Below are 69,949 nucleotides of genomic sequence, written 5' to 3' on the forward strand. Positions count from 1 at the left end.
AAAGTTTGTTACCATCTCTTTCTCGAGATGTTGTTTGGTAAAATGAGGATGGGTACACATATAAATCACTCTTTTAAGTCCTTCTAAAATCTCTCTACCTCTTATTACGAGATGTTGTTTGGTAAAATGAGGATGAGTACAACAAATAATATTTGAGAATGTTTTAGATATGTAGTTATGTCTACAGACTAACGAGAATATGATTGCTGTAAATAGTTGCAACTTTCAACTAAGTTGAAACTCATCTTATAAAAGTTTCTAACCAAAATTTACTAAGACTCATTCTAAAACGGAAATAGCACTCAATTGAAAATTGATTAGATGAAAACTTAAACTTATTTTATTTGTTTTATGTATAGTTTTTAGTTAATACTTTTTAGCTTAAAAATAAAATGTAACAAAACATTGTTGAACTAACAATTTATATTAAATTTGTACTTGTGGAAAATTATTTTATTGACATTAATTAATGTTAAATCCCTATATATTAAAAAATAAACATTGTGGAGAAAAAACTGACGTGTCATCACCAAAGAGCTCCATACCCAATTTATTATTCATCCTTTGTATTTCATAAAATTATATAAAACTGTCATTGCTATATATATTCTCAACTACCACTGATTACGCTAAACAGATTAAGTTGAATTAAAAATTAAGAAAAGCAATGCAAAATATTAAATGAAAGTGTTGTCAATTCAGATGATCAAAAAGCTAGGCCTAGAGAATTTCTCAGGAAATTATGAAATATTAAATCAATTAATAAATTAGTTAGGATTCAAGCAATTAAAAATCAGATCTAGGACTCTAAAGACAATTGTAAAATAAATCAGTTCTCATTGCAAATATTATCTAAATTTAAAACCAGAAAATCCAAATATCTTTGTAAAATTATAAGTTAAAAATCAGCTTTTAAAAACAGGTTTAGATAAGTTCACAAAATTACTAAATCAAATCTCTTTGCAAGAAGGTAATTTTGCTCATCAAAGGTTTTAATCAGGAAAACCAATTATATTCCTATATCAATTTATTTTCCTAAGTTATTAATTCTAGGTGATCAATCAAGAATTAATATGAAGAACAACCTATGATGAAGATCTAGAAAGATAATGAATCTTAAATAAACAGATCTAATAAACCATAAAATCCCTGCGAAAAACTTTGAATCTAACAAGCAAACTACTCACACATATTCCATGAAAAATAAATCATCACTACAAGAATATTGAGTTTTAATAGCACTATAATAAAACCAGTTTATTTTAGATAGCGTTTGTATATTTGTAAATGTTATGATATATTGTTATTTTTGTTTCACGTGCTTTTTAGTTTGGATGGATTATTTTTAATAGCAATACCTAATTACAAATGTTATGATAGTGGTAGACGGTAAGCAAAAATTTTAGTACCGCCACACTTAGAAAAATTTAGGCTCCAAAACGTTTTTTCCCGAAAGAAATCCTAATCGACAAAAATTTTGAGACAATAAAATCCCCAAATACTCAGTTGCCTAAAATAAATCATTTTTCTTCCTCTCCCACACAAATCTCGATTTTGTTAGGGGGAGGTATTGGTTTAGGATTTAGAAAGAATTTTAATAACTTTAAAAGTTAGGTAAAATATGTTGTTATTCAATCAAGACTTTTAAAAATTCTTTAAAAATTTGGTGTTATTGGTTGTGGATTTGTAAAAAGTTATCTAAAATCTTGATAAATATAGTGTTATTGGATTAAGAATTTTATAAAGTCATTAAAAGTTTTATGTTATTCAAGTAAAACAAAAAAATCTTGGATTGTTAATAAATTCAAATTTTATGTTATTGGTTTAAGATTTTATATAATTTCCTTCATAACAAAAGTCATAAACACTCTTTCATCAAATAGAAAGATTTATCAAGATTAGAAAAAACAAATCATCAAGATTTTAAAAAACTTCCTAAACAATCTTTTAGAATCCTTCATTTTTTATTTTTAATTTTCTATGATTCTAACAGTTAGCAAGAACATAAAGTCATTAAAAAAATTTCTAAATCCTAAACCAATACCTCCCCAGAATCTCACTCTCTCCCACACAAATCTCAATCACAATACCTAATCCCAGATCTAAAATTTTATGTTTATTCAAACCAAAACACTGTAATCCATCTTCCCCTTTTGTTCGATTGTTGTAGATTCTTCCTGCAAATCGGTTGCTCTCTCTTTCTCCAAGCTTGGAATGTTAAATGTTTTCCAGTCTCTTTGTTGAATCTTTTTTCTGCAACCTTTGATATTTTGTTTATGTTTAGCTTCGATGGGTCTTTTTGTTGATGATTCTATGTTCATTTGATTTCCTCTTTTAATAATAATTCACCTGTCTTTTTGTGCATTCCTCCGATTCGCAGAAAGATGATGAATATTATGGTTAAGGAAGCTTCCTCATACGACCTTAAGGATCTTGTTGCTAAGTTCATTCCCGCTCGAAGCTATTGGCAGGGAGAATGGCAAGGCTAGCTCAGAGCATCTACTCTCTTCATAAGGTTTTCATCCGTAAAGTCAAGATCCTCAAAGCACCCAAATTTGACCTTGGTAAGCTTTTGATTGGCTAATATGTAAATGTGAGGATCACAGTTTATTTTAATATTAACCGTTGATAAGATTAGATCCAACGGACACAAGTTTTAATGTTTATTTTTATTTTATTTTCTCTTGTCTTACTCGCCTCCGCCGTCTTCTCTTCTCCATCTTCCTCTGATTCTCCCTCACGCAGTGTGTAGCTTCATCTTCCTCCTCTTCTTTTCCCTTTTATTTTTCTCTTCAGTTCATCTCTTTCCTTCTCTTTCTCCCCGTCGCCACGGAATCGAGAATTTCATGTCGTTGCCAATTGCTGCTTCTAGATCTGGTAAAGAAAGATTTGTCTTCTCTGCAATTTAGTTTTAACAACTTGAATCTCTTTCTTCCATGTAAATCTAGCTTAGATTTTAGTGAACCTCTATGTATGTGTTAAGCAAATATGTCGTGTTCGTTGCAGATCCACTAAAAACCATTTGCAGAAGATTTGATTTGTGTTATTTCGAGTAAGATTCAATCAGTTGACTAATATTCTTTTTTTAAGCAGAATATATGAATCGATTTTTTTATTTAAGTGGGACTGTAAATTTATGTGGTTCAATGTGTTTGATTGTATTTGGCTAAGACTCTAATTTCTCTTGGTTTATGCAGGGAAAACTAGATTTTACAAGAGACATCTTACTTGGGAAGATTGGGAGATTCAGAAGAACTATGAAGTATGAACATCAAAGAGTGTGCAAAGGAGTCGAGATATGACAACATAAACTCAAAACAATCTTCAGAATCAGGCTCAAAAATTGGTGTACTTGTAAATTTTTATAACTAATAATATTCATTATTTTCTTCTTGTAAATTTAAATTGGGGTTTTTTGAATTTATAACTATGTACTGGGATAAAATAAAAAAATATAGTAATATTAGAAAATAAGATTTTACAAATCTGTTAATAATATCAGTAATAACAAAACAAATATGCTATTATAGAATTTAAGTACAGACGAAAAAATGCTATTGTATACGAAAATTCTATAGCGGAATAAAAAAAACGCTATCTAAAGTGTCTGATCTACAATGACGGACGCAGATATAGCGTTTGTCAAAACGCTATGGTATCGATAGATAGCATTATTGACACGCTATTAAAAGTCAATATTCTTGTAGTGCATAATTCTGAATAATAAGCAATTGAAATTAAAAGAGTAAAGACGGAGTTTATGAATTCTTCTCTCAAAGCAGTTCAGATCTCTCTCTCCCAAAAGTTCTCAAAATCTCACAGGGTTACAGAAAGTAAAACTTGCTAGAAAATAACTTAAGGGTTTCTAAAACCTAAAAATAGTAAAATACTATTTATATGTCCAAAAACACGTCAGAAACTTGCAATTATGGAAAACTTTGGGCAATTTTGTAAAACTTCCAAAACTTGGCTTCTCTCGCAGACAAAACAGGGTGTCGATCGACACCATCACTCTGAATCGAATCCAACTTCTCTTCCTTCATGAATTGCTCCAAAATGATCCAAATCGCTTCACTTTGCTCCATCCATGCTAAAATCCTAGAAAACCTGTAAAGACTCAAAAACATCCTAGAAAACAAATCAAAAGACTCCTTATATCATGGTTAAAAACCACAAAAACCATGATATATCAACTCCCTCAGACTTAGTCTGTGCTTGCCCTCAAGCAAAACATAAGTTTAGACCTGTGAAAGAAGTTTGAAAAGTGGGAACTCACTCAACTGCATGATGATTCTTATTCGCACTCTTCATTTACCTGACTCAAGAACTTACTTCTTATACTTAACCATGCTAATCATCAACATTCTTTACTCAAACCCCACAATCCTTTGGAATCTCTGAAATCTCTATTGTCATCTCATTAGTCAATATTAAAGCACAAATAAGGTGAATTCTTACTAAGGGAATATCGATCAATGACATATGGACTCTCTTCAGACCAAGACATTCTTTATACATCTCCTCCCTTTTCTCACTTCCAAGGGGGTTTCTGTAGATCCGGAGAAGATTCAGGCTATCAGAGATTGAGCTAGACCGCAAAATGCCACAGAGATCAGGAGTTTCCTTGGTTTGGCAGGTTATTACAGGATGTTTGTGCAGGGGTTTGCGAGCAGAGCACGTCCTATGACTAAGTTGACAGGGAATGATGTTTCTTTTGTTTGGTCACAAGAGTGTGAGGAAGGCTTTGCAAGCCTCAAGGAAATGTTGACTACTACGCTAGTATTGGCTTTGCCTGAGCAAGGAGAACCCTATAAGGTTTATACAAATGCATCCAGAATTGGTTTGGGGTGTGTGTTGATGCAACATGGGAAGGTAATTGCCTATGCTTTGCGGCAGTTGCAGAAGCATGAGGACAACTATCCTACTCATGACTTGGAGATGGCTGCTGTAGTTTTTGCCTTGAAGATTTGGAGATCTTATCTTTTTGGTGCAAAGGTACAGGTGTTTACAGATCATAAGAGCCTGAAGTACATATTCACTCAGCCCGAGCTGAACTTGAGGCAGAGGCGGTGGATGGAGCTTGTGGCTGATTATGATTTGGAGATAGCTTATCACCCTGGTAAGGCTAACTTGGTTGCAGATGCTTTGAGTCGGAAGCGGGCGGCTTCGGCTCAGGAGCAGGATATGGAGTCTCTGGTAGGAGAGATAAGAGCGTTGAGTTTGTGTGCTGTTTCACAGGAGCCGTTGGGTTTGGTGGCAGTTGATAGAGTAGATCTGTTGAGCAGAGTGCGGTTGGCTCAGGAGAAGGATTTGGTGATGGTGAATGCCTCAAAGGATGTTGATTCAGAATATCAGGTTTCGGCGAATGGTACTATTTTGGTGCATGGGCGGATTTGTGTGCCTAAGGATGAGGAGTTGAGGCAGAAGATCCTGAAAGAGGCTCATACGAGCATGTTCTCTATTCATCTAGGAGCGTCTAAGATGTACCGTGATCTCAAAAGGTACTATCACTGGGTCGGGATGAAGAAAGATGTGGCTAGTTGGGTCGCGAGGTGCGTTGTGTGTCAGCTAGTGAAGGCTGAGCATCAGGTCCCAGGAGGGTTACTGAAGAGTCTTCCCATTCCAGAGTGGAAGTGGGATATGATTACTATGTACTTTGTGGTGGGCTTGCCAGTGTCCAGGACGTTTGATGCTATTTGGGTCATTGTGGATCGGTTGACTAAGTCGGCACATTTTCTGGCCATTAAGGAGACTGATGGAGCAGCGGTCTTGGCTAAGAAGTATGTGAAGGAGATAGTCAGGTTGCATGGGGTGCTAGCGAGTATTGTGTCTGATAGAGATTCTAAGTTCACTTCGGTGTTCTGGAGAGCGTTTTAGGCAGAGATGGGCACTAAGGTGCATATGAGTACAGCTTATCATCCCCAGACAGATGGACAGTCAGAGAGGACGATCCAGACGCTGGAGGATTTGCGGAGGATGTGTGTGTTGGATTGGGGTGGCCATTGGGTAGATCACTTGAGCTTGGTAGAGTTTGCTTACAACAACAGTTACCAGGCGAGTATTAGGATGGCTCCTTATGAGGCTTTGTGTGGGAGGCCGTGTCGTACACCGTTATGCTGGACTCAGATGGGGGAGAGGAGTATATACGGGCAGATTTTGTTCAGGAGACCTCAGAGAAGATTCCGGTTCTCAAGCTGAACATGAAGGAAGCTCAGGATAGGCAGAGGAGTTATGCCAATTGGAGGAGGAGAGATCTTGAGTTTCAGGTGGGGGACAGAGTATACCTGATGATGGCCATGTTGTGGGGTCCAAACAGGTCAATGACAGAGACTAAGTTGAGTCCGAGGTATATGGGTACGTTCAGAGTGATTGAGCGGGTGGGACCGGCGGCATATACACTGGAGTTACCTGAGGTTATGTGTGCTTTCCACAAGGTTTTCCATGTGTCTATGTTGCGGAAGTGTATCCGTGAGTATGATCAGTTGTTAGCTAAGATTCCTGAGGATCTTCAGCCTAACAACTTTGGAGGCGAGACCAGTGAGGGTGCTCGAGAGGTGGATCAAGGAACTTCAGAAGAAGAACATTCCTCTGATGAGAGTCCTATGGGACTGTAATGGTGTTGAGGAGCAGACTTGGGAGCAAGAGGCGAGGATGAAGGCAAGGTTCAAGAAGTGGTTCGAGAAGCAGGTCGCGACTTGAACTTGTCTAGCCTGGTCCCAGTTTTAGTCTGTGGCTGGAGTGGGAAAGAAGTATTCCAGCCCATCTCTCTTGTTTACTTGGTCGCTTAGGGGTGGTTGGTTGTGCGACTAAGTAACAAGATGAGGTCGTGTTCGGAGTACAAAATTTCCGTGAGGCGGTGGTTTGAGGGAAAGTTTTCTGAAACAGAAGTTTCTAAAAGTGGAAATTTTTGAGAAGTGGAAAGTCTAAAAATGGAAAGTTTTATGTGAGTTAGAATTTTTCCATTTTTAGTGGTTGTGAGCCTTGGAGAGGTTGGTGTGGCCTTTGTGGCAGTTTGTTTAGTCGTGTGTGGCCTTTGTGGCGTGCTGTTTAGCCATTGTGTGGCCTTTGTGGCGTGCTGTTTAGCCATTGTGTGGCCTTTCTGGTGGGCTGTTTAGCCAATTGTGTGGTCTTTGTGGTGGGCTGTAGCCAGTGTTGCCTGTTTAGGCGGTCCTTTGGGACAAGTGGTCTTCGTGACGATCCTTCGGTACAAGTGGTCTTCGTGACGGTCCTTCGGGATGAGTGGCCTTGGTGGCGGTCCTGCTTAGGATATTTGTTGGCCTTTATGGCGGTCCTGTTTATGACATTTGTTTGGCCTTGGTGGCGGTCCTGTTTAGGTCATTTGTTTGGCCTTGGTGGCGGTCATGTTTAGGACATTTGTTTGGCCTTTGTGGCGGTCCTGTTTAGGACATTTGTTGGCCTTTGTGGCGACCCTAGTGGCAGTGAGGTGATCCATGTGTGGTCATGAGGTACTTTAGTGAGGGGATATGTGGTTGGTGGGACATTGTGTTCTTTTACGCGGGCCACGGGAAGGAAACCTGGATAAGGATAGGGCTTAGACGTGTTCAGAATTGTTTTCTCGCGACTCTTGGGAGACTTTAGTCCTCCTAGTACTACCATATTCTGAGACTTTGTGGCTTGGGAGTATGATTGGTATATCGACTTCAGATGACGATCCAGGGGTGCTTTGTAGGGTGGCAACCCGAGAGACGAATATTGGACTTCCTTTTATATATGGCATGCAGGCTTAGGCCCGATGAGAAGCCAACATTATGGCATGCAGACTTAGGTCTGATGAGGAGCCAATAAAAACTCAAGGTTTAGGCCTATGAGTAAAGGAAAGTCCAAAAGTCGAGAGCAAATAATGTCTGAAACGAGAGTCTATCGCCTAGAGGTGACCTTTCAAAGATCGGTCGGAGGAGTGCAGGCCGTGGAGGTGGTTGCACGAGAGTCTTTGACTGATGGTTGTTCGAGATTCGAGGACGAATCTATGTTGGTGGGGGAGAATTGTAACATCCGCGAACTGAAATCCCTGTTTAGAGGGTGCATCGGTCGATGCACTATGTGTATCGGTCGTTGCAAAATCGGTTATGTTCAGACGAGTTTAAGTTAAACACTGCGTTTTGGGTTAGGGAAAACCTTTACCACGATTTTTTGTCTCATTCGACGAGTTTAGCCGTTTTGAGAGAAAAGAAAGAGAGAAAAGTGTTCTTGAGTGTTCTTGAGGATTTTGGGAGATTGGAAGCTGTTCCTGTGGAGATTTGTAGCTGGGATCTTTGTAAGAGCTTCCTGGAAGTGTTTTCTTGCTTGTTTAAGGTTCAGAATCGTCTTGGCAAAGGTAGTGCATGACCATGGCTTATCTAAGCTGGAGATTTCTCTGATCTGCTTGTTATGTGTTGATAGGCTTGTTAGAATGTTATTTGGGACGTTAGGAAGCTTTCTTGTGGCTTGGGATCGAGTTTTGTGGTTGTAGGAACGAAGATCCGGCGAGAAACTTTGGGGGAAAACGATGCTCGGCATGTGCATCTGTCGATGCACTTGGTGCATTGGTCGATGCAAGTGCGAGGGCGGCGTGTAAAACCTTAGGGTTTTCATGCTATATCGAGCATGCATCATTCGATGCAATGGGAGTATCGGTCGATGCATATTATGCGTCGGTCGACGCAACCCCAACTGGTGTCGGTCGATGCATGCTTGGTGTCGGTCGATGCAAAGTCATGGTTTATTATTGTTGGTTGTTGATTGTTGGTTAATGGTTAGAGATGTCTCTATTGCTTGTGTGTATAGCCCAGTAGATGGGAGGATTGCCTTACTGAGTGTTTATTAAATACTCATGCATTGCAATTTGTGTTTGTGGTGCAGGTAAAGGCAAAGTGTGATCATGAAATCAAGGCAATGAATAGGAAGATGTTCTAGGGACTCGATTGTTTGTTGTCTGGCATTGATAGGTTGCTAGAGTTGGGTCATTAGAAACATTGCTAGGTTACTGGTTCTATGATTCCTATTGGTTGATTTTTGGATATTGTTTATGTTATAATTATTGGAGTATTATTGGATATTTATTATTGGTTATTTGGTATTATGATTTCCGCTGTTTGGTGTGATTGTGGTTAGGTGGATAGTGGGTATGAAATCACTAGTTGTAGTGAATATTATTACTATTTTTTGCTATTAAAAAAAAAACGGGTCGGGTCATTTCAGTTCGGTATCAGAGCCCTTACGGTTCTAGGTTTGGGTTCACTAGGTTTTGTGCTGTAGATGTTTTGGATTTTCATGCTTTGATTTATTATGTGAGTTAGTCAATTGTGTGTGGCATGGGGTCCTAGAACATCCTTTTCGAGCCTACTGTGTGATTCCATGGTGAGTAAATGTTTTTGTGTTTGTATAATTGCGTGATTAGCCTTCTGTTCATGGTAGTGCAGATGGATAGAGAGGATGGTGTTGCTGGTCGTGGTCGTGGACGCGGACGTGGTCGTGGTAAGGGCAGAGTCCCAATGGTTAGTGAGACTGCGGACCAGAGTGTGACAGTTGAGGGTGTTGGCGGGTCATTTCAATCCCCTACATATTTTCAAAATTAAATTAATTTCACTATGTATTGAAATATAATATAACTATATTATGAAATGTAAAAATATATATATTTAAAATCATATCTTCAAAAAAATAAATAATGTTACCTTTTTAATAATTTTATAAAGCTCTAATGGTGAAAGAATTGAAGATCATTCAATATAAGTGATTTACATTAAATTTTCATTAGTCTAACTAAGGAATATTTCATTCAAAAATTGAAGGAAATCTATACTATTAATTGGGGAATACACTTAAAGGTTAAACAAAAAAAAATAATATCAAATCATTTTGCCAAACTTACTCAATTTACATAGTAAGAGGAATATTAAACAACAAATTTATTATATTTTAAAAAATCGTTCAATTTAGTTCCATAATAATCAGGTTATGAGAATTTTGTGTTGGTATATTCATGTATGACAAATACGGGACGAGAATTTTGGGAATAAGAATTCAAGCACAACATATGCGGACATACTATTTACTCATATGAATTACAAGAAATGGGATTTTTCGGGTCAAAAAAAAAATAAACGTTGCAATCAGACATAATTAGACGGGTTTGATCGCTTGACAATTATATTTAGGTCATCTGAAAATTCTATGATATGCAATGGGATGGGTATGGACAACTAGGCATGACAACGGGTATGATTACGGTTTATTAACTATAGGTTATAGTTATATACGGTTGTGGTTATTTGACGATATGATACAGTTGATATTATTTGATGATATGATATGGTTGATATTATTTATTTTTAATTGATATGCTCTTTCAGTATAATCATATATTTATATTTTATATTATCTATCATATATCATATTAAATAAATAATTATTAGTATATTTATTATATTTTAAAAATAGTTACAGTAAAAAAATTATAGTTTAACTATCCGGTTGACCAACGGTTTTGATAGGATTACAGTAAATTAACGGTTACAATTAATATACATTTAACCATATATTTACGATTAACAGTTAAGATTTCTAAATGTTATATACGGCTATGGTCCAAAATAGGGTTATGTTTTAGTTTTTATCATGCGTAAGGACAAGATCATTTTCTCTCATTGTCTTTCTATTTAGTTTTTAGTTGTCTTCTTTATTGATATTTAAAAAAAAATCAGCATTCATTTGTGTCTGTTCAGAAGTGAAACTAAACCAAATATCAAACTGCTATGCATTCAAATAATTATGTATGTTATACCAGATAAATATTTAAAGTTAATAAAAATTAAATTTATAAACAGTGAATATGGGTATTCGGTCTAAATCTATTATAATAAATATAGTCGAACATGTAATTATTTAAACGAGAACGGTTATGGAACAAAAATTTTTGACGCATACAAAACAAGACAAGTATCTCATTCCAAAATATATACATCTAGGTTAAATACATGAAATAAATAAAACTGAAAACCGAATCCAAATTTGATTTAGCCCCTGAACAAACAGTTGGAAATATTTGGATTAGTTTAGAAGAATATACACGTAATATCACTTATCTAAATTATATCTTAATTTTTTCTTATATATATCACTCATGCAGGTCTGAGTATAGGTTTACGTAAAAAAATTCTAATTTAAAAAAAAAATATGCAAAAACAACCCCGCACGTACGTGCGGGTCCGAACATAGTATTTTCTTTATCAAAGAATCTAGGAAATTCAAATACTAGATTACTTTAGAAAACATAAATCTGTTTTTTGATTTTTTAATTATATTTATTTTGTTTATAGTTTTTAATTAAATATTTTTAAAAAACTAACAAAGACGATTGTTTGTGTAACATCTGCGAACCAAATAGTCAGTTTTGGGGGTGGTTGTCGATCGACACCAAGAGGAGTGACGATCGACACCAACAAATTCCGGTTCGACCAGGTTGTTTTAAATTGTCGATTTGGTTCGGTTTGGTTCAAGTGGAATCCCTAACCGACATATTTAAGGAGGAAGTCGATGTTTTGGGTGAGGGAAAAACCTATTTTTGTCTCCTCCTTATTTTTTGTCGTTTACCGAGAGTTTGAGGAAAAGAGAAGAAGGTTCTAGAGAGTGTTCTTGGGAGATTTTGGTGCTTTTTCTTGAAGATCTTTATGTGGGAGTGACGATCCAGGGCTAGAAACGTGTTAGAAAGATTGCTTGGGTGTTGGATTCGTCGTTATTGGGTCAAAAACTTCCTGCAAAGAGGTGAGTGTATGACCATGGCTGATCTAAGCTTGAGAATTCTATGTTTTGGTGTTCTTTGGTTATGTGATTGATTCCTTGCTTGCTTGTGGTCGATTTGTCGTTCCTATGGCCTTATGTGGCTTGTGGGAGAGTCTCGAACGCTTGGGAGACGTTTGGAGGTGGAGATCTGTGCTGGAGCATCGAGGTGTCAATCGACACCAGTGCGAGGACGGCTCGAAAGCTCCGAGGAGTGTCGATCGACACCATATGGTGGTGGTTGTTGACCCAACTAGAGATTTTGGGAAATGTCGAGCAGGTGTCGTTTGACACCGGGAGGGTGTCGGTCAACACTAGGTTGTCAGTGTTGATCGACACCAACCTTCGTAGGATCCAGTGTCGATCGATATTGAGTGTGTGTCTGTCGACACCAACGTTCAGCAGACGATTGTTACTTGCTTTTTCTGGTTTGATTGTGTTTGTTTGATGATTGTTGTACATTGGATTCTCAAATGCTTGTGTGTATAGCCCAGTAGATAGGAGGATTGCCTCACTGAGTGATTATGACAATACTTATGCATCTTAATTTGGGTTTGGGGTGCATGTAAAGACAAAGTGTGATCGTGGAATCAAGGCAATGAAGAGGAAGATGTTCTAGTGGCTTGATTGGTCGTTATCTGGCTCATGTTAGGTTGCTAGAGTTGAGTCCTTAGAACATTGTCTAGGATTGTTGGTTCTTGATTTATGTTGTATTGGTGTAATGGTTTAGTTGTTATGGAATAAATAATGGTTATTTGATTATTGGTTAATTTATTGGTTTAAAATTTGGTTATTTCGCTGTTTGATTTGAATGTGGTTAGGTGGTTAGTGATTATGAGATCACTAGATTATTATTATTATTATTATTATTATTATTATTATTATTATTATATATAAACAGGTCGGTCGTTTCAGTTTGACTAACAATTTCTTTTCTACCTTTGGGAAATTAATTTTATATTAGTTAATGTTAAATTATTATATACTATACGCTCATCAAGATTTTTTGTGATAAAGTATTTATATAAATAAGAATTAGTATTTTTTTTTGTTAACTTATTATAATTTTTAAATTGAAGTCTAGAACTTTGGATATGATGCCAAAAACAAATATATATATATATATATATATATATATATATATATATATTATGGATATATTATTTATATTAAATTATTATATTTCTTTGTATTGAGCTATTCAATTTAACGATCATCATTTAGCATACTGTATTATTATTTTCTCTACAGCTTATTCATCTCATTCAGTTTATTTCGTCCATCAATATTCAGTTTATTCAACTGGCACAGTTTGTTAATCATCATTTGCAGCGAATGGGTGAAGGTCAAGGGTTTTATCAAATTTCATTTTCAGGATTATGCCATTTGTTTGAAGTATGTTATGTTTTCGTTCTATAACAAATCTTTAAAAAATGGTGATTATTGACTGCTACATTATATTCATGAATATGAAACGAACGACGGAACTTTTAGTTTTCTACTAATCTAAAAAGCAAGCTTGAAAGACCAATCAATTTACACCAACGTTGGTCTCAAGTTACACCAAATTTACACTAATTTGAGGCAGAGACGGTGGATGGAGCTTGTGGCAGATTATAATTTGGAGATAGCTTATCATTTTGGTAAGGCTAACTTGGTTGCAGATGCTTTAAGTCGGAAGCGGACGGCTTCGGCTCAGAAGCAGGATATGGAGTCTCTGGTAGAAGAGATCAGTGCGTTGAGTTTGTGTGTTTTATAAAACACGTCAAGAAATAGAGCTTTTGGTCATAACTAAGAGTTTTGGTAAAAAAAAAATATATATTTTACGGGTCACAAATAATATATGTATGTATTTGATCCGATCATTATCGTTTAAAATATTATATGAAGAGCAGTCTTTTTTTTTATTCATCTGAAGATATATATATATATATTAAGGATTGTATGATCAACTGTACAAGGCAAGTGGTTAAAAGCTACAACTAAAGCAGCTTTACAAAAAATAGGCAAAATTAACCACCTAGGTTAGAACTAAGAACTAACAGAGGGAGACACCATCTCACTGACAAATATATCTTTGAGCCAACAAGGAAATCCTGTTTGAACGTAAGAGTGGCATCGGTCAGATTTGGTGACACTTTGGGCAATGAGATAAGACCCTCTGTTAGTTGCTCTTGATTCCGAAACCACCTTCCGAAACAAAAAAGGGGATAGGGCTTTCTTCATTTCTGAAACTTGGAACCTATAGGACGGCTATGCTTTTGGTATGTTAATAGCTTTGACCAGTATCGATTCTCTAAAGCAAAAAAGATCTGATTGTACCTATGGCTAAACATGCTTTCAGCTGCCCACATAAAACAGACCATATAAAGCTGCCCACATAAAACAGACCATATAAGCTTCCGACCAAGAGTTGATATTAACAAAAGCCCTCCGGCTATGCAGCTTGACTGATCCTGACGCATCTCTAATGACCCATGATCCTCCAACCACGCTTTTCTTCTTGTCCCAGGATACCCCTATGTTGCATTTGTCCCAGGAAGAGGGAGGGGATATCCATCGCTTTCTTTCTGCTCTGTTTTGATCAGAGCTACAGTTTTGCGTTTCATTAGCTACCTGTTGAACTAGGAACCAATCGAGGACATTATCCTTAATCTTTTTCAAAGTTTCCAAGACCTCAAATTGTCGACCTTCTATGGAGAATTTGTTTCTATTTTTCCAGAGGGACCAAAGAATCCAAGGATAAGGTTTTCTTAGTTCCAAATCGAAACTAGGACTCTCTCCCATGGTCAACACAAACTGGATATTTACATAAACTGAGTGTTGATTGAAACCATTCTCCGGATGGGGGAATAGGGAAAGAGCCCAGACCTGTCTCGCAATGACACAAGTGAAGAGAACGTGGTTGATATCTTCTCCTTCAAAACCACAGAACTGACATCTTCTGTCCACTCGCATTCCTCTTGTAATAAGTCTCTCGACAACTGGAAGGGCTCCACTTAAAGCTTTCCAAAAAAAAGTTTTGATCTTGGGCTCCGTCCAGTCTTAAATGACATATGAAGAGCAGTCTAGTTCTAGAAAAATTAGAGATTGAAATACTTAATAATAAGAGATATGTTCAGTAGGCCTGGGCACTAATACTCGTTACCCGTATCCGATCCATTACGCTGCTCGTAACCGTTCCGAAAAAAGGGTACCCACAGCTTTAGGATCGAATAAAGGGAATTATAATTATATTACCCGTGAGTAAGGGACGAGTATAGAGTATTAGTTTAGTTTTCAATACCCTTCCCGTTACTCGTCCTTTTACCCGTTTTGTTACCCGACCCGTAAATACCCTTTAATATTTTGTATTATTCTTATTTATTATTAACTTATAAATATATTATAGAGTTAAAGTTAAAACTTAAGCTCAACTTAGTCCAACTGAAATGATATATATGACGCCCAATTGAATTAATATTTTATTTTTATTTTTAAAGTTTGTAGTTTTCTAATTTTTGGACCTATATGTTGCATACATTTATGAATTTTTCCTTTTTCGGATTTTGGAACATGAAATTATTATTGTGATTATTGACAATTATTTTATCGGATATTTATTTTTCCGGGTAAAAGTAAAGGGTCGGGTATTTAAAGGGTCAACTATTTTTTACCGGATACCCGTTTTTCCGGGTACCTGTTATTTAAGGGTCGAGTACGAGTAATTTTTTTCTATTACCCGTTAGAGTCAGGTCAGGTAAAGGGTATGAAAAAATTCAAGGGTACCTGTCCTATGCCCAACCCTAATGTTCAGTATTATAAAAACAAATCTATAATATCATTAAATCATACTCTCTTTGTTTCATTATAAAAATGATTTTGACAAATTTCACTCATATTATAAATCATTTAAATATACAAACAATGTTATATAAGACTTAAAATTAAAACCATTTGTGTCAAGCAAGCTTATTTTTAAAATCTAATTCCCAACAAAGATAGAAAAAGATCTTAAGAATTGCATCTAATTCTATTCTTTGACTACACATCCAAAGAACAAAATTCCCAAATCTTTTCTTCTCTCGTCTTTTACAAGTGGGCATTTGTGAGGCCCAACCAGACAGCCTCGCTCTCTCTCTCTATTACTCAACATTCCACAAGAACCACACAAGTTCAAAAGTCTCACTCTTTAGGCAAGAAGCATCCAAACACAATCCTCTCACCTCCACCTCACATTCCCCGGTGCCACCAACACTTACCCTTTCTCGTCTCTCCTGAAATCAAAATCCCATTATGCAAATCCATTTTCATCATCATCACCATCTTCATTCTCATCATCCATGGCCCATATCCCATTTATGTAGATTCTCATCTCTTTACCTTCATCTCATTTTCTTCTCCTGATTCTCAAACAATCTATACCCTCTTCTCCTTTTCAGTCATGACTCTTCCTTATCGTTTCTCTTCCGTTAGAAACAACTCGCTGCTACTTAAGACTTCTCCTCATCTCTGCACACCCAGATCAGCTCGCGGTTGTTTCTCTCCCAAGGAATATCCTTTATTCAAGAAGAACACTTCCCGATTCCTTTCTCCTCAGAAACACACTTCCCTGCCTCTGAAACTCGTCTGTCCTTTAGCTAGTTTCTCTTCTTATGCAGATTCTGAGGGAGACGAACAACACCATGCTGATCAACCAATACAGAATTCTCACGAATCTTCTACCGATTCAAGCGGATCCGATGGGAAAGGTAATGCAGAAGCAACTGGAGACTTCTCTGGAATGGCTCAAGCCTTTCACATTTCGTCTACCACAGCTAGGGCAATCTCCATAGTCATTGCCTTCTCTGCTCTCTGCCTTCCACTCTTCATGAAGTCCCTGGGACAAGGACTGGCTCTCAAGACCAAGCTACTCTCTTACGCAACACTGCTCTTTGGTTTCTACATGGCCTGGAACATCGGAGCTAATGATGTCGCCAATGCTATGGGAACTTCTGTTGGATCCGGAGCCCTGACAATCCGACAAGCTGTGATGACGGCTGCAGTTCTTGAATTCTCAGGTGCCCTTTTGATGGGAACTCACGTGACGAGCACGATGCAGAAAGGGATCATCATGGCTAATGTATTCCAAGGCAAAGATATGTTGCTCTTTGCTGGTCTTCTCTCTTCATTGGCTGCTGCTGGAACTTGGTTACAGGTTCCAACTTATCTTTTGCTTCTTCCTCACTAGCTTCAAGACATGATTTAGTAAAGTTAGAACCTTTTTAGGATGGCATTATCAAATGATACAAGTACAGAACCTAATTGAGAAAACGATTGTGTAATTGTGAATTTAACAGGTGGCTTCTTACTATGGATGGCCAGTGTCGACAACTCACTGTATTGTCGGATCAATGGTTGGGTTTGGCCTTGTCTATGGAGGAGCTGGTGCTGTTTTCTGGAGTTCTCTAGCTAAAGTGGCTTCATCTTGGGTTATCTCTCCTCTATTAGGAGCTCTTGTCTCCTTCCTTGTCTACAAATGCATCAGGAGAGTAAGTAAAACAAACCAAGAAACTAACTTTCAACTTCTGATAAATCACTGAAGTCATCATACTCAAGCTTCTTTTGTTCTGTGTAGTTTGTTTACAGTGCACCAAACCCAGGACAAGCAGCTGCTGCAGCTGCTCCTGTCGCTGTATTCGTAGGTGTGGCTAGTATCTCCTCTGTGGCATTGCCTCTAAGTAAGATTTTTCCAATAGCATTATCACAAGCCTTAGCTTGTGGAGTAGCAGGAGCCGTAGTCTTTGACAGAATCATCAGGAAACAGCTCGGTCACCTCCTAGCTAAAACCAAATCACCGGAAACATCCCCAAACCAGCCCAAAGCCATCGGATTCCTCTCCGATATCGCAGGACCAACAGGTACACAGTTGGAGATAGTCTACGGAATCTTTGGCTATATGCAAGTCCTCTCCGCTTGCTTCATGTCATTCGCTCACGGAGGCAACGACGTATCCAACGCAATCGGACCATTAGCCGCCGCGTTAAGCATCCTTCAGAACGGAGCAGCTGCAGGAGGAGCCGAGATCGTGATCCCTATGGATGTTCTTGCTTGGGGAGGATTCGGAATCGTTGCTGGTCTCACAATGTGGGGATACAGAGTGATTGCAACGATAGGTAAGAAGATCACTGAGCTTACACCGACAAGAGGATTCGCGGCGGAGTTCGCCGCCGCGTCGGTGGTTTTGTTTGCTTCAAAGTTAGGGCTTCCGATATCGGCGACACATACGCTTGTTGGAGCTGTGATGGGTGTTGGATTCGCTAGAGGGCTTAATAGTGTGAGAGCTGAGACTGTGAGAGAGATCGTTGCTTCGTGGCTAGTTACTATTCCCGTTGGTGCTACACTCGCCGTCATCTACACTTGGATCTTCACCAAGATCTTAGCTTTCGTGTTGTGAGTTTCTGATTTTATCAGTTTTTTTTTTTTTTTGGTTTTGTGATACGAAGAACATGAAATTGATCTTCTTCTATGTTGGCTTGAATGATTCGGATTTGATAAACCCTAAAGTTATGATCTTTCGATTCAAAAAAAAAAAACTGAACTTTTTCACCCATCGGTGAAGTTACAATGATGTATTATCATTCAAATCTCAAAGCTTTCTTGTTCTGTTGTTCAGTTTTGGTCTCGTCGTCTGAGTAAACAACTCGAATCAGAGTGGGTGACGTTTGTTTCCTTTGAAAACGTCTTGGTGTTTGGTTCCTAATAATAAAAACGTCATGATTATTTAAACGACGCCATTGATTCCGTTTAGTAAACGTGAGACGCGCGCATCTTTTGCTTTTCGTACACGCGTCCTCGAAGAAAGCTCGACATGATTTGCTTCATGAATGACGAAATTACCCTAACACGCATCGTCAGTGTCAGCGATCTTAATCCAGAGAACTGAGGGTATTTTAGTCAACTCAACAATTAGAAATATCTCTCTCTCATCTTCTAAGCTAATCTCTTTGCTTCTCTGGTTCCTACTTCTTCCCTCGATTGTGGTGGCTCTTATGGCGGCGGTTATCGGAAACGTGGCGTTGTTACTTGACGTTAACTCTCACCGTACGGTGGTAACTGATCGGAGAATTCGTTTAACGGTGGTTGACGTCGTTCTGAATCTACAAAAGAGAGATCATTCGTACAATCACGTTTCTCACTACGCGGCGGCTCGATCTTCCAATAAGCCTCTCGAATCTGACGGAGAAGCTAGGAATCGCCGGTTTTTGACTCGCGGCAAGGCGAACTCCAGGGCTAACGCCGTCGATTTCGACGACGCGGGATCTAACGACGAGGACGGTGGTGGTGGTGACGGCAAGGAGAATGACGAGGAGAAAGCTAACGATAAGGAGAAGGAGATGAAGAGTAGAGTAAAGGAGTATCAGGATATGAAGGAGCTTGAGAGGAAAGCAGAGGAGTTACAGTATAAGATTGATGAAGAAGGAGACGATTCAGAGGAGAAGAAGAGGATGAGAGTTAAACGAGAGCTCGAGAAGGTTCGTTTTGTTTCGATTGAACTGAGACAATACTTTGAACATTTCACATTCGTATTAGCTCATATCCTCTTGGAATGTGTAGTTTTTGGCCTTAGCAACACTCTTAGATTAGTGTAGCTTATCTTAGTGTTACTGATGTGAGGATTCAACTTCGAATTGGCTAAGTTGCTGGTGAAATGTTAAAGAGTTGATGTGCTTATGGAAGAGATTGGTGAGAGCAGGTAGCACAGGAGCAAGCAGAGAGGAGAAAAACTGCGGAATTGATGTTTGAATTGGGTCAAAAGGCTTATGGTAAAGGCATGTATGGACGAGCAATCGAGTTTCTTGAAGGAGCTCTTACGATTATCCCAAGGCCAACACTCTTTGGTGGTGAGGTTGGTTGAAAACAACACCAGTTTTAGGTACTTGTTGTCTTTTGGTTTTTTGGAATTTGGTGTGATTGCTAATGTTCTCTGGTTGGGGGGGATTGATTGATTTGGCCAGATTCAAATTTGGTTAGCTATGGCATATGAGGCTAATAATCGCCACGCTGATTGCATTGATCTTTATCAGCAATTAGAGAAGAAACACCCGAGTCCTGGTATCCGTCGTCAAGCTTCTGAGCTTCGGTATATCTTGCAAGCTCCTAAGCTTAAGATATCTCAGGAGGAAATGGTTACTATTCCCATGATTGGTTCAAGTTATGACAGGTAAAAGGAATTGACTTCTCATGGATGATGAATGTATTGACATCACTTGAAATGGTCATTGTGTTGTGTGTACAGCTATGCAGTGACATGGACTGACAAAGACAGGGATAAGGAGCGGCGAATGAATGAATCGACTACGAATCAGCTCAACTCGAGTCAAGACGACTTTCTAGGGAAGCTCTTGGTTTGGCGACAGGTGGTTGGCATGGAGAAGAATCGAGTCTTTTGGCTTGCTTTGACACTGTGGTTCGGTTTGGTTGGAGCAGCACTCATCTTACAAAGATAAGTAGAAGACATGAAGAAACGTTTTTCATCTCTCTTTCAGTTATTGTTTGGTAATGTTTCTTCAACATGTCTTGATATTATATTTTGATTTCATGTATAAATTTGTAAGCAGACGAAATCGTATTTCATTGTATATAAAGTATTTGACGGAAATATATATAACGTTGTATACTTGATTTGTATGTGTTATATCTCTTCATAGTTACATTCATCTTCTTACTACCTAAATTGGTTGTTTTAACATCTCGTTGAACATAGTCATAACAGGTAAATCTCAACTACCAAAATTGGGAAACTGTCTTGTTCGAGTGTGGTGGTCCTGGTGGATGAGCACCTCAAAAAGTTCAAAACCTTTTCCTCTTGAAAGACCACAAGTCACAACATGTAATTACTACTAATAAAAGGGACAATTTGAGCTTTCTGAGAATGTCTACCTAAGCCTAAAATTCTTCTTTCTTAGATTGCCACGTAGTGTTCTCTAAAACTTCTTTTTTTAAAAAGTTGCGTGTTTTATGTATTCAATCTCTTCGTCTTCTCTTTAGCAAAATACTTGATTCATTGTATAAATTTAATTAAAAATTTAATGCAATCTTACTCCTACATACATATATTCATAAACTGATCCACTTCCATCTCAACTGTTTCATTACCATTAGCTATTTACGGTTCAACTATCTCCTCTTATTCTTTGAATTAAACAGCGACAATACACTAATACAGCAAGAATGTTGCAAGTCAAGTTGGTGGCAGATTGCGTGAGAAGATTACTATAGATTGGTGGTGGAGGACGTGAGACTGAATGAAATTTTTGGGAAAAGATCTCGCAAAATCAATGTCGGATAGAATGTCATTGATATCAAAATCCCTGCTCATTAAATTACCGGTGGTTTGTTTTCTTCATCAACTTTTACATTTTATTCAATTCAATTGTTGTTAGGTTATTTTCTCAATCGGGGTTCGATGAGTATGTGTATTGGCTCTTGGGGTGTGGCTTGCAGTTTTGACCATCCTCAGTCTCATCTATATTGTTTGGCAATCGTTCTATCTGTCAAAGATAGTATAATTATTCAAATGATTATCAATAATATTCAACATTACGTATAGTTTAAGTACTACAAAATTAAATCTGATTCTTTTTTCTGTTTACATTTCTTCATTCAAGTGATCTCTCTTTTTATCAGGTAGAAAAACTTATCATCTTACAAGGGATTTGCATTAAATCAATCTGGTTTCTTAATCAGTTGTGGATTCATCCTCTTAGATGGCTCCACCATATAGGTAATAAAACATTTTCTCTCTTGATTCTTAATTTCGTTAGATGAGTTAGTTAAATTTGGGACATTCTGTTTCTGCAGGCTGTTTAATTATATGTGTGTTTCAGACTGAAGCAGATGAAAGCTGTGAAAAAGCAATTCACCCGACATACTTAGATTTTCAAACTATCTAACGTTGGTCATAGACTCCTCCTATATTACAATTGCTCTTAATCGTTGCATATATGGGGGATCCAACCTACATATATGGGGTTGACAGAATTTATAGATTAAAATACTTTTACCTAACACATAATTACCTAATCATACCCTTATAACGCGTTTAAAGTGGTTGTTTTAGAGGTTGGTTCATTATCTGGTGTAGTTCTTATAATTGGTTTCCACTTTTGGAACTTTAATACTGTAAAAATTGATTGATTAATTCGATCAAAATCAGTTGATTGATTTGTTTAAGGATCTTAGGAAAAGAGCCAAATTTAAATGAAAGACAAAAGGATCCCAATTAACCAGAGGAAGGAAAACAATCAAGTTGAAGAGAAACAAAGTTTACATGTGTTAAAGTGTTCACAAAAATTGATTTAGATTGAAATATACACACGCATTCATGTTACACCATAACTAAACAATCTACAACATCTACGGACACGAGTAAATCATGTAATTCTCAACATACTAGATTTTAACCCGCGGTACACCGCAGCATTATTTCTTTTACTAAAATCAATAAATTTCAAGTTGTAATTGTTAATTAATTTTATACGTTTTATTTGATGTTTAAGATTGCATAGTTGTATTTTGATTGTTAATTATATGATTTAATCTGCAGTATAATTTATTTTTGTTATAAATTAATTTATAGTATTAATATCCTTTTATATTATTAAGTTGTACCTGTTTGTTTATAATAATCATATATATAGAGGTGTCAAACAGGTTGGTTCACATTTCTTTTTTCTTGGATCGCAGCGGGTCAACCCGCTAAGACCTAAATTTTATATTAATTATTCTTTAAAAATTTAGTTGTAAAGAAAAAAATAAATTTTAAAATAACTTATAATATTAATATTTTTTAAATATCTTAATTGGTATAAATTAAAGTTTCTCACATTATCACATATTTCACGTAATTATAACTATGTAAAAATATTACTTATACATAATATATTTATTTTAATCATATATTTGTAGTTTTTGGGACAATCCACCCACCGCAGACGTACCTTCCTAAAATCCGTAATCCCGATAGACTTAATTGTGAGGACCATCTTTTAACGGTACACAACATGCAAGCCTATATTTTCTATATAAATTATATCTATAGACATTTATTACTTTTTAGTATATAAAACTGATTGTCGTAGCCATGGATTATTGACATTTTAAATTTTATAATAATATCAATCATAACCCGTCCCATAATAATTTAAATTTATTAAAATTTATTAAATTAATTTATTTTAAACCTTTTATAAAAATTAATTAGCTATATAGATAATAATATTAAAATTTTAGATAAAACTAAAAAATTTGAAGTAATTGAATATGATTGATTGGAGCGAATAAAGATTTCCTTATATTGGAATGACAAAAATTTTGTTTAGTTTTGCAGAAAATTAGGTTCAGAGATGGAGATAATTTAGGAACATTTTACTTGATTGATAGGATGATATTTAATTCACATACCTTATTTTGCATATTTCGATTTTATCTTTTATTTAAAAAAAAATATTTTAATGATAATGGCATTGGTTGTAAATACCTTCAAACTTCAATACTACTTTGACAAAGCTGCTGTAAAAATGTTAATACAGATAGAACTACAATAAAAGCTCATAAAATCTTCTTCACAAATACCAGCAAATAATATACGGCTTCACAATACTCTATGAAACTAAATATAAAAAGCTTTGTAATTCAGATCTCTTAAGGATCTTGAATTTGTAGTAAAAATTTGATTTGTTAAATTATCTCAATTCATATTTTGTTTAAGGATTTAAACAATTAAAAAATATCTCTATAAGTTAATAAATATTAATTTAGAGTATAAAATAAATATTAATTTATAGATAAATTAGTATCACTAAAAAATTGTAAAATATCATAGTTCCAATATTATTAATTTATATAGAGATTTTACTGTACTAAACACATAATGACTCTTTTGATAATTGAGCTGGTTTCATTATTTACAACTACATCTAAGTTTTGAGTTTTACCAGAATGTTATGGCTGCAAAATATAGGTGTATGAAAAAACTAACAAAAAAATATGTAGTTTTCTAATAAAAATCACACCGCGCTACATCTCTAGCTTAATTGTCAAATGTCTTTTCGGGCGTAGCTTGGAGTTTCACAGTCATCATCATCATCTCGAAAGAGAAGACAAACCTCTGTGACTTTTAAGCAGCTAAAAAAAAACATGGATGCATTCATTTATACAACTATTACACCTTCCAAAACAAGGCAACCTTTAATTACAATAATCCATACAATAGAAAAAAAAAATATTAACAAACTAAAATATAAAAAAAAATCATCCAAAAAAAAAAAATACAAAACCAAAAGGGCATTCCTTGAAACAAAATTTACAAACAAAATGTAATCAAACGCATTATATAAATTTTAAACAAATCAATTTTTTTAAATATATATATATATATATATATATATATATATATATATATATATATACATTAACTAACCACAAAATATAAAAACAACAAAAAAATACAATTAAAAAGTATAACTAGCTATGCAAAAAAAACACTGGCCGGCCAAGCTCAGAAAAAAAAACCAATTACATTTACATATAATAAACCCTAATATATATGGAAACAAATCTTCAAATGTAAAACAATCAACAACAAACAAAAACAAAACTACATTCCAATTCTATAGTTTTTATACAAATAAACATGAAACAAACCCGCGCGTAGCTCGGTATAATCCCTAGTTAATATAACAAGAGGAAGCAAAGTGATGGAAACAATCTTAAGCTAAGCTAAAAAATGTGGAAATGGCATTGTCGAGACAAAAAATTCTTGACCTCTTAGTTAACCAATCAGAATATAACAAGATGTCATGTCATATTATATTTAAAAACATAAATCAAAACTAAAATAAAAATACAAAACAATTTAAGAAAACAAATTATGTAGATCTTTTATTAAGGAAATTATGACGGTTTGGGTTTATAAAAGAGGATTAGAGTTTAAATTTATAATTTTAAAAATTATATGTCGGTTTAGATTTATAAAAGAATGGTTAGGATTTAGATTATACAATTAAACACAATTATATATCGGTTTGGATTTACAAAAGAGTGGTTAGGGTTTAGATTTTACAATTAAACGAAATTATATGTCGGTTTGGGTTTACAAAAGAATGATTAGGGTTTAGATTTTACAATTAAACAAAATTATATGTCGGTTTAGGTTTATAAAAAAGTGGTTAGGGTTTATATACAATTAAACAAAATTATATGTCGGTTTGGGTTTACAAAAAATGGTTAGGGTTTAGATATCATAATTAAAAACTGTAATATAATATTAGAACTAAAAATTTTAAAATTGATTGATCTACATAATTTGTTTTCTTAATTAATTTTTTTTTGTCAGCTCTTAATTAAAATTTGTTTCTTTAAAATTAAGGGGTTGAATAAGAGAGGTTTAACCCAAAAATTGTCCTAGACGAAACACTGGTGTTGGTACGAGTATAAAATTAAATCCAACAATAAATATTGTAAATGGCATTGGTGGCCACTGGCCTGGCCAGACACTTGATTGGTGCAAGTCTAAAATTAATACCAACGATAAATATGAAGAAACAATTATCAAAGGACAATTCCATTTATAAATTAAGAAGTCCTAATTATTAGATTTAACTTTAGTGTATGAACGTGTGGACTGTACATTAATTAGTAGACAGACTTATATATATAAGTCCAATGAGCGGATAAGTTATATGCAAAGCAATTTGAACCAAATCTCCAAGGTGAACATGAGCCTTGTCTTAATATAGTCACTGATGAAACCAACATAATCAATAGATTCTCTCATACTGGTTTGTTCAAAGGTAAATTACTGAGAATTAATTTCCAACGTGTATTTGTCGGCACATAAAACATTAATAACAAAAATAATACCTAAATGTGTAGGTAGGAAATATAGATGAACCTAATTCATGCTCAATAAATCGGAAGTCTCAATCTGATATGATTGTTGTACTTTTCTCAATTCATGAAACATAATCTAGCTAGCGCCTTATTATTAGACTTAATCTCTCTATCAAAGAGTTAATATAGCTAAAACAAATACAGGACCCTACTGTTACCAAAATACAAAGGGTGAAGATCTTTGATTTTAAAACTAAAATGTGATTTGAATAACTTGGCCGGCCTCTGATCTCTTTTTTTAGGTTATGAGTTGCTTTATTTCAGATGCTTCTCCTCCCCATTCTTTTATCCTATCCTCAGCCATTGAAGCCTACATAATTATACAACACATATATTGGTTGCATGCATTAGAACTTTGAAGGCTCGAGTTTAGACATGCATACATCGATTGATATTTAAAATTCTTCTTCTTTTTTTTTTTACTTACCTCTGTGTCCCAATTCGTTTTGCAGATCATCCATGTTAAGACTATTGTCTGAACCACTGTTCCCGTCAACATCCCGCACCAAATTCCCTAACACATCAAAGATTTTAGCATTAACGGTCTGTTAGTTATGGTTCTTTTATATTTTCACGGATTTGTATAATGATAGAAGATTTGAGTTTCATTACCGTTACACCAAATTTAAACGTGTATCCTAATAGTAGACCAAATGGGATTCCAAACAAGTAATAGCAGGCGATGTTCACGTACGCCACCACTGCTTGCCATCCAGCTCCCACAGCCACCCCTGACATTTCAGTATATTACCATAATGCCATCAAAATCATTATTTAAGCTTCTCAAATAACCAATGTCTTAATCGAGTTATAGTTGTAATTATGTAAAACTCCGTGAAAAGAGAGATAATGTTTACACGAGATATGGTAAAATCTACATAGGATATACATAAATATAAGATACGTATATATTCTCTCTAACACCCCCACAGTCAGAGCCGGAGGTGACCGAACGCTCAGGCTGGAACAAAATTCTTGAAATAGCGTAGTAGGAAGGCCTTTGGTGAAGATATCTGCGTACTGGAGGGTAGAAGGAACATGAAAGACCTTAATGTATCCAAGGGCAACACGTTCTCGAACAAAATGAATATCGATCTCGACATGTTTGGTGCGTTGATGCTGGACCGGGTTGGTCGCAAGATAGACGGCACTGACGTTGTCACAAAAGACAAGGGAAGTCTTTGGTATCGGAACCCGCATTTCCACACAGATTACGTAGCCACGTAAGCTCGGCAACGGCATTACCGACACCTCTGTACTCAGCCTCAGCACTGGACTGGGAGACAGTGTGTTGTCGTTTCGCAGACCAGGAGATGAGGTTGGGACCGATAAACACACAATATTCGGACGTGGAACGACGTGTTGAAGGACATCCCGCCCAATCTGCATCAGAATAAGCAACCATAGCCGTAGGAGAGGACCGATAGAGCTGGAAACCATGAGAAATGGTGCCCTTGACGTAGCGAAGAATGCGCTTCAAGGCATTGAAGTGAACCTCACGTGGATCATGCATAAAAAGACACACCTGCTGAACAGCGTACGAGGAATGCATTCTTCACATCAAGCTGACGGAGCGGCCAATCATACGCCGTAGCCACGTGTAAGACAGCGCGGATTGTTGCTGGTTTGACCACCGGACTAAAAGTCTCATCACAGTCAACGCCAGGGAGTTGAGAGTTGCCATTCGCAACCAGTCGAGCCTTGTAGCGAGACAATCTGCCATTTGAGTCAAACTTGTGCTTGTATAACCACATGGAGCGAATGATATTAGTATTCTTGGGCCGTGGCACAAGGCACCACGTCCCCATTTTAATAAGAGTACTATATTCCTCTCCCATTGCCGGATTCCAATTAGGATCCCGAGCCGCATGTATATGATTCAAAGGTAGAGGGGATACGGTAGAGGTGTGGAGACAAAGTCTATGAACCGGTTTTGTAATGCCAGATTTGTCGCGTGTCTGCATGGGATGAGAAGGAGCGGGAGCAGGAGGTGGTTCAACGGGCGGAGTGACCACCAAGGGAGACGACGGAGAGAGAGGAAGTGGAGGAAGCCGAGGAATTGGTGTCATGGGGACAAAGATTTCCTCTGGTGGTCGCGGTGCCGGAGAGTGAGCGAACGGGAAAACATTATCGCCAAACACCACATGGCGGGATAGGATAATACGCTTGGAGTGTATATCAAGGCAACGAAACCCGCGTTGATCAGAGGGATAGCCGAGGAAGACGCATGCAGTAGACCGTGGAGCTAGTTTGTGGACGGAGGTGGCGAGAAGGTTAGGGTAGCAAAGAGACCCGAACACACGGAGGTGGTCGTAGCGAGGTGTTTTATTGAAAAGGCGAGTAAATGGGACCTCATTATTGATGGCAGCGGATGGTAATAGGTTGAGGATGTGTGTCGCGGTGTGTAGTGCTTCCACCCAGTAACCGAGTGGCATGTGAGCATGAATAAGGAGGCTGCGAATGAGATTATTGATTGTGCGTAGCATCCATTCAGCCTTGCCATTCTGTTGAGATGTGTGAGGACACGAGAACCGGAAACCAGTACCGGTAGAAGCAAGATGGTCACGAAAGTGGCGGTTGTTGAACTCACCACTGTTGTCACATTGCAAGAAGGAGATGCCGTGGTGAAACTGTGTGCGGACGATAGCCGAGAAATGAAGAAACCGACTGAACGCATCACTCTTTTGTTTGAGAGGGTAGACCCACACATAATGACTAAAATCATCAAGAAAAATAAGATAGTATTTAACACCACTAATACTCGAAACAGGGGATTTCCACAAATCGGAATGAATCAACTCAAAAGGGGTGGAGACAATCGAATTTGAATTAAAAAATGGTAAACAGACGTGTTTTCCTAGTTGACACGCATGACACAAATTTGTCAGGTCTGTCTTTGAAAAATAAATAAAACCCGAAGAAGCAAGAGATTGCAGAGTGGAGATGCCCGTGTGGCCGAGACGGCGATGCCACAAGTCCCCTGTAGGCGCTTGAATGGAGAAGGCGTAAGCAGGTGAAACTGGTGGCGTGATGGTGTACAACGGGCCATCACTGTTGCAGCGCAGGAGCTTGGTCCGGGTCCATAGATCCTTAACATAAAACCCAAACGGATCAAATTCCACAGAACACATGTTGTCAGTAACAAAACGGCGAACCGAGATAAGGTTCTTGATTATGGACGGGCTTACGAGAACATTGTTCAAATGAAGGGGACAAGAGGAGGATGATAGGGTTGTCGAACCAGTATGGGTAACAGGGGCAGAGGATCCATTTCCAACAATAAGAGAAGGTACAATGCTTTTATTAAAAAGGGAACGTAGCATACCTGGCTTTGTGGCAACATGATCAGTAGCACCGGTGTCCATAATTCATGACTGACCCGCTGGATCCTGCAACGTCATAGTGCTAAAAGCCTGTGGCAAAGCAGTGAGTTGTGGCGTGGAAGCTGGTTGAAGGAAGTGAGCTTCATTATGTGAGCGAGGGGGAGGAGAGTAGTGAACCGGAGATCCTCCCGGTGCAGCATACAGTGTGGAGTAGGCATGGTGTAATGGTGGAGGTGCATACGATGGTTGTCCGCCATATGGTGGTTGGTACGCCCAAGGAGGCAGGTTGTACCCCCATGTAGGTGGATAACCAAACTGATTGGAGTTCCAGTTGTTACGACCACGACCACGTCCTCTTTTCCGGTTGTTGGTGTTGTAGCCGCGTCCCGAGTTGTTGTTGTTGGTGTTGTTATGGTGATAGTTTTGCGAGTTGGAATGTTGTTGGTGATCCGAGTTGGTGAACAGGACTGTTGGTGAGGAAGTGTTGGTGGTGTGTTGTGGAGCAGGGCGAACTTGCTTGTCAAGTCGCTTTTCTTCCATCAGTAGCATTGAGCGGGCCTTGGTGAATGACGGAAAGGGAGTCTGGTGTTGAATGACATTGATGATGCTGTCAAACTTTTCGGACAAGCCATTCAGCATATGCATCACCAACGCGGGATCGGTGACGGGTGAGTCAAGGTTGGCCAGCAGATCAGATAGGGATTTCAATTTGTGACTGTAGTCGGTGATACTCATATCGCCGATCTCAAGAGTACGGAGTTCATTGTCATACTGAAGTGACCGTGCCTCCTTGTTGTCACGAAATAACTCTTCAAGCGTGAGCCATATGTCACGCGCTTTGGACTTGGCCTTGAGGATGGTGTCGAGGAGTTGTTCCGACACGGTGCCATAGATCCACATTTTTACAAGCCCATCACGTTCTTTCCACTGCTTTTCATCATCATCAGTTGGCACGGAAGAGCCATCGAGATGTCCCAAAACACCAAAGCTGCTGCAGTGGGTCTCGAACAGCTCGCGCCAGACGTCGTAGTTCAGCTTGTTCATGTCAAGCTGGATGGGGATGTAGCCTCGAATCTGTGTGATTCCAAAGGGCTTATCGGTGTTGGGAGTAACGGCGGTTAGAGAGGAGCCAGTCATCTTCACCAATCACGAGTGTTTCAATAAACAACGGAAGAAAAGAGAAAAAAAAAAACAGAGGAGCTAACGACGGAGATATGAAAGAGAGCGGAGTAGGATCGAAGAAAGCTTTTTGAGATTAGCTTAGCTCTGATACCATGTAATTATGTAAAACTCCGTGAAAGGAGAGTTATGAATTAGGAGAGTTAATCATACCAAATTTTAAACGTAATGGTAACAATATAAAAGAAACCTATGGTCGATCTAAGACGAAAACCGAGATTGTTTCAACCCGAGTTGAACTAGATATGATTTTAATTTGATGAGTTAAATAAATTACCTGATAAGACAGGCTGGACGTTGTTGATGACAATGGAGAGTGCAAGTATTGGCGTGAGTTCTTTAACAAGAATGATGACTTGTTCGTCTTTCACAAAAAGAGATGGATATTGGTCTCTAAAGATGAGTAGAACCATTGATACAATGAATCCTATCAGCGTCGATGTTATCACTGCTACCAGTAGTGAGAACTTCGCGGTTCTTGGATGGTTAGCTCCTAATTCATTAGACACTCTCACACTGCACCATTTCGAGATTAATTGTTTTAGTATCTAGTATATATACCAAAGTGAGAGGTTTTGACAAAACGAGTTCGACTTTTGCACGTGGTTAATTACCTTACGGCGGTGTTCATCCCAATAGCAATCATTGCCGTCCATCCCAATATATTCATGCTTCATTTTTCATATCGTTACCAAAAAAAAAAAGGTTTAGACGTATAGTGGTGGACCAAAATACAGTAATTATGTCTTCTTACATAATATAAAGATTTAACAATAAATAATTAGTACTATAATTTGTTTTTGACAGCAATAATAATTACTATATGTATATGTGTTGAATTAAAGTATAGTGGGGTCAGACTAAGGAAAAATTATCAACTACTATAATTCTTTTAATTTTATTATATATAACTTTTATATTGATTGAACCTGGTCAAATATGTACACTACTACACTCCCACGAAAAAATAATGTTGAACAAAAACATAGTATATACACATTTGACAGTCGATTTTAGCTTTATATTGTTCTTTTTGGGTGTATTTATACAACTATATGACTAAAAACAAAATGTTGCAGAACAAAAAAAAAGAAACTAAAAAAAAATAGAAGAAGAAGAATAATACTATATTAATGCGCAGCAAATTATTTAACGTAGCTAGCTAGGGTTTTCACTGCCCAAGACCACCAACCAACGAATAACGATTAAGTCTACTACGCACGACGGATCACAGTGCTAATTCCTAGAGATTCTTGATGATAACATTTTTAAAATAAAGAAACTGAACAAATCAGACAAGGAATCTTAATAGGATAATTCTTGGGTCTAACCCTTCTTATTCAACCCCTCTTAGTTAAGGAAACAATTATTGATTAAGACAACAAATTCTGTATATCAATTAATTTTAAAATTATTAATTCTAAACAGTATATTACAGTTTTAAATTCTAACATCTAAACCCAAATCACTTTCTTTATAAAGCCAAATTAAAATATAATTTTTTTTAATTGTAAAATCTAAACCCTAACCACTGTTTTATAAACTCAAACCGACAAATAATTTTGCTTAATTTTAAAATCTAAACCCTAACCACTCTTTTGTAAACCCAAACTGATATATAATTTTGCTTAATTTTAAAATCTAAACCCTAACCATTCTTTTGTAAACCCAAACCGACATATAATTTTGTTTAATTGTAAAATATAAATCCTAAACTCTAACCACTTTTTTGTAAACCCAAACCGACATATAATTTCATTTAATTGTAAAATGTATACCCTAAACTCTAACCACTCTTTTGTAAACCCAAAACGACATATAATTTTGTTTAATTGTAAAAACTAAACCCTAACCATTTTTTGTAAAAAACCGACATATGATTTCATTTAATTGTAAAATCTAAACTCTAATCGTTGTTTTATAAACCTAAACCAACATCATTTCCTTAATAAAAAAACTACAGAATTGGTTTCCTTAACTTGTTTTGTTTTTTTATTTTAATTTTGATTTATTTTATAAATATGATATGACATAGCAATTTGTTGTATTTTGATTGGTTAATTAAGAGGGGGTGAATAAGAGTGGTTCACCCTGGGGTGAACCGAAGAATTTTTCATCTTAATAAACCTTAAATTACTTTTAAAAATAAAAAAAACGTACTTGTAAAAATACCAAAAAAAACATAAATAAATTTACCAGATGGAGAGGGCGGCTACGGAGATTTCAGCATCCTTCAAATATCCAGCAAATAATATGATTGCCATAAAGTACCATACCTCCAAACTTCAAAGTAAAGTAAAAAATTCAATCAAACTACTAACAATAACAAAACAAAACAAAAACAAAAAAAGCATAAGTAGGGTTTGGTTATAGTAGACTCACCAGAGCATAACAGCAGAAGCCAAAGACAATCTAACGAAACTCCATAGATGATGAAAAGCCTCCCACGATAAACCAGACCAAGCCTCACCACACGTACCACTAAATATGTACACGAGCTGAGCCGTGACAATTAACCACCACGAGAGATTAAGCACGACGGCTAGACCCGGCATACCCCACTGGAGCCTCTCAATGACAAACCACGTGAGGGGCACGTGTACAACAAGTGCAACAGCCGAGATCGCGGCCATGACCATGATCTTGCTTTGCGACTGTAAGAACTTAGCGGTTGGGAAGTTAACGGCGTAAGCAAAGATTTGAGGGATCATGTAGATGGAAAATATCCCGGCGGCGCTAGAGATCGCGGCCGTTTGGCCGATGAACGCGAGGATTGGGGCCGCGAAAATGTAAAGGAGAGTGAGGATAAGAGCGGTCACGTTTAGGATCACCCATGATCGTTGTAAGTAAACGCCAAGCATTGAAAATTTCCCCGCTCCAAACGCTTGTCCACATAGCGTTTCTAACGCACTTCCCATTCCAAGCTAGTTGTGTTTCACGCACACATTACAATTCAGAACAAAACAGAGGAAAGTTCTTTCAAAATATAAATATAAAAGTATAAAAAAAGATTTTAAACTATATTTTAACTGAATAGAAATGGTCTTTTTAATAAATAAATACTTTGACAACAAACCAAATAGTCACGGATTTATTTGTCTTTGTATTTTATATCCTAGACCAAAATTTAAATGATAATATTTTTTTTCGTATAAAAAATGTAAAATACGAATATCTCCCAATTCTTGGATCTTGTGGATATTTAAGTATTTTAAAATTGAGTGAAACAAAACGTAATCTTGAATTAGAAAATGCACACCACAAAAAAGGAAAACAATCTTGAAATAATAAATACAAACTACACATGTTAAACGACGAGCTAAGAATGTAACTTACCATGATCCCGAATGAGAAGCCGGCGACGACTGAGTTTTCGACGGAGACGGCAGCAAGAGAGATGGTGCTGATGTGACCGGCGAAAACCTGAGTTACAGCGCCGAGAGAATATTGGTTCATCGACGTGAAAATGGCAGGGCCGGCTAAGTACCAAAGCTTCTTGGTCTCCACGTTAAACTCCCTAACGAATCCACCAACGGTTGTGATCGGAGATATATCGTCGGCCGGTGAGAAAGGAAGATCAGCAGGACGTTCATCCGCCGTAGAGAGAAATGTCTCCGTGAGATTTTTGTCTTTTACCATCTTGAGAGAGAGAGAGAGAAAGATGTGGAGAGATTAAAGGAGGTCAAAGACTATATAAAGACCAACGAGTGAGGATCTTTGGGTTTAATCATTCATGAATTATATAGAAAAGACTAGTTGATGTGTTTTGACAAAAAGATGCTTTAAGAAAAATCAGAGTTGTATAGCAATCAAGTAATAAAAAAAACTAATATAGCAACATGTTGGAAAAATATCACTGTGTTAATCAAATTATAGTGACATTTTGGTTGAATTACGTCCACATGTGTTTTGTTTTGGTCATATTATTTAATGATACTTATGTGTCAGTATTTTTTTTTTGATTAAAACTTGAGTCAAATAATACTATTACTAGTCTATATATATTCCCTATATATTAATAGAGAAACATTCTCAAGAAAATATTAATATGTCGTTGTTAGAGAGTTCAGGACACCAATAAATTTATTGCCCTCATTTTTATAGTTATTTTGTATTTACACATAATTGCTTTTGAATGATTAATTACATTAACATGCTATTATATTTATAAAAAAACAATTAACTCAATAATAATTAGATATGTCATCATTTCTCATACAAATTTAAATATCACATATTAAAAATAATTAAATAATTATATACTATTTAAAGCCAAAATTTCACTAAAATTTGCTTACAAATATACAAGTCAAATTTATATTGATTTTAATATTGATTTCTTAAAATCAATCTAAGTAAAATATTTTAAAAAGGCTATAAAAACATATAAAGTTATAAAAATTAAGAACATATAACTTATCAACATAATAATAATATAAAAACAAAATGTTATTTTTCTGTTAGTATTATTACCATATTAATTTAAATAACAAGCTTTCAATAGTTATTATGATTGATTATAAAAAGCAGAATATTACCCCTGAATTATCTCCAACTCATTAAAAGAAACTTAATTTCCAATAAATATATATTTATATATATTCATAATTAAACATAAAAATGACAACAAATTCGGAGATATCATGATGTATGATTATTTTAGATATATATATATATATATCTAAGTATGTAAACAAATTTATCTCAACATTTAGTGTGATTATTTATTTAGATCATAGAAAATAAATTTATACATAACTCTAATTTTATCTGTATATATATATTCCGCACATATTGCAAGTTAATACCTAGTATATATATATATATATATATATATATATATATATATATATTCATATCATTTTCTCTTATATTTATATTTATGTTAAAATTTTAACCATCTTGAATAAGAAATCGTGATGCTGTTTTATAGTATATAGTATAGCAAGAAAATAAATTTGTTGTTTTTGAAGTCATAAGTCATAAACGAACCTTGTTAATTATATAAATTGACTGACAATATGGTTATCGATTAGTTAGTAAATTTTGTCGGGATAATATGTATTTTTAATTAATAAATTAATTTTAGAGACTTAAAAACCTTACATGAGTTTTTAAAAAAAAGTAAAAAAAAAAAGTCAATCATTGGCCTTTTTCCTTTTAACCAACTACAAATTATGTTTCGTCTTTCTCAAAAGCTATAATATATCCATCAAATAATATTTTTCACTCTTCCTCTTTACAGTTTTCAAAACCCTACGATGCAGAGCAGAGCCGGCCCCTAGGATAGGCCGATAAAGTTCATGTTTTTGGTAAATTATTTTATATACATATTTTGATCCTCAATTCCTAAAAATTGTCTTAATCTAGTGGTTCACCTTATGAGGTTGCAAAATTGCTTTCATATATTTTTTTTCTTCATTTTCTTTCTAATTTTAACAATGAAGTCGAAATTTTTTCCCCCAAATCTTTGCACCGGCTCTAATGATGTAGAGTACTTACATTTTTTCCATGAAGAAAACACCAATAAATGATTTTTAGTTCTCAATATTTTCAGAAGTTGATTAAGAATATGGGCTGAACTAAAATACCCACTACCAGAAAAACTAAAATCCCAAGATTTTTTTTTTACTAAAAAAAAAAAGGAGAAGATTATGGTAAAAACAAGTATATATGTTTCTTTTTGTTGTGAACTATATTATAAGCTTGGAAGTAACATGATGTTTATTATGAGGAGAATTAAAAGAGAAGAGATCTAGAGAGCTGAGTGTATGGAATGTAAGAGAAGCTAGAGAGAAACTAGAGAAAATGGTAAGACTTCTCACTACATTTTTCTCTTGTACATAACACCTATTTATAGGGGGAAAAGACAAAGACAAGTATAGAGAAGTTGGTGACAAGTGGTGAACAAGTGTTACATGCAATGCATGAAGGAAGACACTTGTAATGGATTACATAAGAAGGGACACTTATTGTGATGTATATTCACACTAATTTTATAACACTTTTAACCCTACATGAGTTAGAAGAAAGTCAATCATCCGTCTTTTCCTTTTAACCAACTCCAAATTAGTTAAGCTTTTTCATATGTAGAAAGAAGAAAAATCTATGTTTCATCTTTCTCAAAAGCTATCATATATATCCATCTCACTTCTTCCTTAGTTCCTCTTTAGAGTTTTCTTTTCTTTTTTTTTTAAAATGTAAAATTTATTCGAAATTTTTTCTTACTTTGTCGATTGCTTAAACTTTTTTTTTAGAATACAGTGGTCTAAAATAAATCAAATCAAATTAGTGTCTTTTCTTATTTTGATATGAACCAAATCGCCATACATGATACATCCATCATGTCTTCTATCTCTTTGTTCTCGAGAAAAGAAGATATTTTGTTTCAGATTCATATTTTTTCGTCAAAATCGCAAAGTCACATTTTCGCTAAAATCGTAAAACATATTTTTCTGCCAACGCAAATTTATATTTTCCCACCAAAAATGAAAAAATTACATTATGTCAAAAGCACAACAAAAACTTCATGAAATTAAAATTTATAAATGCCAAAATAATAATATTGATATTAGGATTTTTAGAATTTTTATTTGGTATTAAATATTCATATATATTTTAAATCAGTAATTAAAATTAATATTAAAAAAATATTAGATCAAAACATAGGCATATTAGTCATTTTTTTATTCAAATCTATTTAGATGAGAATGTAATTAAACCAAACAAACTCATTTGCATTTAAATGCATCATCCAAATAAATTATTTTTTTTATTTTTTTTGTTGGATCATTTGACATTGAAATGAATCATTGAAATATATTATTTAAATAGATCATTTAGATGAAAATCAGTTAAGATGATGAAACTGGAACTTCTCCATGACTTCTACTAATTTCTTTCTCTCCATAATGAATGAACCGTGAGTATGGGCTGAACTATATATGCCCACTACCAGCAAAAACTAAACCCACGAAAAGTTTGTTTCTTTTAAGGGTTAAGCCCACGAAGTATATTGAAAACTCCACCAAGCCTATTTGAAAATCTAGAATCAACCACTCACAAGCAAAACGCCACATGCAGCAACTTAATAACAACATCATAGCAATGATTATAACCTAAACCTACACACTTTTTCCTAGATTTTGTTTGTGTATTACATAAGCAACAACATAAACTTATCGCATATAACAACAATATGCCCAATTCCTAAAAATGATACTACCAAGAATGTTTGTTAAATCTCGAACTAATGACCCCTACGATTAACTTCATTAACGCTTCTTAATTCTGTATTGTATTTAATTTAATCTTTCCCCACACACATTAAATTAAATTTACTTAAAAAGGAAACCAACCACACACGTAAGCCGTGAACTTCACGCGCCGGTCAAAATCAGAAAGAAACTGTAGAAAAAAAGCAAAAGAAAAAAACGGACTTGACTTGACTTAACTTAACAATGGCGAATACGACGATGAACCTACACTAGCCACCACCACCACCAGCTTCAAGTGTGAAAAAAAAAAAAAAACCCTAGTAATCGAGAGAGAGAGAGAGAGAGGTGGGAAGAAGAGCGACTCTTTTAATGGAAGAAGAGAGTCGAATTGGAGACGAGCTCTCCAGTTTGATAATCACGGCGGAGCGACTCCGTGTAGCGGTGGATGAAGCTGAATCGTTCAAAACAGAGTGTCGTGAGCTTGGTAAACAAGTGGATCGTCTCGCTCAAATGCTTAGAACGCTTGTTCGGTTCGTCTCCGGTTCTCCTCAACCGGTTTACGACCGTCCGATTCGTAGAGTCATCGTCGATGTTAAGAAGAATCTAGAGCGAGGTTTCGCTCTCGTTCGCAAGTGTAGGAGACACAATCTGATCCGGCGGGTTTGTACTATCATCAACGCTGGCGATTTTCGCAAAGTGGTTAACCTTCTGGAATCTTCCAACGGCGATGTGAAATGGATTCTGAGCGTGTTCGATTCCGACGGTGACGGAAGTTTCGGCGGTGGTGGGATTGTGATTTCGCTTCCTCCGATTGCTACGAATGATCCGATTTTGCCTTGGGTTTGGTCTTTGGTTGCGTCGGTACAGATGGGGAAACTGGTGGATAAGATTGACGCGGCGAATCAGCTCGGTTCTCTTGCCGGAGATAATGATCGGAACAAGAAGATTATTGTTGACGAAGGTGGTGTTGCTCCGTTGCTTAGGCTTTTAAAGGAGAGTTCATCAGCGGAAGGGCAAATCGCGGCGGCTACGACGTTAGAGTTATTGGCTTGTGATGGGGATAAGGTTAGGTCTATTGTTAATGAACTCGGTGTTCCTATTCTTGTTCAGGTTCTTGGTGATTCTTCTGTTAGAGTTCAGATTAAGGTAGCTACATTGGTTGCAAGAATGGCTGAGCATGATCCTATTGCTCAAGATGAGTTCGCTAGGCAGAGTGTGATTAAGCCGCTAGTTACGTTGCTTTCTTTGGATGTGTTTGTCGATGATCTTCATTTGAGTAAGCATAGTAGTATTCACTCTCTTGTTCAGATGAACAAAGATATTGAGAAAGATCCGTCTTTGAAAGTTTATAAGCCGTTTAAGAGTTCTAAGTCGAATGTGTATCGTGACATTGGCGGTAGTGGAAGTAGAACAGGGAATTTTAAGAAAGAAAGGGATAATGAGAATCCTGAGGTGAAACTTGAGCTTAAGGTTAATTGTGCGGAAGCTTTGTGGATGCTTGCTAGAGGCAATGTAGCTAATAGTAGGAGGATTACGGAAACGAAAGGGTTGCTTTCTTTGGCCAAGATTGTGGAAAAAGAAGTTGGTGAATTGCAGTACAATTGTTTGATGACTCTGATGGAGATAACAGCTGCTGCAGAGTCAAACGCTGACCTTAGACGAGCAGCTTTCAAAACCAATTCCCCGGCTGCTAAAGCTGTTATTGACCAGATGTTATGGCTAATCAAAGACGTTGATAGCCCGATTCTGAAAATCCCAGCGATTCAATCTATCGGGTCGTTGGCGCGGACATTCCCTGCAAGAGAAACGAGAATGATCGAGCCATTGGTCCAGAAACTCGGTAGTAGCAATCAAGAAGTGGCGATAACAGCTGTGATTTCGTTGCAGAAATTTGTCTGTCCCGAGAACTTCCTCTGCTCACAGCACTCTAAGAACATCATCGAATACGGGGCGATCCCGTTACTGATGAAACTGATAAGGAACTTCGAGCAGCAAATGCAGCTACAGTGTCTAGCGCTGCTTTGTTACCTTTCGATTAACGCTAGTAACCACGGGCAGCTGGAACAAGCCAAGGTTTTGACGGTGCTTGAAGGTGCAGAACGGTTGGCGGGTTTGCAGAACATGGAGTTGAGAGAACTTGTATCGAAAGCGATATATCAGTTGAGTCTATACAATGCAGGAAGCCATAGTCAAATGCTATCGTATGGTGGTCCTTAAAAGCGAAGAAGATACAGCTTACAGTTTGTTGGATTCATGGTACAGACAGAATCTTCATTGTTAGATTTTTACAGAGAAAGAGCAAAAGCAGAATCTCTCATTTTGTGATCGTTGATTGATCAAAATCCTTCATTGTAAATGAAACGAAACAAAGATAATTAGATGGAAGGGTAATAAAACCTGCTTTGCCCTGTCTGATTTGCTTGGAAACCATAGGATTTTAGTAAAAAAGAAAAATGAAATTTGCTATGCTCGAGTTGTATCTTATGTCGCCCAGTCGAATATTACAGATGCGTGTGTGGTTGTCTTAGCCGTCACAAAATTTAGCAAACAATGGATCTGTGGTCCCATTTAGCTGCAAAATTATCATTTTAGTAGACACAATATTTTAATCAAAAAAAATAAATAAGTAGACACAGTATATATTTGCATTTTAAAGTAACGAAAACTATTAATTAAATCTATATTAGTATCAAACCTTAAAAAAAAACGTAGACATATCTATCATGTCATAGATAGTAGTATATTTTGAGTATATTTGTACTTGAAAACGAAGTTAATTTAGGTTTAAGCATTTTTATCGGTTTAAATCTTGAAACTCTTCAAATGGTTTGCCATTTTCATGTTTTCTATCACTCCATTCAAGAGCATGTAATGATCAGAATCCTGAGTGTCGACGTATGCAATCTCTTATTTGATTAAATGGTAAATTTCCTTTTTTATAGTGTTTTTGTAACTAGTATTAGAAAATAACTAATGCTCATGCAAGAGTTTAAAATTTTAACATTATCTTTATTTGTAATTACTAATATTGCCCCTAGTATTCATTTTCTATAGTATCGTCGTGTATGTGATTAAGATATTTTTTCTGTTTTAACAGTATCTAATTATGTTTTATTAAAACAATAGTCCAACACATGTTTGGGGAACACCTTTGCCACAACTACGATCAAGAATACCACTGCTATAATTCTTTGAGTACTAGCATATATAAAAAGAAATCCAATCACTTCCCAATACCTATATAAAGAGAACAAGTAACAACATCACAACGAGAAAAGTAATCTAAATCATGTAAATTGGACTTTTATTATTTAAAGTTTGCTATAATAAAGGATTTCACCATGAGAATTAAAAGAAAAAAAACATGAATTCAGACATTTTAGACAAATAATCATGTAATATTGGGATGGACAAATACAATTCATGAATAGAAAAAAAAAAACAAACAAACAATTGAAGTCGAGTGTACAAAATTTGTTAGAAAGCAATGTTACTTAGATGAATTAGTTTAAAAATGACATTCATCGATTTAAGGTATTAACTAATGATCTCAATTCCATAAGAAAATATATTAATATTCTTATATTGTTCAAGTGAAAATATCTAAGTGAAGAAGAAGAAGATGAACATGGAGGAGATGGAGCCAAAAAGAAGAGCCTTGTTGTGACCTCTTGGGTAGGCGAGCATAAAATTGCTTTCACAGAAACAGTGGCAAAGCTTCCTTCCCAGCTTCACACAGCAACTGAAATCTTTCGTGAAATGAATAAAAAGTTTACTTCCCTCATGCGCAAGCAAGTCTATGGTTACGACAAACGAGTAGGGTTCATATTCGCTTCTCGAAATGCTGTTTATAGATTTTAAGTGGATTTTATTACTTTGTTCCTTAAACTCAAGCTCATAAACTCAACATAGACTCAAACAAATTGATAAAAATCTAAACGCATAATAAGTTTGATCACTATATAAAGATCCCTAAGGATTCAGTCTTTAAAGATAGTTATATGATGGAGCAAAGTTGTAGTTGTAGATATAAACCATGAAGACTAGTTAGACCTGTATTATTTAAGAGATTATTATAGATTTTGCCAATTTTTATTCTAATTCTTTTAAATCTGCTATTTTCTCTAAATATTTTAGATCTATCGTCATTATTGGCCACTCTAAAAGCTATACATTTGTGATTTGTATTTTATTTACTAAGATACATACTTCATAGTAAATACTAAACTTTTTAAAAATGGAATAAAAGAAACTCAAACTTAATGTATAAATTGTATTTTAAAATATTGAAAATGGAAAATCCACAATTGTGGCTAAGAAAAGTGGTTTTTCATAATTGATTCATTATTTAAACCTATTTTTATTTTTATTTTTTGTTAAAAGGTATTCAATTATAAAAATATAATGTCCAGTGGGCTATTTCCGGAGTAGGCCCATACAGAAATCCCAAAGGGTCGAACTCGTTTACATCAAACCGGACTAAACTGTTGGAAAAACAAAACCGGCCGGATTACAACAACCGGATTAAACCGGTACTACGTGAAACCCTAATCTACAAACGAAGAACTCGTTTTGCAGCCGCCATCCATAATTGCGGATACTCGACCGGAACAGGACCTCCGACGAGCCTGGACGACGGTAACCGAATGGAGATGGTGATCCAAGATCCATTTGCCATCCCGCCACCGTAGAACCGTTTTGAGAAGGAGGAAGAGATCCGATCTGTCATTTGTTGTGGAGGATCCATGCTCAGTCGTGAGAGAGAGAGAGAGGCAGCAGGGAGTAGATAAGAGGACCGTCGACGGTGGCTTAGCTTCACCAGATCAGAGATTACCTCCCCTATCATAACCAATCCGGTGAAACCTCCAGAATTTCCGATCTCCAGATCTATCTAACCTCTTCTCTTGTTCTTCGCCGTGAATCTCCCTCTTCCGCTCCGCGTAGCAACACCTCCGATAGAGCTCTTTACCGTTAGCGTCTCGCGGATGCTTCTCCTCTCCACCGTTCCCTTGATTTCGTCCAACAGCTTCGTCGGGATGATGCAACAAGTCACGAATGAAGAACCATGGACCGGAGGATCATCACCGCCACCGGAATTGACGGAGGACCCGGCGTCGGCGCACGAGGTTGTGATCAGAAAAAGAGGCTTTTGAGATAGAAAAATCGCCGCGCGTGGGATTCACTCGCCCGATTTTTCTCTCGACTTTCCAAATTGTGTTAACCTATTTTTATTTTGCTATATCTAATCTACAATCGTGCTTAAAAAAAAGATCTGATGTGGCGTTCTTAAAAAAACAAAAAAAAATTTGTCACCAAAAAGTTTTAATTCATAAAGTAAAATATCTACAATAACATTATTCCAAAAAAGAAACTGAGTAAAAAGTATAATTTATTTTAAACATAATAGTATATTTTCATAAAATTATTAATCGAACTGTCAATATCAAAATATTTAATTTATAACAAACTATTTTTGGATAGACATAGCCAAAATATTAACGATGAAGACACAGTTCAAAGCCACGGGCCCACGGTTAAGAAGATAGGAGATGATGGTTGGTTGCATATTTATCAATCGTGTCTTCTCCTAATTGTTTTGTTCCAATGTTTAATGGGAACATGTTGAAAAAACTTACTATTTATAAGTCAGTAAACGACACATAAGCAGGTAGGTACGAAATGATTTGATTTTGATATGTTAAAACTTAAAAGACAAAAGATTTGATAAACAAGCGTTTATTGTTGTTTTGTTTCATTTATAAGTTTTAAAACGAATGCGTTTTCTTTTCCTTTTTTTCAGCTTAGCATTGAAGGTTTTATTTGCAAAAGTTATACTATATGTTTGGTTTTTAAATAAGACTTCAAATTTTTAAATAATTTTCTTTCATTTTTATATTAATTGCCTGACTTTTTCTGTTATTCGTCTAATAAAATATATTGTTACGCGTAAAGTAAACATATATGTAATTGATATAAGCTTAGATAATATGAAAAATATATAAAAATAAAACTATTTTTAATGAATAATATTATATATATACAATATTATGACATAATACTTTGAACTGGTATATTATTTTCTGTAATTATTGATTCATCTTTTTGGCTTATAATATTTAAGGAATTATGTTTCTAGGACAATTTAAATTTAATCAAAAACTCACGAAAAATCACTAGAGAAATAGTGGTGTATTGCCAACTTAATTAGTTTGTCCTAAACTCATAACCTTTTAAATCCACCAAACACCCAACTTTGATTTTTGTCTTCTTTTGGCAAATTAATATTAATCTCTTGCACTGTGATATAAAGGGTCATAATAATAATTCTTTTTGTACTAGATAATTATTGTTTCTTTTCATAGTTCTCTCCATAAATAAATAGTCAATTATTGTTTCGGAAAGTTTTTTTTGTTTTAATTAGGTCTGGGTATTCGGTTTCGGTTCGGTTGTGTTCGGTTTCGGTTAGTTTGGATATAGTGTTATGATAGCTATTTTGATATTTTAGAAATTTTGGTTCGGTTCGGTTCGGTTCGGTTCGGTTTCGGTTCGGTTAGTTGAAGAGATAACCATAACTAACATAAATTATATTGAAATTAACCAAATAAACATAATATAACCAAAAATAACCAAAGATAACCGAATATAACCGAAATTAACCAAAAATACATTATAAAAATATAAAAGGGGGAAAAATATTGATCCGATTTTACAAAATAGTATTTAACTTTGTAATTTCAAAATAATAACATTTAAATATATTGATTATTTAAAATATTTAATTGTTTTGAATGTAGAGATAATTAATATTTTAAGTTTATTTTATAGTTTTGTATAATATTCAATATATTATTTTAGGTATATTCTAGGTTTTTGGATATTTTGGTTAACTATTTAATTGTCGGTTCGGTTCGGTTCGGTTTCGGTTAGTTTAGATATATGATTTTACTAACCATTCAGTTATTTGAGGAACTTCAGTTCGGTTTTAATTTGATTTTTTTCGGTTCGGTTCGGTCAGTTATTTAGTTAGCGGTTATTTTGCCCAGTCCTAGTTTTAATCATAACTCTTAAATTTGTCGGCTACAATTGACATAGTAATATAATGTAGTACATATCTAAATCATGGATCGATCTGCTGTAACACGAAAACGATGGTAATGGAAAAACAGTTAGGTTACAAGTTCAATATTCAATCCACATATTCTAATAAGACTTACAAGATGTAAACTTTTCTACTACTTAATTAGTGTTGTGTTAAAAACATAGATGTAATGCAAATTTTCCTTGATTAACTAAGCTAATTAAGCACATTTGAATTTGTTAAACTAGCGAAAGTACATTGAAGAGATTTAAACATTTTTTCGGAAACCAACTTTGTTTTTTTGGATAAGGTCTTTTTTTACTTTTATAATGAACAGGGGGTGTATAACGGTTGCTTATGATTGAGGAACAAGCAATTGCTACAGATCATTCCCCATTAACTCATTTTTATTATTACGCAACAATTCACCACCTTTTCTATTATGGGGTCTTTAAAAAAATTATCCATAACATAATCTATGTCATATTATTAATTAGCTATCAGCTCTTTGTTTTATTTTAATACTAATATGCAGCCACCTTTATCTATATAAGTTAATTAAAATTAGGAGGTTTCATGGATTTTTTCGTAATATATAAAGAATGTACATAGAGATACATGAATTGCAGATTTCTGGTCATTTATTGTAATGCTTTTAGTGCTTTTTAGTTGGCATTTGTGTTTGTGACAAAAAAAAAAAAAAAAAAAAAAAAAAAAAAAAAAAGTTGGCATTTGTGTTACCATTTTGGATTTTGTGGAGCAACACGCTTAAAAACTGGTCTTTACACTATTTCTCATCGTTCTGTTAATTTGGAACTAATTCAAGAATCAAAAAGGCTTAAAATTATTGTTCATGCATGAGAAACTATTAATTAACAGTAGACCCAAATAATGTATTTTAAGCCTATGAAAAAGTGTTGAAAGATAGAAATTAAGTGCCTCGTACGTTGGTTTTGCAGTTGTCTGTGTAGATTTTGACAAATATATTTTATTCTAAGATGTGTTAGACTGTACCTAAATGTATGTTTGAAGAAAAAAATCCAGTGAACTTTTAAAAATAAATTGGCATGGAGAACCATATTTGCAAGATATATGACCCAAGTATTCGAATCGTCCCACATGGAGACATTGACAAATTTGACTAATATATATAATAACATTGGTCTCTTCATTTTTTACCGATTGGTTTTGAGTTCCATACCTATATTTAATTACTAATACCGAAAATGAAAGTGTTGTGACGCGAATAGAAGTATTTTTATTTTGCACTAGTCAATTCACAATTTTAAAGATACATGTGCAAAAAGTCTCTCGAGAAATGAATTTTGTTGTTCTTTTAATATCACACATCGTAGATAAATAATGCGTCCCAAGTTTAGGAGTACATTAGATTTCGTAGATAAATGAGTGCCAAGTTAGGAGGAGAAGAAGTGCAATAACATAAATTAAACTGTGGTTGTTGCATACTTGCATGCATGAGTTTTTTCATTCATTGTTGCTAAAAGAAAATTTGGATGTATAGTAAATGTCAAAATCAGCACCTTACTTCAGGAAGAATCAGATTTACAGCCTATTTAGATATATAAGTAGGTCATATATTTACTTAGTCTTTTTTTGCTCGAGTTTTAAAGGGCATTTCTGAAAATAATACAAGAGAAAGGGTCGATTCAGTAGAACTATTGCTATATAATACCTTTCTTGTATCCAATTAATGCCTTTCACACAATACACCAACACAAATAATCAAATTAAACACAACAAAAAGTTATAAGAAATAAAATATGAAGACAATAAAGAGTTCGCCTCTTTTAGCAATGCTGCTCGGTGTCATTATCGTAGCCGCCGCCATCTCCACCATCTCCGTCGAGGGTCGTAAACATCACGTCAAGAAGATCAAATCCAAACACCGTCGTCATTCCAAAACTACCCCTTCCGGCTCTCCCGCACCGGCTCCTTACCCGTCCACCCACGATGGCGTTTTCAACATTCTCTCCTTCGGTGCCATGGGTGATGGACTCTCCGACGACTCAAAGGTACGTCGTCCATATATTTTCAAGCATTTCGTTTTCGTTTGCCATTTGTGTAAAACATTTTCTAATCGAGAGGTGGGCAGGCATTGGTCGGAGCGTGGAAGGCGGCTTGCAAAGTGGCCGGTGGGAAAGTGGATATTCCGGCAGGGAAACAGTTTTTAGTGAAGGCAGTGACACTGCAAGGTCCGTGCAAGGATGATACGGTGATTCAAATAGAAGGGACCTTAGTGGCTCCGGAGAAGATAGGGTCGTGGCCTAAGTCAAACTTGTTTCAGTGGCTTAACTTCAAATGGGTCAGTCACGTGATCATCCAAGGCTCAGGGACTCTTAATGGTCGCGGCTCTAACTGGTGGAACTTGGACACTTATCAGACTCAGGTACGCTTTATTTTGATTTCGATGCTAATTTAAAATACTAATTAGATCACTATACTGAGAGAGTGAAAAATACAATATTTTATTATAATTGCAATCAAGATTAAAAGAATTTAAAACGTTTTGCTGTATGTTCGTTTGATATATATTTTTTTGAAATTGTATTTTGAGATTAATTTTAAGTTTTATTTGTGATTTGTTTCCTATTTTCAGTCGAGAAAGTATATCCCACCAATGAAACCAACGGTGCGTAATTAAGTCTATTTTTTTAAAAATAATTTTATTTTAACTTAAGTTTCGTAAAGTATTTATTGATGGCTTAAGTGAAGTATACGTATAGGCACTTAGGTTTTATGCAAGTGAGAACGTGACGGTCCGTGACATAAGCATCGTGAACAGCCCACTGTGTCATCTGAAGTTCGATGACTCGGACGGAGTCAAAGTCAACAACATTACGATCTCGTCGCCGGAGAATAGCCCTAACACCGACGGTATTCACCTCCAGAACACACGTAACGTCGAGATTCAACACTCTAACATCGCTTGTGGTAATTCATATTCTCTTACTTCAAATTCCATTTATTTGTTTTATTCATTAACTATATTTAATTCCATAGATTTTGAATTTTTCATATGATCACGACACCTAAGATTTTGAATTATTTCATCATTATAGCGTTCCATTGTTCCAGTTTTATGCGACTCTATATCCATTATATATGCAATTGGAAATACATGTGTTATGTGTACATACATATATAGAAGACTATAACAATACATCTTTTTATATCACTGAACATAGTGGTTGTCACGTTGTAGACGCCAAAGTGAAAGAAAAAAAAGTCAGGACGACAAAGATAATGTAAAATTTTAAAAGTACTATAGAATAAGGACATGAAACAGGAAAAGACATCATTGGCTGAATAAAAAAGATAACACTTAATAACGGTATAACTGTCACCAAACTAACTTTTTATGCAAACAAGCAAGCATGCAGAATGAAAAGGCTCTCTTCTCTTTAATCTATATAACTCATATTTAATATATGAATTAAGAAAGGTTACATGGACCAGAGATTCTAAATGTTTAAAATACTAATCACAAATCAAAAAGTTATTATAATAGTTATATACTATTCAGTTATTTTGGGGAGGATTTAACTCTAAATTTTCTATTTTAATCTTGTTAAACAGGAGATGACTGTGTATCCATCCAAACCGGCTCCTCCAATGTTCATATCCACCACATCAATTGTGGCCCTGGCCATGGCATCAGGTTTATATTTAATAATACATTTCCATTTAGTAATCAGTATATTACTTTTTTCAATTTTTACTGATTTTTATTTATGGTATTTGTTTTCGTTTGTGTGATCACAGCATAGGTGGACTAGGGAAAGATAAGAGTGTGGCATGTGTTTCTGATATCATTGTAGAGGATATCTCTATACAGAACACTCTTGCCGGTGTTCGAATTAAGACTTGGCAGGTACATCTTATAATTAATATAGAGACGACATTATTACTTATAAAAATGATAGTGTCATCCCTGACCCCAAGTAAAATATATGAATCTAAAATATGATATTATTGAAGTATGCAAAAGTAAAAGATAAAATAGTTGAGGCTTTTTATGAAAATTTTGTGTTTCTAAGAAAACCCATAAAACAACGCAAGTCTTTCTACGTAAACGAGTCTAATCTGTCTTTCTGTTCAATGTTTATGTTTTGCATTACATTTTTTTTAATATATAATACATGAATAACGTTTGTTTATGGTTAATCTATCGGATTCGTTTTTCCATTTACATGGTAAACATTTAAGTGAATGACGTGTATATATGTATCCGCTGCAGGGAGGATTGGGGGTCGTGAAGAACCTAACATTTTCGAACATACAAGTAACGGACGTGAAGGTTCCAATAGTAATCGACCAATATTACTGCGACAAGTCCACATGCAAGAATCAGACTCGTGCAGTGTCGATTTCCGGGGTCAAATACAACAACATTGTAGGTAGCTTCACGGTGCAACCGGTACGTATCGCATGCAGCAACAACGTGCCATGCATGGGCGTGGATCTTATGGATATAAGGCTAAGACCTTCTGGAGGGATCAGAGGGTTACAAACTCATCAGCAACAACAAGCTTTGTGTTGGAACTCGTACGGCAAAACACAAGGGCCTTTGGTTCCTTCAAGCATTGGCTATTGCTTGAGGAAGAGTAATATTGGTGCTTATTATTCACAAAAAGTTGCTCGGTCCTATGACAATATTTGCCCTTCATAAAACCTTAAAAATCAAAATTTAAATTTAGGTTTTCGGTGCTAGAGGTCATCAGATGAGTTCTAGGTCAATAACGCCACCGATTCTAGGTATTATTTATGTTTACTATAATTCCTTCTGTGTTTATTTTGGGAGATCATGATGTATCCTTTTGCTTCCCTTCTGCTACTTTTTGTGGATGTGAGAAGGTGATGGCCATTGTATCACCTTTTTTTATTTTATTCCATAGCGTTATGATGATGTATGTCCAATTTCAGAGGTTTAATATTACTTTACATATTGCTTGTAGTATTACACCATCTAAATTAGTCCAATGGAGTTTGGTATGTGAATTGACGAGCAATGGTTTAGTACTTTCCAAATCCATGTTCAGGATTTATAACATCTTGGTTAAGTTGTTTTTAGTCATTTATTATATATATGCTAGTTGCCAGTGCCGGACCAACAGAATCCGGGCCCAATACGAATTGCCAGAAAATGCATCTTAATTTTTATAGTAGTGTAAAATTATAGATTAAAAGCAAAACCAGTTTAAACAAAATTCTTGCTTTTAAAACAGAGTACATTTCAATCATCTTGGAAAGAAGTAACAACAACTTAGGCTCCGAATGGTGACTGCGATCAGAGCGGCCAAATCTATCAACGGTTTAGACCACCTCAAAAATAGGGTGGCCAACAGACCGCTGCGGATCAACTCTATTTGTACACAAACGGTCCGCAGTTGGTCTGCAGCGGTTTTCTTTTTATTAACTTTAAACCACACCGCTACAGACTGTATTTGATAAATGGTGAATAAAAAGTGGTCTAATCTGCTGATGGATTTGTCCGCCTTGACCGCTGCAACCATTCACACCCTTAAATCTTCTCAAATAACTCTTCTTGTGTTTTTCCGTGCAATCATTTATTATTTTTGTACATTAACAAAGACCAAAATATATCTATTTATATAAACTAAATAATTTTTCGTGGAGCTCCTTGAAAGTGGGGGTCCATTGGAATGTTTCATATCAATATGCTCAAATCCCGCACTGCTAGTTGCATAACTAAAAAAAAACAAGACTGTAAAGTGAAATGTGCAAGCTTTTCTTTTTATTAAAACTAAATTAGCAAGTTGATCAACAAAAAAATGTATAAATTTGGGAAAGAAAATTTAGAAGGAGAAAAGGCTCAATAAGTCAGAATTAAGAGAATATTCATCACGAGAACTATGAACGTAAGAACTTTTCATTTCCTTAAAAGTTACAAACAAAAAAAGAATATTTGTAAATGATTTTTTAGTGGAGTTTTAGAAGCACTTATTAATATATAATACTAGTACTTAGCCTTTGGTGGAAAGGCCACATTCTCTTCTATAATTTTATGGCTACGAACTATGAAACCTAACTTTTGATATAATAATAATCATCCATCAATCACAATATTGATTATTAGAAAAATAAAATACATACTCATGTTCGTGCAAATCACTCTTGAGTCTTGACGTTGCAAATATATTATATATCATCGATAACTAATTAACACAAAAAAAAGAAAAAAGAAAAATTGTTATATACTTCAAATGATTTTGAAGTACATTAAATTAGACTGAAGTTTCTAACTAAGAAAATATATGACTATGAATGTAAAACACATCTCGAGTAATGGGATATATAGTAGGTGCATTATATTCGACATATTCAATGAATACAAAAGTCATGAGTGTCTTCACCGTCCATTTAGGCTCTCTTTAATCAAAAAATCTATGTCGCACGCGCATAGCTTTTTTTTTATTATTATTAGTTTTTACCTATATTTTCCCTTTTTTTCCTTTCTTTTTCCTAATTTTTTCCAAATATATATATTCCAACAAACATGCATATTGTTTTTTTTTTTCTATTCAGTTATGGACTTGGTTACATAGTTCATATGTTAGGAGTTCACTTTTTTAGTTAAATGCAACTTCTTTTAACATGGATGATTGATTTTGTTAGGAAATACTACAGAGAGCATAGGATTTTACTGGTCTTGGTGGAATTTCATACATATTATAGAATTATCTAATAATTCAATGTATGATAGAATCATTTGCCTTTGGTATAGAGACCCTCTCACTTTTTTTTTCCGTCAAAAAACAAATTTATATTAATGAATTTGAATAGTCTTTGTACAACTGGTTTAAAAACTAGCATGGAGGTGTAAAACATTCAGAGTAAAAAGATGTTTGTAGACTATCATATTTAACAAGTAGATGAGCTGACTTATTACAGGTTCTAGAGCTATAAACAAAAGATACATTATTAAACAAACTTGACCGTCTCGCTTATACGTTTTGTATTGTTGTAAATAAATAAAACTGTTTTAAGATGACAGACATATTTTGGGTCATCAATATTCCTTAATTAAAATCTCCAACTAGCTAGTATTACTAAAATTTGGAGAAGTAGACAGCTTAAACTTTTACAAGTAAATCAAGTTTACATATATGTGAGATATTCTCCCAGACACGAGAATCGAGACATCTTCAACAAAGTTCTTCTCCGACGCCGGTGAAGGAAAACTTTGCCGGCGTCGGGACATAACCCGATCTCTCCCTCTTGTTTCTTGCACTCTCTGTTTCTTCTTCTTCCTAATTTTATTTAAGCTTTCGATCTCTTTTACCCCTCTCGAACTCTCCCCAACCACATGCACCAAATAGCCGATTATAAATCCAAGGAGGCCATCGTTTGGTTGGAGTATCGCAGCTCTTACTCGCTACCCACCTCTTTCCTGGAGAAGGTATCCAAAGATCCAACAACCTTCAGATCTAGGCTCTCATCTCACCAAGAAGAGATCTCAGACCAGGTATGGACGATGGCAGGAGCATATCCTCTTGGACCTTCTTCTGCGCCCTGCCTGGTGGAGTCATCGACGGCACACGACGGCCATCTCATCCTGGTCTTGCCTTCGGGTACCAGAGACCATAAGATCCATGTGCTCTCTTTCGATGCCTTCAGTTCTGCTATTAACCCACACCCAGCATCCTCCCCTTCGTCGGAGATGTTCCACCTCCTGAATCAGATGTCGCTTGAACCCGGCCACCGCTTGCACAATCCTCTGCATCCGACCGGAAAACTAGGGTTTCCTTTAGCAGACCCATCAATTCTCGGATCATTAAGGCTTTTGAGCCCATTAATACAAGGTGTCCCACAAGAACTTTCCTCGCGTGTATCCAGGTTCGATCGGAATTCAAATCTCTCCCACTCTAGCCAATCTTTGTGTAGATTTATAAAACCTTTTGTTCGAAGACTGCATTTGGTTAGTAAATTACCATTGTTGCTAGTTTGGTTAAAGATTTCTTTAGACAACCTGTTGTTAGTATCACCTAGGGTCTCTGCCATTGGAGTTACCAGCTTGAATACAATCGGCATTATGATCCAGTCCATACGGAACTGTGGTTACCGATGTGTCTTCAGGTTCCCTCCATTAACTCGCCTGATTCCTGAGCCCGATAAACTGCTTCTCATCAACTTTTTGAAGTTTCCGCCTAAGAACCTGGAGATTAGTGGCATTATGATCCCAACTCATTGTAGTGGGGGTTACCACAAAACCTTCAAGCGTTTCTCCTCTGAACCTAAAGCCGCTAACAACCTTGCACAAACCTTTGGCAAAACCCTCCTTCGGGTAGACATCTTCTTTCTGAAGATGCTCTCAGCCTTAGCTTCCTCAACGTCGTTTGGTCTTCAATCCAAGACAATGGCCATCTATTCATCCATCGAAGTATTTATGGAAGAAGCATCATTATTTCTTGACCTCACAGGTTCCAAATCCCTTGCAAGGAATTGGCTCATAGCTCTCAAGTCTACAATCTCGATGACCTTTATCTACCTCTATCTCTTTGTTGTATTGGCTTTCATCACTGCTTTTCTTTGTTGTATCTTAAACAATGATCCTTATGTTGTATGTTGTGTTCTATGTTAATGGAACAAAGCATATGTTTGTCCAAAAAAAAAAAAAAAAAAAAAAAAAGACAGCTTAAACTTTCAATGCAGGTGATGACTGATGGGAAACTTTCCTTTGGTTTCTTTCAGCCTCTCTATATCCCTATGATGGTTTACAATGTACAATGCAATGGGAATAGTATATAAATTCATGTTTGTCCTTAAGCCCATTTTAGCTACAAATAGTGAAGTAAGACATCCTTTAGTGTTCCCCCAAAAAAAGACATCGTTTAGTATTTCTTATCTTTTCTCATATATATTTCAAAACTTAGGGGTTACCAGATCCAACATGTTATTCAAATATAAGTTCAGTTATTTAACACTTTAATCGACTAGTGTTTTAATTTCTAAACCATTTAAATATTACAGTATATTTGTATAAGGAATCAAGGACGAATAACAAGTATAAGAAATGACAATCCTAATTAGTATTCTCTTTGTTTCAGAAAGAATGTCATTTTAACACACTTCACACAAATTAAGAGAAACTTAAATTATATGTGTTTTTCCTATTTAATAAGTGAATAATAATTTACATTTAATAAAATAAGTTTTGGGTTTAGGGGATAATTAAAAAATTTAGCATAAAAACCCATTATAAATGTAGAATGGCACTTTTTGTTAAACAATTTTTTTCTCTAAAATGACATTTTTTGCGAAGCAATTTTTTTCTCTAAAATGACACTCATTTTTGGAACAGAGTGAATATCATATATAGTACCAAATAGGAATTACACTTCTCCTAAGAAAAAAAATAAAATCAGTATATTACCAAATTGCAAATTTAATTTTGCATTAGGGAAAAAACAAAATATCAGTTCAAGAAAATACAATTGTCCGTTTATAATGGGCTTTGAACGTTAATTCCAAGCCCACATATAATGCTGTAAGCCTGTAATTTTTGGTGTTTAGCAAGAAAAGTCCGTCCCGCGTTAAAAAAAAAAAGACTGATTTACTTTCATATCTCTTCACGTGAGAGTCACGTGTTCGGTGAAAAGGAGTTGAAACCAGTGAAAAACAAAACCCTAAAAGGAGACTCATTTCTGGGTCGAGAAGGTGCGAGAATCGCTTACAGAGAAGAGAGATTTACATACACAGGTACGTAAATCTTCGAGCTTTCGATCTCTCTTTGTATTGAATCAATCTGGGCATGTTAAAGTTTCGATTTTTACTTCCAATTTTAATCTGGGTCTGCTTAGATCAATCGAAACTCGTTTTGCTTCGTTTAGTTAATTTCAAGCTTTAAAGTTTCGATTTTTGTTGTTGTTGTTGTAGTAGTAGTTTTGATTCGCGCGCTGTGTCTTAAGCTTGAAGGGGGGGGAAGAACATGGCAGAGCAAGAATCAGATAAGAACATTGAGATTTGGAAGATTAAGAAGCTAATCAAGGGTCTTGAAACCGCTAGAGGTAATGGAACGAGTATGATCTCTCTTATCATGCCTCCTAGAGATCAGGTAGCTCGTGTAACTAAGATGCTTTCTGATGAATATCGAACCGCCTCAAACATTAAGAGTCGTGTGAACCGTCAATCTGTTTTGTCTGCTATTACTTCCGCTCAACAGAGATTGAAGCTCTACAACAAAGTTCCTCCCAATGGTCTTGTTCTGTACACTGGAACCATTGTTACGGATGATGGTAAAGAGAAGAAAGTGACGATTGATTTCGAGCCTTTCAAGCCCATCAATGCTTCCTTGTACTTGTGTGACAATAAGTTCCACACGGAGCCTTTGAACGAGCTTTTAGAGTCTGATGACAAGTTTGGTTTCATTATTATGGATGGGAATGGAACTTTGTTTGGTACTTTGAGTGGGAATACAAGAGAGGTTCTGCACAAGTTCACTGTCGATCTTCCTAAGAAGCACGGAAGAGGAGGACAGTCTGCGCTCCGGTTTGCTCGTCTTAGGATGGAGAAGAGACATAACTATGTGAGGAAAACTGCGGAACTTGCCACTCAGTTTGATGGGGACATCAAGTCATCATCAACCAAGGATCAGGGAGGAGACACCAATAAGACGACCAAGACTCTTGGAGAGAACCAACCCGAGCGTACCAAAGACATTTGTCCCTTTCTTGGAGCATATCAGACAAACCAGGAGGATTTAAGCTACAAATCAACTTATTTAAGAAACCTAAGTCATCACGGAAATACAGAGAAGTGGAGTTGTTTTAATCACTTGCAAAACAGACTTTGGCGACCAGGAGAGACATCTAAGCATTCACGAGGCACATCTAACCATATAGGAGAGTCAGCTAATATCTTTCCATGCACCAGCAAGCACCAGATCAGGCGGATCTCCTTGTCCTCACACTTTCCTTATATAGCCGCATTCACACTTGGGGCAATAACTATCCAGCAGCTTTCTCACCAAGAGTGCTGCGTTTTGGGCCACCTCAATGACGACCAGAATGTTCCAGAGAAGCTCACATATCCCCTTAAACCTACCAGATTCAAAGGAGACACCACTTCCTCTATTTTGATGGATTTCTTCATTATTGCCCAAGGCTAGTTTGCATTTATTGTATGATTTCTTTCTTATTTCTACCATTTTAGAACGTTAGTCTACTCTTGTAAGAGCCCTATATAAAACTCATTTCGTCCTTTGTAATAATCACCTTTCAATCATCTAAGAAATATACAAGTTTGTTTTGTTTTATCCAAAGAGTGTCTTTGTTTAAGCAAGTTTGTCTTTAAGTTTCATTTGAGAGATTCATTTGATTCTTGAGATTAAAGGGTTAGAATTGTTTGTGTGATTCAAACAAGTCTAGTTCTCCACCGATTGAGAGAGTCAATCAAGCCCACAGATTGAGAGAGTCAATCAAAGCAACACCACCACATTTACCGTCGTATCCATCTTCCGCCAACGCTTATTGATCAGTTCTTGATCACCGTTTGTTTATAAGATTGCGGAGTGATCCGGATCTTATATCACAGTTTTACATTAATCCAGCTACGAGTCAGCCCAATGTCTCTGGTCTCATACTTGCTGGTTCAGCGGATTTCAAGACCGAGTTAAGTCAGTCAGAACTGTTTGATCCTCGTCTTCAAGCTAAGACACTGAATGTGGTTGATGTTTCTTACGGAGGAGAGAATGGTTTCAACCAAGCAATTGACCTGTCTGCTGAGATTCTATCTAACGTGAAGTGCATACAGGAAAAGAAATTGATTGGGAAGTACTTTGAGGAGATTAGTCAAGACACTGGGAAATATGTTTTCGGTGTTGATGATACTTTAAAGGCTCTAGAAATGGGTGCTGTTGAAACTCTGATAGTGTGGGAGAATCTGGATATCCATAGGTATGAGTTAAAGAACACCACGACTGGAGAAATTGTGATTAAGCATTTGGGAAAAGATCAAGAGAACAATCAAAGCAATTTTCATGATGCAGAGACCAATGCGGAGTTAGAAGTTCAGGAGAAGATGCCTCTGCTTGAATGGTTTTCTAATGAGTATAAACGTTTTGGTTGTACGCTTGAGTTTGTGACTAACAAGTCCCAAGAAGGGTCACAATTTTGCAGAGGCTTTGGTGGAATTGGTGGATTGTTGCGGTACCAGCTTGATATGAGGACATTCGATGAATTATCAGATGGGGAAGTTTACGAAGATTCAGATTAAGTCTGAGGAGTATAAGAAGATCTGAAGAAGAAGGATTTGGAGTTTGAAGAAAAAGAAAGACTGAGAACTTTTGTTTGTTTTACTCTGCCTCTCTCTCTCTATATTATTGTCCATTTCCATGTTATCTGTTAAGTTTTTTTCTGGAACAGTTATGTTAAAAATGTATGAGAAATTTGAGCTTCAATATACTCAATTTTGAAGACATTTTGCATTTTGGTACGTAGTCTTGGTTTCAGTAAACATAAGTTTGTTATATCAATTCAATATAAGTTAGTGCAAGTCATTCTCTTGAGGAGCGAACATTAATGTTGCCTAAACAGTAATATCATCAACGGTAATATTAGTGTAATTAATCACTTTGAGAAATCAACATTAATAGTGTTACCTTAAGTAAATGTCCTAAACATTCAGAAACTGGAAAGTAGCCGTTGGAGTAATTGGAAAAAAGAAAGGAAACGAAAAGTGATACAAATAGCCAAATCCTTTGTCTAGATTTCACAATCTTTGTGTTCTTTCTGAGAAGATCTGTGATGAATCCAAAAAGATGTGCTGCCTGCAAATATCTGAGAAGAAGATGTCCAAAAGATTGTATTTTCGCACCTTATTTCCCTCCAAACGATCCTGCAAAATTTGCATGTCTCCACAGAATCTATGGTGCTGGGAATGTTTCCAAAATGCTTCAGGTAATATATCTATTACATCTTTTTTTTTTTTTCGAGTTTATCATTATTACAAATCCATAACTCATGGCTATAATTATACAGTCTTGCCCGAAATTTTGAGAATCATAATGTATATAAGAGAAGAGAAAAAATGGGAAAACATGACGAAACAAGAGTCGATTTCAATCAAATGGTTACTAAAATCACTTCCAGTTGTTGGCAACAATGTCAGCCAAGTCAACAACCCTCTGTGAGTAACCCCATTCATTATCATACCAAGCAATCACCTTAACCATGTCATCTCCCATAACCATAGTGAGAGATGAATCAATGGTTGTAGAATAATCAGAGCATCTGAAGTCAACGGACACAAGTGGCTCATCGCAGACTTCGAGTATACCTTTAAGCTCTTTCTCAGCGGAGTCTCTGAAAGCAGCGTTAACTTCCTCAGCAAAAGTCTTCTTTGAGACCTGCACAACGAGATCAACCACTGATACGTTTGGTGTTGGTACACGAAGAGCGATCCCGTTGAGTTTTCCTTTGAGGTTAGGGAGCACGAGTGCCACGGCTTTAGCTGCTCCTGTAGATGTGGGAACAATGTTTAAAGCAGCTGCTCTTGCTCTCCTTAGATCACGGTGACTCGCGTCTAGCAACCTCTGGTCACCGGTGTAAGAGTGAGTTGTTGTCATTGTACCCTTTATGATACCTGAAAATGTTACAAACAAACACATTAGAAACCGAGCTCCCTAAGAGATGACACCGAAAACGAAAGCGTAATTATATATCTTGCATACCAAATTTCTGGTCAAGAACTTTGACAAAAGGAGCAAGACAGTTAGTAGTGCAAGATGCATTGCTGATGATAGGTTCATCATGACTGTAAGCATCTGCATTGACACCAACAACGTAAGTTGGAATATCTCCTTTGCCTGGAGCGGTAATGATAACCTTCTTTGCTCCAGCTTCAATGTGTTTCCCTGCTCCTTCTCTATCGACAAACACTCCGGTTCCTTCGATGACAATGTCAATTCCCAACTCCCTAATTAAGACATATCAAACCATCCATAAGCCAAATTCAAAAACTAACTTATCTAGATTTCAGATTAAGGACTCGTGTTTTTATTAGACTTACTTCCAGGGGAGAAGAGACGGGTTCCGGTTAGACACAACTTGGATGATCTTTCCATCAACGGAGATTGCAGTCTCTCCAGAAGGTTTGACATCAGCATCAAAGATTCCGAGAGTAGAGTCGTATTTAAGGAGATGAGAGGCTTGCTTGACGCCACCAGTGTCATTAATGGCAATGACATCAAGAGGAGAGTCCTTGCGACCATGCCAGCATCTCAAGAAGTTCCTCCCGATCCTACCGAATCCATTGATCGCCACCTTAAGCTTGGCCTCAGTCACACCTTTCCTGTATCCACCACTGCTTCCCATCTGTGACACAAGTACACAACCATCCAAAATACTTCACAAAACAGCGAGAAACAGCCAAAGTCCGATCACATAAATTTATCGATACAAACATTTCATTTAGTTGATGAGCAGTGGAGAGGAATGAGATGAGGTGGCTCTAGAAAGAGAGTACATAATATTGGATCATAAGGTATAGACAATGTTGGAGGAAAACAGAGAACTCACTGCAGAAGTCTGGAAGGATACGAAGGAAACGAACTCATCGGAAGAAAGTTTCTTGCCGAAGGGAAGAAAAGCAGAGGAGCTTCGTAGTCCTGAGAATTCAGTGAAACCCTGAAAACAAAAACACAACATTTACTTAAGAGAAACCAGAAAGAAGAAGAAAAAGAAGAAGAATGAGAAGGAAGGTACCTGAAGAGATGGTTTGGGCAGAGAGAAAGCAACGGAAGCCATGGTGACCAGAAACAAGAATCCAAGTTAAGGTTGTAGCAGCAGAGAGTAAAAAGGATTGGTGAAGGAGAGAGTGGTAATATAGGATAAAGAATTGATGACTTGGAGGCAAAGAGGATTAGATTCTGGATAGCATTCTTACTCATTTCTATGGTTGTGGTTTTATCACTCTCTCGTTTCCATGATCACACATTCACAATGTCTCTCCTCCACCTCATTTTTGATTTTTTTGGGCTTTTCACTTGGGCTTCTTCATTTGTGTGTATGTGTGTGTGGTCACGGTTATATAAGGAGGATAAGGCTGCTCTCCATTTTTCTTGCCTTTCAAAGTTCAGACTATTTACAACAGCGGTTCTTAAAGAGTCTACTATGAATATAAAAACCATCACATGATTGTGAACCATAATATTACTTCATATATTATCTTGTCTGCAGCATACCGTCTGAAACAAAGAAAAGTAACCACAGAAGAACTTGTTTGCTAGTAGTAAGTAACCACAGAAGAACTTGTTTGCTAGTCTACAGATGCGAACAGAAGCCATTGTGGCCATTTTCATACGAACAGAGAGTCTATATGCATGTATTGACGTAAAGTAATGAAGATTACATTATCTGTTTAATGCCTAATGTCACAGTTCGACATACCCATCAAGTGTTAAATTATCATTGCAAAAATGACCTGGACATTGGAGACACAGCTTATACCAACTACCACAGAAAGCTACACATTCCATACACCAGTGAACGCTGATGTTAATCAAAATCTACTTGCTCTCTGTTTAAAACTAACAAGCTTCCCATTCGTCTAACCAAATCCAAAGCTTCACAATTTGAAGAAGATACATAGTCCTTGCACTCAATGAGGCTTAAAACAAAGATCAAAGGGATCATATTGATTAAAAACAGCAAAGAGTCTTTACATTCAACAGAAAGGTGGAAAAAAGCATAATCAGACCCTGAGAATCTGGAGCTTGTTAGAGAAGGAAATAGCAACCCAATCAGGCTGAGAAGAGGACCACTGCAGCTGCTCAACCTCAGCACCAGCAGTGTAAGCTAGAATGGGATCCAAACCACCTTCAACATGCTGTCCCATAGAAGAGATATCCCAAATCAAGGCCTGAGAATCATCACCAGCAGTGCAGATATGGGAGGAGCTATGAGGAGCCCAAGCTATAGCATTGACACTAGCCTGATGGCGCTGAAGCTCCACGACAGGAAGAGCCGGAAAGCGAATATCCAAGACCACAACTTTAGCACTGCCCATGATGACAGTAGCCATGTACCTCGGATCCTGCTTGTTCCAACTAAGACGCACCAAAGGAGTACTAGGCTCACCACTACTCTCATAGATAATAGTGGAATGCTCCTTGTCACGAAGATCGAACACTCTCACAGAGCCATCTTCAGAAACAGAGGCAAAAACACCAACTCCACCCCAAGCAATATCGTAAACCTCTTTATCATGAGCAATAAGCTGAGTATCAACAACTTCACGCTCTATATCCCAAATAGTACAAGTGGTATCAATACTAGAAGTACCGATTCGTCTAGGCTCAGCTTCATTCCAATCAAAAGAAGTAATCGGACCACTAAACTCACTATTCTTATCACTATTGAGACAAGACTTGAGCTCAACACGAGACTCATCATCAGAGATCCGCCATAGACGAAGGAAATCACTAGAAGTAGCTAAAAGATCGGGTCTTTGACACTCTTTATCGGGGATGAAACTGGTTTTGGTTGGTGGGTACGGATGCTCGAAGCATAGATTCGGATCCGATCGAATCTCACCATTTGATTCGTCAAGCTGAACAATCTCCACGCGATTCGGATATTGCTCGATGAGGCTTGTGATTGCGAGCCGATACTTCTTGTCTCGACGAATGCTCCAGTTCATTGCGTAGATCTGCCATGGTGCTTCGTATGTGTAAATCTCCGATCTTTTCGATTGCTCATCGGAACCATCTTGGATTTGATCGCTGCTCGTTGTTACCATCTTTGCGCATAAACCCTAGATTCCTCTGTTTTTTTTTTTTTTTTTTTTTTTTTTGCCGTCACAACTGTTTTTATTTATAATATAAGGCCAAAAGTATCAAGCCAAAATTACAAACAGGTCAAAGCCCTACAATCAAACTAAAAAATAAAAAAGTCTAATAAAGCAAAAAAACCAAACATAAAGCCCAGGCCCAGATTGTAAAATTAAGATAAATAAAACGCACACAGCTCTAAACGTGGAAGCTTGCCGTCATCATCGACATGTGTCCAGCTGTTCATCACCGTCTTGGTTACGCCGGTGTTCATCAGTCGCCGGCAAAGAGGAAACACGACAGAATGATATGGTAATCATATGAAAAAAACTTAATGATTCTCAAAATAGCAACTGATGTCATCTGATTCCTACTGAGGATAAACCATTCAGTTCTTTTTTTTTGTAGAATCTTCTCCACGATACCATAAAATCAGATTTTTTTTTTCATCGAATTCAGATCTTCTTGCGCTGTTCATAACTTCTAAGTCTTGATTGATTGTCTAGATCTTGAGATTTCTTCTGACTTAGAATTTGAAATCGAAGCTCGATACTCCTCCAACAGAGCACAACCCCTTTAGAGACTTTATTCTTTGAAATCGAACGCCCCATCTATCATCGCCATATGAGATTTTACCCTTCAACTTTTGACAAAAGATAGAAAAAAAACATAACAAAAGAAGATAAAAAAGCAGCAGAGATTTGCCGAAACTAAAGCCCGACAGGACAAGAAAGTAAGTCTCTTGCTTTCGGGAGATAAGCCAACCACCGCCGCTAAACGTAGCCAGCCAACGCCTCTAAGAAAGCAACCGATGCCGGAAGATAAGCCAGCCAACGCCTCTGAGAGAGAAAGCGATGCCAGAAGATGAGCCAAATAAACACCGCTGAGAAAGCCAGTCGTTGCCGGAAACTCTAAAATTGCTTTCTCTCTCTGAAAGATGTGGAGAGAGAAGAGAGAGAGAAAGCTCTAGCTATAGCATCGTATTATGTTGTTTCCTCTCTCTCTTCTAATGGATACTTTACTAATTTTTTTATTTTCGTTTACTTTACTTTTGTTGTATTCGAGTAAACGACGATGTTTAGAACTGCGAAAATAGTGACTGAAAAATATTAATTTCGGTTAATTTAAACATATGTACTAATAAAAAGTAGGAACTAAAAATAATTTACTAATTAATATTTTTTAAATTATAATTATTTTTTATATTATTAAGTTTTTTTTTAAAAAGAAAAAAAATTAATATATAAAAATAAAATATATATGTACAACGTTTTACATCAAATAAAAAAATTAGAGAAAAAATTAAAAGTTTCCAATTACGAATGAGTTGAAAGCTTGATTTTTTAGACATCTAAATTTAAAAGTTTTTTTTAGTTTAATACGATTTTTAATTTGAAAAAATTAAAACTTTTTATAACTTGGTGTTACATGGATAATTCACTATTTTATTATTTTATTAACATTATTAATATTAGAATATTATATATATCTAACTAAACTGATTAAATTATGATAGTGTACAAAACAAATTATCTTGCCGTAACCTACAAATTATATTTTACAATTAACAATCTATTACAATTATAAAATTTTACACTAAACAAAACAAACAAAAAAATACAAGTTAAAATTTAATTTAACTGTGTTATAGATTTAACTTAAAATATCCACAAATATTTTTAGTTTAAGAAAATAATTCCGCGGCATACCGCTAAAATTACGGTATGTTCCGATTTCAAAAGATTATAAAATAGAAATTAAGATTTATTTGCTTAAAATTTGGTATAATTTAGTTAATAAAAGTTTCTTTCAAGCTGCTTAACTAACATTTCAAAATTGATACAATAAGCATTTGATTAAGTTTGTAAAAACGAAGGCCCATATTTTAAAATAAGATTAATGGGCTCTATATCAGTCCAGTTAACGGTAAAAGTTGTGGATTCCCCACCATGCAAACAAATAAACGTGTATATCCTACCTCATTCAGGTCGGGTAATCAATTTTCTCCAATATTTTGACCAAATTACCTATTCCAATTTCAATAAACCTTCTCTTTTGTGCATAGTTGAGTGATAATTAGAGTAAATAAAACCAACATTTCAGACATTTTCTTAAACGTCTTCTCTTTTCTCTTTTAATAGTATAGAGATTTGATTTGTTTAATTTTTAGTTTCCTTAAAATATTGTATGACATGGCAAAATCATTGGCTATAAGTATAACTATTTCCTATTTTGTTCTACTTAAGGTAAAAAATGCATCTATACATCAAATCAGATTTTGATGCTTGCTAGGCCACAAACAATTGCTTTGATACCATGTAAAAATGATTTCTTAAAACTTACAAGGGACTTACTTACAATCAAGCACGACACATACGAAAAGAGTTCGCCCTAGCTGTCTTTCCTCTTTGGCACAACCACCGAAGTTTCCTCCCCCGGTGGCGCCGAGCCCGATCGGCGTCGCTGTGACTTGTTTTCTTCATCTCTACGGCTTCCTCTTTCCCTGTAATCTATTTGTTTCCAGATTCAGCTTTATCGGAGGCCTTTTGAGATTCCAGATCTCACCTCTGCCCATGCGTCAACTTCAACCACCATCCTCTCCTTCGCATCTGGTAACTCTCTTCGAGTAATATATCACATCAAGTAACATGTTACTGTTCCAAAGATCCATGAGTGTCCCTCTAGGCCCAGTTTCTGTCTGTCTTATCGCCTCCTCATGTCGTCAACTTCAACATCTTTCCGCTCCTCGGATCCAGATCCTCTAACCAAGTGTTTTGCTTGGCTGCAGCTAGACGGAATCTATGTTTTGACGCTGGCGCCGGTGAACCGCTTGACGAAGAAACATTCGTTCTTGGTGACCTCTGCTTCTCTCTCGGTAATCCTCTGTCCCAGGTTTATTCCCCACTCTTATCTTGGAACCCTGGAAGATACTATAGATAAACTATAAGTCATTCCTGACCTGGAAAAGCCTTAGACCCTCTGTTTTTAACTTCATAGCAAGGCCAAATCGTTTAGTATCTTTGTATCCTGTTTGGTCTAGTCGAGTTACACTCGGTAGCAGATCCCTAGATACTTTGGTTGTGCTTAAATCTTCTTTGTGTCAAGGCCAGTTAAATAGCTGTGTTTGGAAGTTTGCAATGCTGCTCTTTGTTAGTGAATATGAGCTGCCAATCAGATTATATTTATTGCTTGCATTTCCTAATATTTTATCTTACATATCACCAATAGCTCAACTGTTTCAGTGTCAACTTGTAACTAGGCTTAGTTTGAAATCCACTCTTCCCCTTTCTAGTCAATGGTTGATTAGCTTAAGGATACCGATAGTCCGAAGACTGCTAGTGAACCTTAACCACTCTCTGTTGCTAAATTGGTCTAAGAGTATGTTAAGAACCTTGTTACTAGAGTCACTTAAGGATGACCTTCTAGAAGGAGATAGCTTGTTGAAGATTGTCCTTATGATCCCACCTCTATGGAGAGGGGGTTACCTCTGCTTCATAAGCCTCTTCTTTTTTCATCACCTACTGTTTATGGTTTCCACTCTACAACACATCAACTTCTTGAAGTCCCCTCAGTTAAGCCTAAAGACTAGCGGCATTATGACCTCTGCTCAAAGAAGTAGCGGTTCCCGCAACCTCTTCAAGCTACCCTCACCCAAACATAGAATCATTACCACCATTGTAGTGGCCGAATTTCAGAGCAATACAAACCTTGCTCGATCCCTTGGCAAAGCTTTTCCAAAAATATCAGCTTTGGTCGTTCATTTACCACTCAGTCTTTGTTTCAAGACAATGGACATTCTCTCTCCCCTTGACCTTCTCATGGAAGATCCATCGATATGCGATGATAGCTGGATTTGGTAATTGGTTTGTTCTGATTCTAATAGGTGCACCATCAAGGTCATTAATGTTTGGAATTCATATTATGCAAGGTTTGCTAACGGTCCAAAGGACCAAAAGGCCATTCTTCATATACCTCAGCTTCGAGAATAGAAGTGTCTCTAAGTTCCTGCTTTGGTTGTCCCTGTCCGGGCTAAGCAACCTACGACATTGGGTTTTGGAGACCCACGTTCTAATGAACTCTCCTAGTGTTTTGTTGAGTTTACTATGTCGTTTTGTATTCTATGCGGTAGCCAACCGCCGAGGTTCATCCCTAGATATATAGGACTGATACCTTTGGTCCTTCCTCGGGCTGGCTTTCATCCCAAAGCCTATAGGCAAAGGCTTGGTTTCGATATCAAAATTGTGAGGAATAACCATTTTAGAACAATCATTTTCAAAGCAAAGGTTCCTTCATTTTCTGCTTCTTCCAAACAAAGAGGCAGACGAAGTAACAAGAATATCTCCATCAGCCAGCCGGTGGGAGCGAGAAGTTTGGAGCCAAGAGTCAAAGATCCCGAATGGACTACACGATGAAGCAGACTTTTAGAAGGGGGTTCCTTTGGCGCTTGTTCCGTTAGTTTACTTTGCATTTTCAGTCTTGTAAGTTAGTGCAAATGCTGACATCACTACAGCCCACTTTGTTTTCTACCTCCTTTCTGGCGAATGAGACCTATCTGCTTCATTCCCGAGTTTCACTTCACTTGGACACAACCAAAGAAAAAAGGGGGCTTGATCCATCACTTTCAAGTCCAGTTAAATTAGAGAACAAGAGTTATGAAACTACATTCACCGACTCGAACAAAGGTGGATTTGGTAGGAATGGAATGTCATGAACTCAGGATTTGGCCTGGTGCTGATTGTAACATCTGTGAACCAAATAGTAGATCTGTTGTTTCCTCACACGAGCTTGTCTGACCTTGTTTCCCTGGTTTGTTGTGTTGTTTGTGTTGCTTAACATTGGAGTCCTAGTTGCTTGTGTATATAGCCTAGTAGATGGGGGGATTTCCTCACTAAGTATTTATGATAATACTTACGCATCTCAATTGTTGTTTGTGGTGTGCAGGTACAAGACGTGGAATCATGGCGATGAAGAGGAGGATGATCTAGGGTCTCAGTTGTTGTGTTATGGTTGTGTTATTGATGTTGGAACCTTGGATAGAGTTATCCTAGGTTGTTGGATAAAATGGTTAGGAATGTTATTGTATTGATGATATGTTGGTTTTGAATTGTTGGTATGTTTCCACTGTGCATATTGGTTGTTGTTGGTTTATTGATGAATTGGGTTTGGTTGGTTTAATTAAGTAGTATGAGATGCTTAATTATATATTATTATTATTAACAAAAACAGGTTGGGTTGTTTCACTGACTGCGTGCCTGTTGAAGAATGAGCCAGCGACTCATAGGCTCGGCTGAAGGCGAGGAAATCTTAATAGACTAACACGCAAGCTAGGCTGAAAGCAACCCGGGTTATAACAATAGAGATTCTCTTGGCACTTGGGAGTGGTTCAAGCTAATCCCCCCGGAAGTTGAAAGAAGCTCCGACGAGCGGACCCAGCTTTTGGCTCAGTTATAGTCACTCAATTGAAATGTTCGCATTTAGAATGAAGATAGATGAGTAGGGGAGTTTCACTCCTACGTGGTATTCTCTACAAATCGATTCCTTGTTCATCGATCGTACCTTTCCTGATGATCATATGGATCTTATAGGTGGGTTCGGGGCCTGACCAAAAGATATCCCGAATGCTCAAGTTTTTTTTTGTGTTTTTTGGCTTGACTCACATAAAGTATGTGCGTAACTGGCACTATCATGTAGGTTCTTTGATTCAGTGGATGTTACAATGCATTAATCAGATTCTGACCTGAAGCTCAATATATACGAGTGTTATTCAGTGAAAATAACTCGAATGTCAAATCATTCACTCGACAAACATAACTAGTTGTTCGAGTAAGATTGGGTTGAAGCGGAAGGATATGCTAGCCCGGTCAGTTTGTGTTTCTTCTGCTTTCCTTAAAACAAAAAAGACATTCAAAAGTTTCAAATCCAACTCCCCCATGCATACTAAAACTAAAAGAATAGGACAAGGAAGTGACATATACCAAGCTTAAGAATTCGCTTTCCAGGACGTACTCCCCTCAGTCACCGGGGGCTAGGTCCCCACCTATTATTCCTATGACACAGGAGTTCCCCGTAATCCAAAATATGATTCAGTACAGAGGCCAGCCATCCCCAAAGTCCTCCAAGTACTTGTTAGAATTTTTCACTGATCAGGTGTGATCAGTCTCCCGCTCAAACATATTTTATCCTGGCGATTGTTGGTCCAACGACGAGACTCTTGTTGATTTGCCTCTTTCTTTCCGACTCTCTACAACGACAGAAATAATCCCTATAAAAATACTACTAGATAAAGCACCAGTGATTTCGTATCTAGTCAAAACCTTGACAATTCTTTTTGAATGACGAAATGGCTCTCCTAATCACGAGCCTAGGTCTAGCTAATTGGCTGCAGGGACTGGTGGTCACTATTGAATCTATTTATTATTATGTTGAATTTGTGTATCAAGATGTCATGTGAGTGTTCATGGGCTTCCAACTTAACCAATTGGAAATGAGTGGAAGAGACCTATGTCCTTTATATACTAGTGCAAGGCGAGGTTGCGCGAGAGCGGTGCAAAAACGCGGGAATATAGCAAGTAAGCATTAAGGTATACTCGACTGAAGGAAGAAGTGGAAAGAAAAGGCTCAAAATGGATTTAGGAGTCTTTGTGCGAGTCGCCGCCAAAATACGCTTCGCCATGTGTAACTCTGTATGGACTCGCGAAGCAGGACTCCGGTGTACAAGATTTGATCTAACTATTGAGTGGGTCCACGGAGCTGCATCCCTACTCACCTGGTCTATGAGCATTGTTCTCTCCAGGAGATTGCCTTGATCTCACAGGTTCCAGAACACTATCAAGCCTTCGTTCCATAGCTCTCAAGCTCCTAATATATGTTGCCCCTATCTACAAGCTCTCAAGCTCCTAATATATGTTGCCCTTATCTACATTTATTGTTTTGATGTTTTAAATTCTGGGAAGCCCCCTCATTTGTTATCCTTTAAACTATCCTATCTACCTTGTATGTTACTCTTTCGTTAATGAATGATAATATCTGTTTGTTCAAAAAAAAACCTATAAGAAAATCAAAACTATTTTTCTAGATATGGTATGAATTAGATTTAATAAATTTTACATATAACTACATAAATTTGTTTTAAAACACTTAATTAACTAATTAAAAAAATCTTGAAATTGAGTAGTAATTAATTACTATGTTACATTGATTTCTGATCTTTTTTTTAACTAGGTAAAATGTATTGAAAATTACATATTCGAGTTGATCAATATCTAGCCATAATATTGTAAAGAAACCCTTACAAAAACCAGACATTATATAAGTGATACAAACTATATTCATTCATCTTTTTTTGATTAATAAAATTGCTATACTATGGTTTAAAGCACTTAATTATCGTATCCAAGAGAAACAATCAAGTAATCAAACTAAATTTTGGTTCAAAGCATTAGTTATCTTATACAAGAGAAATTAATCTTGAAATTGATTTTTGCTCTTTTTTGTTTTAACTAGGTGAAATGTATTTAAAATTTTACCAATTTGAGTTGGTCAATATCTAGCAATAATATTGTAAAGAACCCCCTATAAAAATGAGGCATCATTAACATTAAGTGATACAAACTAAGTTATTTAATAATTTCATAAAGAAAATTGCATCTAAGACGATGAAGACAACTCCTTTGCTCATGGTTGTTGTTCTGTTGATGGCCTTGTCTTGTTCGAATGCTCAACCGATGCATCCTGACGATTGTTGGAATGTGGTTAAAAAGGCACCACATGGATGTTTTAGTAAAGTAAAGGGAATCTTTCACGGGCGGTTTCATGAGATCGAAAAACAATGTTGCATAGTCGTTAATTCATTGGTTGATTCGTGTTGGCCGATCCTCTTCCCGAGCATGCCTTACATACGTTTCATGATGAAGGGCTTGTGCACTATCAAATATGGATTGCATTAATGTGTTGAGTATTTGCTTCGTTTTGATATTTCTTAAAAAATGACAATTTAATATTGAATATAATATTAATATTTGTCAATTATATTAAAACTCGAAAAAGCCTTGTAAAGATTATGGTAACTCAGAAACTAATAAAAGAAAATATATAAAGTTTATATTATTATGGTAAGGAAATTTTATTTTAAGAATAAACATTATATATAATAAAAAATATTTAAACTCTATAAAAAGTCTAAATATTATTATTGGTTTGAGAAATTTCATTTAAAACTAATTATATGACTGAAAGTATCAATCAATAACTAAGTATATGTGGTGGTTATGTTAATCTTCATAATTGCACAAATCTTACGAGAAAAGAGGCAGTGATTTTGGTCTTGAAGTTTGCTGAGAATAAGTTGTGTGTACTTTAAAACAAAAAGTAAGTTGTGTGCTACTTTAAAATAATAAAATTTTGAATGATTATTTAATGGAAGAAAGCAAAGAAATGGACAAAGAAGGAGGAACTATAAGAGTATAAAGAGTATAAAGAATAATTGTATGGTGAAAGTAACGATGATAACTACCATACAAAATTGATAATGAAGAACAAGAGAAATAATATAAAGAATAAATGAAAAACACAAAAACATAACCGGTGTCGTTCAATTAAATATGAGAAAACAAAATTGGTTCATGATTCGTAAACACAATTGTTTTTTTTA

At 36.1% G+C, this 69,949-nt stretch overlaps 8 protein-coding genes and 1 pseudogene across 12 annotated transcripts; 5 read left to right on the forward strand and 4 right to left on the reverse strand.

The window, feature by feature from the left end:
* Window positions 1-14,118: 14,118 nt before the first annotated feature.
* LOC147945419 (uncharacterized) lies at window positions 14,119-14,736 on the reverse strand. Its single transcript, XM_087509245.1, has one exon. The coding sequence runs from the start codon at window positions 14,734-14,736 to the stop codon at window positions 14,119-14,121; it is 618 nt and encodes a 205-aa protein (XP_087365371.1).
* A 931-nt stretch (window positions 14,737-15,667) lies between these two features.
* Window positions 15,668-19,214, forward strand: LOC104779868 (inorganic phosphate transporter 2-1, chloroplastic). Of its 2 annotated transcripts, XM_010504285.3 has the most exons (4): window positions 15,938-16,120; window positions 16,200-16,954; window positions 17,097-17,288; window positions 17,375-18,477. In XM_010504285.3, the coding sequence occupies exons 1-4, from the start codon at window positions 16,054-16,056 to the stop codon at window positions 18,191-18,193; spliced, it is 1,833 nt and encodes a 610-aa protein (XP_010502587.1). In that variant the 5' UTR covers window positions 15,938-16,053; the 3' UTR covers window positions 18,194-18,477. The 2 variants fall into 2 exon arrangements, with proteins under 2 accessions (XP_010502586.1, XP_010502587.1); XM_010504284.3 differs by having other exon boundaries at window positions 15,668-16,954; window positions 17,375-19,214.
* On the forward strand, window positions 18,413-20,416 carry LOC104779869 (uncharacterized). The gene is made up of 5 exons (XM_010504287.3): window positions 18,413-18,450; window positions 18,548-19,271; window positions 19,493-19,645; window positions 19,755-19,960; window positions 20,036-20,416. Exons 2-5 carry the CDS (start codon window positions 18,789-18,791, stop codon window positions 20,244-20,246), a joined length of 1,053 nt encoding a protein of 350 aa, XP_010502589.1. The 5' UTR covers window positions 18,413-18,450; window positions 18,548-18,788; the 3' UTR covers window positions 20,247-20,416.
* Window positions 20,417-25,753: 5,337 nt separating this feature from the next.
* On the reverse strand, window positions 25,754-34,033 carry LOC104779870 (protein DETOXIFICATION 29). Of its 2 annotated transcripts, XM_010504288.3 has the most exons (8): window positions 33,531-34,033; window positions 32,577-33,118; window positions 32,391-32,477; window positions 30,809-30,865; window positions 30,472-30,710; window positions 26,305-26,423; window positions 26,120-26,206; window positions 25,754-26,002 (listed from the first exon to the last, which is right to left on the reverse strand). In XM_010504288.3, the coding sequence occupies exons 1-8, from the start codon at window positions 33,831-33,833 to the stop codon at window positions 25,931-25,933; spliced, it is 1,506 nt and encodes a 501-aa protein (XP_010502590.2). In that variant the 5' UTR covers window positions 33,834-34,033; the 3' UTR covers window positions 25,754-25,930. The 2 variants fall into 2 exon arrangements, with proteins under 2 accessions (XP_010502590.2, XP_087366038.1); XM_087509912.1 differs by lacking the exons at window positions 25,754-26,002; window positions 26,120-26,206; window positions 26,305-26,423 and adding an exon at window positions 28,419-30,152.
* A 3,565-nt stretch (window positions 34,034-37,598) lies between these two features.
* On the forward strand, window positions 37,599-39,819 carry LOC104779871 (uncharacterized). The gene has a single exon (XM_010504290.3). The coding sequence runs from the start codon at window positions 37,781-37,783 to the stop codon at window positions 39,626-39,628; it is 1,848 nt and encodes a 615-aa protein (XP_010502592.2). The 5' UTR covers window positions 37,599-37,780; the 3' UTR covers window positions 39,629-39,819.
* Window positions 39,820-46,202: 6,383 nt separating this feature from the next.
* On the forward strand, window positions 46,203-49,467 carry LOC104779872 (polygalacturonase At1g48100-like). Its single transcript, XM_010504291.2, has 7 exons — window positions 46,203-46,522; window positions 46,603-46,896; window positions 47,107-47,139; window positions 47,234-47,441; window positions 48,087-48,168; window positions 48,273-48,381; window positions 48,748-49,467. Exons 1-7 carry the CDS (start codon window positions 46,271-46,273, stop codon window positions 49,177-49,179), a joined length of 1,410 nt encoding a protein of 469 aa, XP_010502593.1. The 5' UTR covers window positions 46,203-46,270; the 3' UTR covers window positions 49,180-49,467.
* A 4,631-nt stretch (window positions 49,468-54,098) lies between these two features.
* Window positions 54,099-56,830, forward strand: LOC104779873 (eukaryotic peptide chain release factor subunit 1-3). Of its 2 annotated transcripts, XM_087509913.1 has the most exons (4): window positions 54,099-54,230; window positions 54,408-55,085; window position 55,376; window positions 56,064-56,830. In XM_087509913.1, exons 2-4 carry the CDS (start codon window positions 54,460-54,462, stop codon window positions 56,742-56,744), a joined length of 1,308 nt encoding a protein of 435 aa, XP_087366039.1. In that variant the 5' UTR covers window positions 54,099-54,230; window positions 54,408-54,459; the 3' UTR covers window positions 56,745-56,830. The 2 variants fall into 2 exon arrangements, with proteins under 2 accessions (XP_087366039.1, XP_010502595.2); XM_010504293.3 differs by lacking the exon at window positions 56,064-56,830 and having other exon boundaries at window positions 54,104-54,230; window positions 54,411-55,785.
* Window positions 56,831-57,101: 271 nt separating this feature from the next.
* Window positions 57,102-59,619, reverse strand: LOC104779875 (glyceraldehyde-3-phosphate dehydrogenase GAPA1, chloroplastic). The gene is made up of 5 exons (XM_010504295.3): window positions 59,234-59,619; window positions 59,048-59,155; window positions 58,539-58,843; window positions 58,201-58,445; window positions 57,102-58,112 (listed from the first exon to the last, which is right to left on the reverse strand). The coding sequence occupies exons 1-5, from the start codon at window positions 59,273-59,275 to the stop codon at window positions 57,610-57,612; spliced, it is 1,203 nt and encodes a 400-aa protein (XP_010502597.2). The 5' UTR covers window positions 59,276-59,619; the 3' UTR covers window positions 57,102-57,609.
* Window positions 59,620-60,050: 431 nt separating this feature from the next.
* On the reverse strand, window positions 60,051-62,297 carry LOC104783555 (WD repeat-containing protein LWD2 pseudogene; annotated as a pseudogene). Its single transcript, XR_015596579.1, has one exon. The product of XR_015596579.1 is annotated as a WD repeat-containing protein LWD2 pseudogene (transcript).
* Window positions 62,298-69,949: the final 7,652 nt, after the last annotated feature.

Source organism: Camelina sativa, chromosome 4 (assembly GCF_030686135.1).
Source record: "Camelina sativa cultivar CO46 ecotype springtype chromosome 4, ASM3068613v1".
NCBI classification, from domain to species: domain Eukaryota; kingdom Viridiplantae; phylum Streptophyta; class Magnoliopsida; order Brassicales; family Brassicaceae; genus Camelina; species Camelina sativa.

What these genes read in the sequence shown, in the direction of transcription:
- LOC147945419 (XM_087509245.1), bottom strand. Translation starts at nt 14,736, where the DNA reads ATGCGAGTGGACAGAAGATGTCAGTTCTGTGGTTTTGAAGGAGAAGAT.
- LOC104779868 (XM_010504285.3), top strand. Translation starts at nt 16,054, where the DNA reads ATGCAAATCCATTTTCATCATCATCACCATCTTCATTCTCATCATCCA. An exon ending in CTGCTGGAACTTGGTTACAG is followed by an intron (nt 16,955 to 17,096) that starts GTTCCAACTTAT and finishes TGAATTTAACAG; the next exon opens with GTGGCTTCTTACTATGGATG. An exon ending in TCTACAAATGCATCAGGAGA is followed by an intron (nt 17,289 to 17,374) that starts GTAAGTAAAACA and finishes TGTTCTGTGTAG; the next exon opens with TTTGTTTACAGTGCACCAAA.
- LOC104779869 (XM_010504287.3), top strand. Translation starts at nt 18,789, where the DNA reads ATGGCGGCGGTTATCGGAAACGTGGCGTTGTTACTTGACGTTAACTCT. An exon ending in TTAAACGAGAGCTCGAGAAG is followed by an intron (nt 19,272 to 19,492) that starts GTTCGTTTTGTT and finishes TGGTGAGAGCAG; the next exon opens with GTAGCACAGGAGCAAGCAGA. An exon ending in CAACACTCTTTGGTGGTGAG is followed by an intron (nt 19,646 to 19,754) that starts GTTGGTTGAAAA and finishes TGATTTGGCCAG; the next exon opens with ATTCAAATTTGGTTAGCTAT.
- LOC104779870 (XM_010504288.3), bottom strand. Translation starts at nt 33,833, where the DNA reads ATGGTAAAAGACAAAAATCTCACGGAGACATTTCTCTCTACGGCGGAT. An exon ending in CGTCCAGCCTGTCTTATCAG is followed by an intron (nt 26,424 to 30,471) that starts GTAATTTATTTA and finishes CTGAAATGTCAG; the next exon opens with GGGTGGCTGTGGGAGCTGGA. An exon ending in CGTTTAAATTTGGTGTAACG is followed by an intron (nt 26,207 to 26,304) that starts GTAATGAAACTC and finishes TTGATGTGTTAG; the next exon opens with GGAATTTGGTGCGGGATGTT.
- LOC104779871 (XM_010504290.3), top strand. Translation starts at nt 37,781, where the DNA reads ATGGAAGAAGAGAGTCGAATTGGAGACGAGCTCTCCAGTTTGATAATC.
- LOC104779872 (XM_010504291.2), top strand. Translation starts at nt 46,271, where the DNA reads ATGAAGACAATAAAGAGTTCGCCTCTTTTAGCAATGCTGCTCGGTGTC. An exon ending in TCCCACCAATGAAACCAACG is followed by an intron (nt 47,140 to 47,233) that starts GTGCGTAATTAA and finishes GTATACGTATAG; the next exon opens with GCACTTAGGTTTTATGCAAG. An exon ending in ACACTCTAACATCGCTTGTG is followed by an intron (nt 47,442 to 48,086) that starts GTAATTCATATT and finishes CTTGTTAAACAG; the next exon opens with GAGATGACTGTGTATCCATC.
- LOC104779873 (XM_087509913.1), top strand. Translation starts at nt 54,460, where the DNA reads ATGGCAGAGCAAGAATCAGATAAGAACATTGAGATTTGGAAGATTAAG.
- LOC104779875 (XM_010504295.3), bottom strand. Translation starts at nt 59,275, where the DNA reads ATGGCTTCCGTTGCTTTCTCTCTGCCCAAACCATCTCTTCAG. An exon ending in TATCCTTCCAGACTTCTGCA is followed by an intron (nt 58,844 to 59,047) that starts GTGAGTTCTCTG and finishes CTTGTGTCACAG; the next exon opens with ATGGGAAGCAGTGGTGGATA. An exon ending in CCGTCTCTTCTCCCCTGGAA is followed by an intron (nt 58,446 to 58,538) that starts GTAAGTCTAATA and finishes TGTCTTAATTAG; the next exon opens with GGAGTTGGGAATTGACATTG.